The sequence below is a fragment of the Schistocerca americana genome, chromosome 1 (genome assembly GCF_021461395.2).
Source record: "Schistocerca americana isolate TAMUIC-IGC-003095 chromosome 1, iqSchAmer2.1, whole genome shotgun sequence".
Taxonomy (NCBI): domain Eukaryota; kingdom Metazoa; phylum Arthropoda; class Insecta; order Orthoptera; family Acrididae; genus Schistocerca; species Schistocerca americana.
The window spans coordinates 1,187,929,469-1,188,001,557 of NC_060119.1; positions in this window are offsets into that span (position 1 = coordinate 1,187,929,469).

Here is a 72,089-nt window from a genome sequence, read left to right on the forward strand (position 1 = left end):
AAATTAATTCTTTTCATTTTACCAGCACATTTAAGACAGACTTATTTTTGCTAAAACAATATTTGAATCTTAGCGGTCAAAACTTGTCAACAAGTTCAAAACGACAATTTTGTATAGCTTGAAATTTTGTGAAACTTCGAGGTGACAACATTTAATATAGAGCAAGAGTAACAACAAAAACAGACACGTAAAACAACGCAAAATTCCTCCTTGTAGTACCAATCAGAACCTCCGCCTTAACACACACACACACACACACACACACACACACACACACACACACACTGGCTACAAGTTGTGCCATACAATCAACACCCCAGAAATATGCTAGCTGCCGTAAAATGCTGTGTACACAGCGGAAATACCAGAGTCTTTTTCGTTCTTTTCTTTTGTTCTAAGCCAATACAAGACCAAGGAAACACAACGAGTCGGGAACCAAGTCCCAGACCACGGTAGCAGCTCAAGATCAAAACTATGATAGATTCCGAACGTGTGGACAGAGGGTTACTTAAACACAACTCATAACTCTCAAATCCAATAAAACGTCACAAAACATCACTGGCCATAATCTAGTTCCAAGGCAATTTTCTTTTCTAGTACAGTTGACACAGGTGCAAGTTTAAGTTTTGAGAAGCGTATATGTCTTCAACAAAATAGAAAGTACCCTTTGCAGTCAGTGCGTTGTTGAGTGAATAGCATCTCTCCTAAAACGTGTTCCATCCTCGAAATTCATTAGCTATCAAACAGATGCACCAAGGTTCCATTGAAAACAGTTTGGTCTGGTACAGTGGGAGTCAATCTTTTCATGCATGGCACCCACTTTTACATCTCAGTTATTAGTAAAATTTTCTAACCGCTTGCAGGTTCCACTGTAACGGTGACTTATAAAAATAGGGAAGTAAGTTTACCACACAAAATACATAAAGGAGGGCAGTAGCTGTAGCAGGACAAAGCATATCACAATAATTACTTAGCAAATCTTTGTGTCGAAGTTCGGTACTTTTGGTAGAATAAATGGTTATAAAGCAACTTATTGTAGTTAACTCTATCTTTTTATTTATACTTTGCGCCCATAGAAGCATTACGTCTGCAGAAATTACATTTAGGTAATTAAATTATTAATTATTCAGGATGGTGCTACAAATCTAAAAACTGCATATCTGGCTCAATGTTCGTAAGGACCGAAAGGAAGAGCTTCTCTTTCAGAAATATGCAAGCGGTGTCCTTCTCTGGCCATAACACGATTACCAACACTGAAGCCTGATTCCGCAAGATATGAGATAGGGAAAGGTATCAAAAAACTGAATGTCATTTTTCACATATTTGGATATAAGACAGGCATCTGTTTTTGCTATAGGTTTTCATATCCACCTCTGTCGAATTATGTTTAATTTCTTCATCATATGTAATTTATAAGTGCATCTTGGAAAGTTGTATCAGCCTATTCAGTATTTGCCATTCACACGCTTCCAATTTCAAAATACCTTCAAATTGTTTTGTCATGTGCATTTTAAGTTCTTTGAGGTATCTACTAAATCTGCCAATCTCCTCTTTAGTTCCATCACATTATATAATAGGTAATACAAGAAAGTAATAAAATTCTCTATTCAATAGATTATAACGAAATAGTTCAATTTTGTGAACAAATAATAATACAGTACTGTGGCAAACTATGAGAATTTTACTAGGTCCTTGAAGGTGTAAATTCACATTATTAAATCTCTTGAAAATATCTGTGAAATAAAATGCATCGTTCCTCACTGTTTATTGCTGCTGACACAGACTGGTCTCTTTATTGCTTTCGAAAACATTGTATAACGCTGTCATACAAGGCTACAAATCGAGACATAGATGTACCTTTTGACAACCACAGAACTCCTGTCTGCAAAAGTAACATAATAAAATCTTTATTACTGACCTAGAAGAGCTGTAGAAGTATTGTACCACTTTTCGAATTGGTTTTGATCTTTTTCACTGCTCGGGTTATTGTAGTTGTGATGAAGAGATACTTGTACTGAGATTTTTACCTACTAGATATCGGCAGTGCTGCACACAATGAATGCATAAAACGCTTAACACTTATTCCTTCAAATGAGGAATAAATCCATGATAGCGACCTACCATTGACGGTGCTCTTTCAGTAGGACACAGAACAGAAATATTCAAGGGGATATTATTTTATATAAAGCATGATTTGACAATATTAAATATAGTACTGTTGATGCTCCATTAGTAGCTATTACAATAACGCTGTTCAAAGATATATTTTTTTTTGTAAAGTATGATTACACTGTATTAAATATAGATAATATATAAATATAGATAATCCTTGATGTATCTGTAATGCGATCCTTGTAAACCATATTTCTTCTCGTAACGTACTATTGTTACCAAAATAACGTACATATGCCATTTCCAATATTATAAACAATGATAGAGACGTCCATTCCCATGGAGTTTTTTCAATATTAACTGCGATTTCTTCAGTTCGTCACTCCAATGCGCTGTCGCTTAGGGACAACGTTTATAGAATTTAACGTATATGGAGATATACTGCTGCTGCGATAATTTTTTTTAGAGGGGGTGCTATTACAATCTACGTAACGGACAAGAAAAATTTTCTTGACATTTTCAAAGAAGGTATGTGCGAATAAATCTGAACATTTAATTAGCCTGATAAGCCACGTTTCTGAAATGTGGAGCAGTAATAACATGCAAAAGAACAGAAAGAAAAATTGAAAGTTGACTGTACGAAGACGAGTTTGATTTCATGAAGGAAAAACGAACTGAAGCAGTAATTCTGACACTGCTTTTCGTATTGAAAATCTGAAGTAAAATCAAGATACCGCCCTAGTAGAGAAAACAGTCTAAATATGAATGTGGATCAAGGTGTGAACAGTTTATAGGAGATGAAGACCAAAATCCAGAAATAGATGAGTAACTTGCAATATCTACGAAACCAAAGTGAAAATAATAAAAATGAAGTAAAAGAAAGACAAGTTCGGTTTAAGAGTACATTAAGGAAGGGTTGCATACTCTCACCATTGTTTAAATTATATATCGACGAAGTAATGACGAATGTGTAAAAAAAATTAGGAATAGTAGAAAAAGTGCAAGTTGGAGGGACTGCAGTGGAATGCAGGGATAAATAAAGATGGAATTGGTGATGAATTGTCTATAGCAGTGTAACTACTTGCTTCACCTCAAAAGTGTAAGCGACTCTGTAGGTAGAATTAAAACAGTTCTCCTACTTACAAAGTTACACAGGATGATAGAAGCAAGGTCCAAATCAGGAAAATATTGTCACAGGCGAAGAAAGGTTTCAGTAGAACAGCTCTCCTGGTACCAGATATTGACTTGAAATTTAGGAATCATTTCTTGAAAGTGTGTGTCTGTGTTAGATGATGATGAGTTTGGCTTTAAGACAGGTACAGACACCAGAGAGGCAATTCTGGTGTTGTGGTTGATAACGGAAGCAAGGATTTGTCGACCTGGAAAAAACATTCAACAGTGTCAGATGGTGAAAGATGTTGGGAATTCGTAGAAAAATAGGGGTAAGCTATAGAGAAAGACGGGAAATATACAATATGTACAAGAGCCAAGAGGGAACAGGAAGTAGATCAAGGATGCAGTGTTCTGATGAAAGAAAGTGTATGACAGGATCGCAGTCTTTTGCGTCTATTGTTCAATCTATACATCGAAGAACTAATTAGCCGGCCGCGGTGGCCGTGCGGTTCTAGGTGCTTCAGTCCGGAACCGCGAGACTGCTACGGTCGCAGGTTCGAATCCTGCCTCGGGCATGGATGTGTGTGATGTCCTTAGGTTAGTTAGGTTTAAGTAGTTCTAAGTTCTAGGGGACTGATGACCTCAGAAGTTAAGTCCCATAGTGCTCAGAGCCATTTGAACCATTTTTTTTGAAGAAGTAATTGCGCAAATAAGAGAAAGTTTTAAGAGTGGGTTTAAAAAACCAGATGAATAGGTATCAGTGGTAAGATTCACTGATGACATTGCTACCCTCAGTGCAGTGGAGAAGAATTACAGGATCTATAGAAAGACGAAAGTAATGAGAAGTTGGTGAGAGGAGACCGTCAGAATTAGGGATCATGAAGTAGACGAAGTTAAGGTACTACCTAGGCATCAAAATAACCTATGACGGACGAAGCAAGTGGGACATAAAAAGCAGACTAACATTGAAAAGAAGGGCATTTGTGGCAAAGTCAAGTCTACTAGCATCAAACAAGCCTTAATATGAGGAAGGACTGTCTCAAAGTGTACGTTTGGTGCTCAGCATTGTATGTTTGTGGAACATGGATTGTGGGAAAACCGGAACAGAAGAGGATCTAAGCATTTGAGTTGTGGTGCTATGAAAAATGTTGAAAATCAGGTCGACGGGTAAGGTAAGGAATAAGGAGGTTCTTCTCAGAACACACGAAGAAAGGATCGTGTGGAAAACACTGACAAGAAGAAGAGTTAGGACGATAGGACATGTGTTAAACATCAGGGGGTAACTTCCATGGTAGAGGGTAGAAACTGTAGAGGTAAGCAATAATTGAGGATGTAGGTTTCAGCTGCTACTCTGAAATGGAAAGTTGGTAAGGGGAGAGATTTAATAAAATTAAAAGAAATAAAAAAGCGTCTAGAGAGCAGCTCTGCACAGAAGTGAAGCATGGGCAGATGAAGCTACAGCCTAGTGTGATCTCGCCTCCAGTGACATACGTTTTGCAGCGCTTAGCGATGTGTACCGTGCTACACCATGTAGCTATAAAATTAGTGGCAGTTACCATCTTCACGTCAGCTTCAGTGTCTTTAATGTTATTTAGCTTTAATATTAACTTCTGGATGAAGTATTTTATGTGAGGAGAGTGTTATTGCTCTTAAATTTGTTCGAATATGTGAAGACACACATACGCGATGTTGCAACCAGTTGGCTGTTTCATTTCTATCGTCTACATTTTTGAGCAGATTTCGGTGTTTAAGTCTCTTTTCTGCTGTGACATAAACATTCTATATTCTAAGAATCTTAACACAATTACTATCAAGCTATATCATTCACAATGTATCAACTTGTTATTTCCTTGATACATTTACAGAAACTAAAGGGTCTTATGACAAGACAGGGAACCTCACACGACAGAAGCTTAAGCGTCTTAAGACAGAGAACTCCACACGAGCTCGTATTTCAGCCACATACACTCATGCTCATAAATTAAGGATAATGTTGATACATGATGAAACAACGCTCTCGTGGGAAGTTTGCGGGTTTAAATCACCTCGGGGTATGATCATGCGGCGCATTTGACCTGCGGTCGTCGCACGGTGGCACTAGCAGCAGTCCACATACGCACAAGTGTGTTGGTGCATGTCAGAGATCAGTGCAGCGAGTAAGTGTGCAGACGTTTTCAGACGTGCTAATAGTGACTGTATGTTGAAAATGACTGAAAGAAGACATATCGATGACGTTATGAGGGGTAGAATACTAGGGCGGCTGGAGGCTCGTCAAACACACCAGGTCGTAGCAAGTGCCCTCCATGTGCCACAAAGTGTGATCTCAAGATTATTGCAACGATTCCAGCTGACAGAAGACGTATCCAGGCGCTACAGTACTGTACGCCCACAGTGTACAACACCACAAGAAGACCGATATCTCACCATCAGTACCCGCAGTACCGAGTACTGCCGGTAGCCTTGCTCGGGACCTAACTGCAGTCACTGGAACAGTTGTCTCCAGACACACAGTCTACAGACGACTGAACAGACATGATTTATTCGCCCGGAGACCTGCAAGGTGCATTCCACTGACCCCTGGTCACAGGAGAGCCCGTAAAGCCTTGTGTCTAGAACACGGTACATGGTCTTTGGAATAATGGTCCCAGGTTTTGTTCACGGACGAGTCCAGGTATAATCTGAACAGCGATTCTCGCCGGGTTTTCATCCGGCGTGAACCGGGAATCAGATACCAACTCCTTAATGTCCTTGAAAGGTCGTGGTATGATGGTGTGGGGTGGGATTATGATTGGTGCACTGGTGCACGTACACCCCTGCATGTCTTCGCCAGAGGAACTGTAACAGGTCAGGTGTATCGGGACGTCATTTAGCACCAGCGTGTTCGCTTTTTTAGGGCTGCGGTGGGTCCCACCTTCCTCCTGATGGATGATAACGCACGGCCCCACCGAGATGCCATCGTGGAGGAGTACTTTGAAACAGAAGATATCAGGCGAATGGAGTGGCCTGACTGTTCTCCAGCCCTAAACCCCATCGAGCACGTCTGGGATGCTCTTGGTCGACGTATCGCTACACGTCTTCAAACCCCTACGACACTTCATGAGCTGCGACAGGCACTGGTGTAAGAATGGGAGCCCGTACCCCAGCAGCTGCTCGACCACCTGATGCAGAGTATGCCAACCCGTTGTGCGGCCTGTGTACGAGTGCATGCTGATCATATCCCATACTGATGTCTGGGTACATGCGCAGGAAACAGTGGCGTTTTTATAGCACATGTGTTTCGGGATGGTTTTCTCAACTTATCACCAATACTGTGGACTTACAAATCTATGTGGTGTGTGTTCCCTATGTATCCATGCTAATAGTGCCAGTTTTGTGTAGTGTCACCTTGTGTGGCACCACATTCTGCAGTTATCCTTAATTTACGAGCATAAGTGTATTTCACTTGGATACTGGAAATCCTTACACATACATTCACAGATATTTTGACATAACCTACGAATTACAACTTCTTATGTAACTTCAGAACCCGACGCACCACGAACTCTCTTGTTCGAAGTCATGAATGGAAATACGTCGCTTCATGTTACATGCATCAGCGATCTAGACATAGAGTTGCAGTATGCGTTTTGAGGATCAGCAGAATGTTTCCTAGGCCGAGAATCAAGGGTGGATAGTGGGTCGCGACTGGATAGCACCGTCGGTAAGGACATTTCTCACAGAAGTAAGGTTCTCGGTTCGATTTTTGCTGGTGGTGCAGTTATCGACAACGAAATACTACCTGAAAAAAGATCTAAATTAGGATGTCAGATCTTCACACGACTACAAATCAGTGCAAAGATTGTAAGCTTGCTTTAATGGTTCAATACTGTAAAATTGTTCACTCCAAATTTTGCAAAAACTTAGTATCCTATAGCTATAATATGAATGAATCCCACCTGGAATCATACAAATATCTGGCTTTAACAATTTGTGGTGGTGTGAAATACAGCGATCACATTGGGTCAGTCATAACAAAAACTTCGGATCACTGGGGAGGACTACTGGCAAAATGCATTCATTCTATAAAGGAGACTGTTTACAAAAGGCTCGTTCGACACATCCCAGAATTACCTGGTGATTCAAAAAGAAAAAAAAAACTGATTCCTGTTGTTTATTAACGACAAACTACAAAAGACAGGAATATATTGCGCATGTCACTGGATAGAGGAAGGTTCAAAGTTTTGACCCAGCTGCGCTGTAGCAACGTGGCGACTACACCACATGAGAAAAATTTTGTGGGTTGGAATCTGCGCGAAGTCAGTCCATTGTTCAAGTGCAACGCATACTCCGCTGTGGATACGCCATGAACCCGCCTCTGCACGAGCATGTTTATGACTGGCATACGAATTCTTGGAAGTTGGTTGCATGTACCCTAGGGAGGAGCACTGGCTGGCCTCGCAAGTCTGCTGAAAATTTCCAGCATATCCGAGATGCATTCACACGGAGCCCTCGGAAATCCGCAAGATGGGCAGGCCAGCAACTTCAAATTCCTCAAACAACGGTGTGGCATGATCTGAAACGACTCCGGAATATGAAGTCTTGCAGGTTGCTGATACTGCAGCAACTTCGCCGCGGTGACCATAACGGAAGGTACGAATTTTGCATTTCAGTTCCTCAGGATGTGGTAGACAATTTTTCCGAATTATTCATCTTTACGGGCGAATCGACTTTTCATATGTCGTGTGAGGTAAACTGGCATAAAGTAAGAATTTGGGGATCGCAATATTCTGGTCTTGAGAATAATATAGCAAGTCCCTGAATCACCAGTTGTGCACTCACAAATCCTAACAAGGGAACCCCCCCATCGCACCCCCCTCAGATTTAGTTATAAGTTGGCACAGTGGATAGGCCTTGAAAAACTGAACACAGATCAATTGAGAAAACAGGAAGAAGTTGTGTGGAACTGTGAAAAAATAAGCAAAATATACAAACTGAGTAGTTCAAGGGAAGATAAGCAACAATAAGGACGGTAGGAACGCAGGAGCGCCGTGGTCTCGTGGTAACGTGAGCAGCTGCGGAACGAAAGGTCCTGGGATCAAACATTCCATCGAGTGTAAACTTTAATTTTTTATTTTCAGTTTATGTGACAAACTCTTATGTTTTCATCACTTTTTTTGGAGTGATTATCACATCCACAAGAAAACCTAAATCGGGCAAGGTAGAAGAATCTTTTTACCCATTCGCCAAGTGTACAAGTTAGGTGGGTCGACAACATATTCCTGTCATGTGTCGCACATGCCGTCACCAGTGTCGTATAGAATATATCAGATGTGTTTTCCTGTGGAGGAATCGGTTGACCTATGACATTACGATCAAATGTTTTCTGTTCCCATTGGAGAGGCACGTCCTTTCGTCTACTAATCGCACCGTTTTGCAGTGCGGTCGCAAAACACAGACACTAGACTTATTACAGTGAACAGAGATGTCAATGAACGAACGGACAGATAATAACTCTGCAAAAATAAAGAAAGTAAAATTTTCGGTCGAGGGAAGACTTGAACCAAGGGTCTCTCGTTCAGCAGCTGCTCACGCTACCACGGGACCACAGCGCTTCTGAGCACACTTCGTCCATGATGTTGCTTATGTGGCCCATGGACTACTCAGTTTGTATATTATGTTTATTTTTTCACAGTTCCACACAACTTCTTCCTGTTTTCTCGATTGATCTGTGTTCAGTTTATCAAGGCCTATCCACTGTGCCAACTTATAACTAAATCTGAGGGGGGTGCGATGGGGATGTTCCCTTGTTAGAACCAGCAACACTGTTAACCAGTCCCTTGCTGAATTATCAACACACGTACAAGCACTAACACAGTGATATAACCTCTGAGATTTTATACATATAGTATGACCAACAGACAAAATTGTGCAGTTAAATGGATCGCTAGTATTTACTTAACTTGAAGAACTGGTGTCTATACAATTACAATTTTACAGCATAAGAATACAATTACAAAGATAAAGAAAACGTCATTACAGTAAAAGACATAATAATATAACATTTGTAGTATTACAGGCTTTACGAAAGAATAGAAATAAGCTTATACTTGAGTAGTACAGGAATTATGACGTAAGTAAATAAATGAAAAATGAGAATATCCTTAGGATCATTAACTTGACACATGAGCATTAAAAGAAAACATAACAGAATAAATAATGTCTGAACATCGTTCCAAAGTAAAGAATATGCTACAAAAACAGATTAGATTTGAGGATAACAGTATTCCTCATCATTATGAAGGTAGCTTAGTATTAGAAGGAAAAAAAATTCTACCAAATTTATCATGTCAGGTAAACACACAGAGACAGGAAGAACACAGACACACAAAGGTACACATAAACACATAACAGAATAACACAAGAGGAAAGGACAGGGTCTGTTTTCAGTGTAACATTTGGTATTGCAGTACTTGTGGTGAGCGTTGTATACCTCTTTTTCATTTTTCTCCTTTCAATAATATTCTTCATGCTGATCTCTCTATAACTTTCAGCCAAAACTACTTCATTTAATTCTTGGAGATCTGCCTTAGTTCAACACTTGTTCGTGAAACGAAAGACCTATCTATCTATATTTATACTTTCATATATATCTTACTTCATCATTTGTTTCCAAGAAAATCCTACTTAAAACTATTATCACAATACCCTACTTATCTGTTCATTTCGTTTTTCACAATAGCTGTTCCTCATTGAACATTACTCTTTGGCCAAAACTTCCACTTATTGCTTCTCAATGCATTTCTTCCCAACTCATCACAACTCATTTTCTCATATAGTATACCCACTCTTAAACTAACTTAATTCTAATGAGCTCAGATGCATAAATTAGTGAATAAGGCACTGCAGCAGCGCAAAAACAATTAACACAACAACAACAAAAATGCAAATTGGCAAAACAAGCAGCAGCATATCTAAATTAGCAAAAAAGTGCAACATTACAACTAATATAAAGCAATATGCAGTAAACAAGAAAAAATAAATCACTGGTAAAATTGATTTAGCACAGTAATACAACTTAAAATTCAGTAGGACAATGCAGCAGCAAATGCAATAACTTATACGTAAACATGACAAAGCACAAGCAGAAAAAATATTACGATAAAGACAGCAGTGCAGATAAGGGAAAGGTTTATTCACATCTTAATGTCTATGTCACAGCTTAACACTAGAGTGGTGCACTACAACAACTTATTCTACCAAAAATTACCAAGTACTTGAAAAGAAAATTATGTATACAATTCCTGTTATTAGTCCCTTCTCCTTCTTATTGTTCTTTCCTTTCCAAGTGCTCTTTTTTAAGAATGTGGATCATGAAATTATTATGTAATGGATCTGTTGACAGAAAATGTTTACATTAGCACATGTATTGAATTTTATTTTATAAAACAAATACTGCAGGGCAGCAAGAAACTAGATATCAAATAAAATAAGCAAAGATGTACAAAGCAAAGCATAAAAACATAATTCACCAGCCATATGTGATTTCATAAGTCAGTAAAAATTCTCTCAACTCTCATAGAAAGACACTTGTCATAATCAGGTGTGTAGATGTAAAAACATTTCTCATCACATCATAAGTATTTCAGTACGTAGCACAAAGTACAAGCTCTAAAGGGCAATCATATGTTTCCAAGTAATAGTTTTTCGGATTTATGGTGCATTCTGCAGAGAAATATCAATAGCGAGGTCAACGGTCACTCATTTCTACAGCTATGAGAGCACTTGTGGGAATCCGGCGTGCTTGACAGCAACTTAAGCGACACCATTTGAAGTTGGAAGGCAACACAAAAATGGGTTTTTCCACGTGGCTAGTGCGCAGCTGAGTGCAGCAGAGCATTACATCAAGGCCACCTGCACTCTTTACCGCAATATTGATGACAACACTTTCCACTACACTGACAGTTGGATACAAATAATAAATTTCGCAGGTTGAAAAATTACAGGAGAAGTGTGTAGAAACAAAATCTCATAGATAACAGTGTCCAAAAATTTCTGTCAACATTGTGCTATTCACATTCCCGTATATACTCACTTTTCATAATGATCATAACCATATCTCGACGTCATAATACACATCATCGTCGTAAAAATATCGTCATAACACATCCATCAAATCTGAAAATTGTTGTAGCTTCCTCCAATAGTCTCAAAACTTTAAGAAAAGTGCTCTCTGCTCGTTTCAATAGTGTCATCTACCTCAAACGTGCTTCAAAAATCATGCTCCCATACAAAATACATCTCTCGAAGCTGTCCAGTATCGTAATGGTTTCGAAAACATATGAACAGTTCATAAAGTACAGACAGAGCACAATTTCGTAAGTGCAAAGTAATTGAACTGTGTAATTATGTAAATATGTGTCAACGACATTGCAAAATGTTTATTTCTCTCAAATTACCAGATAGCTGTGTAATTCTGTGTTAGAGGAATATGGTACCGATGTAGAAAACTGTATAAGTAAATACCATATTAACTAGGGCTCCTTGCACTTGCTATTCGTATGGTACACAAAGTAGGCGCACCCCCATGAGGGATAATGTAGTTATACCTCAGATGTAACATATTAAAACTGCGGAATGAGATGTATCGCCGAAAACATTCTCTGTATCACTGTAATTCAGAAACATTTCCAGAAATGTTCAAAGTACAAAAATTAATCACTCAAATGCATGTCCTGTAGGGCTAAACTATACTTCTTGCTGTAAGAAAATTTATGTCATTGCTTAGCGGTAAAAATGTGTCAAGTGTCGTAGTTATCGTCGTCCATAAGCAAAGTTATCCAAAAATCAATGTATTTACCTTGTCATATACAAAAGCAAAGAGCTATGCATTTAAATATCGTAGTTATTATGGTCACTGCCGTGACATAGAAAGTGCTATACTGTAACGTATTGTTGTGTTACAATAATAACTGTCTCATTGTAGCATTGCCACAAAAGTCATTACGAAAGCGTCTTTTACTTTTCAGAAGAACGTAGAAAAACTGTGCAGACATAAAACAAATTCAGCATAAGAGCAATAATGATAATTGTGTCACTCGTTAGTAGCGTCGCAGTATAATCTTGCAGCTGTCAAACAAACCAAACACTGTGTCCTCTGTCACCTCTCAGAAAATACTATAAAGAAAAAGTGTTTCCATTCAAGTATACTAAAATGTTGCAGTAACACCTCATTAGCAGTATATATTCCAAGAATGTGAGCATTATAGTCGTGAGGTAATCGTGCAACTAACAAGCAAAAATGTACACACAATGAGACTGTGTCGTCTGTTCCCTATAAAAGTGAACTCGTAAAATCATTGTCTTAATATGTTCCATAGGATCTTGATTAGATAATTCACTTGAAAACATCCCTGCATGCGAAATGTGACAAAGCGTAATGGTAACTTGAAGTGAAAAATTTAATGGCAAAGACTATGTCAGAAAGCAATCTATTTCGCAATAAACCGTTTTATACGAGAAATGTGGGGTAATCCTTTACTTTCCTTAGTATGCAGAGTTTCAACTTCAACGCAGTTATCTTGCGCTATACATCGGATCCTGTGAGGTCCATTTTAAGTCAGATAGAATTTGTGACTCAAATGTTTCTTCTTATGTGACAATCAATGGACTTTAATGAGAACTTTCTGACCAATATGTAGTTTGAAACTTCCCGGCAAATTAAAACTGTGTGCCGGAACGAGACTCGAACTCGGGACCTTGCCTTTCGCGGGCAAGTGCTCTACCAACTGAGCTACCCAAGCACGACTCACGCCCCGGTCTCACAGCTTTACTTCTGCCAGTACCTCGTCTCCTACCTTCCAAACTTTACAGAAGCTCTCCTGCGAACCGGGTTTCTGTGCGGCGACATCTATTTACGAAATTTCAATCACCAGCTTTCTCTTCCGAATGCGTAAATATTTTGTTGACACCCACCTACGTAGGGAGAAATGATCATCATAATAAAGTAAGAGAAATCAGAGCTCGTACGGAAAGATTTAGGTGTTCCTTTTTCCCACGCGCCATTCGAGAATGGAATGGTGGAGAAGTAGTATGAAAACGGTTCGATGAACCTTCTGCTAGGCACTTAAGTGTAAATTGTAGAGTAACCATGTAGATGTAGATGTAGAATGAGTCACGATCGCAAAATATCATTTATTTAAAATGGCCGGTTTCGGCACAAACACTAGGCCATTTTCAGTTTGTCAAAAGTCATGGTGGGGACCGATGGCCTTTGTAGTCTGGTCCCTTTAACTCCCACAAACCAGCCAAAAGTCATGGTGAAACCTTCATCTGGTATTTATTTTGGACAATTCGCTACTAGTTTTAGTCAGTGACCATTACCAAGCTTCGCCTAAAACGAACAAATCAAACTACTGGAGATCACTCAGTTTGCAGTAAATATGATGTTGAATAGTATTTCACTTACCAGCATAAACGGCAGGGCAGTTATACCATAACTTGAACAAAAGTAATTTACTATTTTAAGCCCAGCATTATAACAAAAAATTTCTCACAATAATAACTGTATACGACAACTTTCGTCAAGAAGCAAATCCACACCCACAGCTAGTAACACACTAATGGATGTAACTACGCTAAACAGTCAAGGATAGAGTCAAAGACAATGTGATGTCAGAGATAAACTATAATACATGCTAGTTCGAAGTGAATACTGTACATTAGTGAGCTAGAACGTGAAATTCTATATATAGAAAACGTAATACATCAAGAAATTACCTTTGTGATCCAAATACATCGTAACTGCCAACATTTATCATCTTGCCAAAACGCAGCTTTTCAGCACATAACCAGCGCCAACAAATGATGCAATTAGTCTGAAAATTACCTATTTTATGTGCCGAAACCGGTCATTTTAAATAAATGATATTTTTCAGTCGCAACTGTTTCTTCATAAGTAACCATCACAAGTAAGATCGCTGACAGTCCAAACCGTGTTGATTAAAATCGTATCCACCCTTGGCACGGATAAGGGCGGTGACGCGTCGTGGCATGGAAACAATGAGGTCTTGGCAGTTCCTGGTGGGAGTTGATACCACATCTGCATACACAAGACACCTAAATCCCGTAAATTCCGGGCTGGGGGTCGATGAGCTCTGACGCCAGGTTCAGTCACATCGCGGGTGTGTTCGATCGGGTTCAGATTGGCGAGCTGGGGGCCAGAACATCCATTGAAACTCACCACTGTGTTCCTCGAACCACTCCATCACGCTACTGGCCTCGTGACATAGCTCATCATCTTGCTGAAAAACGCAACTACCATCGGGAAACGTGATGGTCATGAAGGGGCGTGAGTGGTCTGCAACCAGTGTACGAGAATCCTTGGCTGTCATGGAGACATGCACGAGCTCCACTGGTTTCTTGGATGCCCACTCAATATTCCTCAGAGCATAAGGGAGCCGCTGCCAGCTTGTCTCCGTCCCGTAGTACACGTGTCAAGGAGCTGTTCCCCTGGAGGTCGATGGATCCGCTCCCTCCCAATGGCATGATGATCACTGCACCAACGTCCAGTCGCGATGGCCACGTGCCCATTTCCGTCGTAGTTACCGATGCCGTGGTGTCAACGTTGGCACATTCATGGCTCGTCGGCTGTGGAGGCCTATCGTCAGTATGTTGTGTGCACTGTGTGTTCAGAGATTTAATGTTAGTCCCGCCACCGTTGCTCGCCTGTCCTATTTTACCAGTATGCCCAGTCTACGACCTCCGACATGCGTAATTAGGGGTGACTGTCCAACGCCACGACATCTGGACGTCGTGTCAAGAAGGTTTAGCTACATGTTAAAGACACTCAACCCATCACTCCATGATCACAAGACGATCTGCCCTCGGTGAGTCTCAGATCGCCCGCCTTCGCCATTCTGCACACGGACAGCACACTCATTGATCACATTGAGCCTACATGCACAAAGCCTGTGTATCACCACCATTCATTCCTCCCCGCCTGGACGGGTTTACATCGATAGTAGGTCGGTGGTGATAATGTTCTCACTGATCAGTGTAGGTAGTCATTCTTCCTGTACTTCACAAGCTAATGTAACGGGAAAAAGCAGTAGTATGTGATACAATGAGAAGTACCTTCTACTACTGTGCTTTGCAGAGCATGGTTTTAGATGTAGATGCAGAAGCAATATAGATGAGGAGGGAAGGCAAGACGAGGCTAAATAGACGTTTACCACCCAACAAGAGGTCGTGAGGACTATCTTATTTGGGTCTCTACCCTTATTCTGCAAGTTACGTTGAACGGAAGTGAAAAGCTGGTGTGTTTAATTCAACAGCATGAGCAGAAGCCATTTCTGTGTGTCATCGGTAATAAAGACCATTACAACAAAAGCGAAATAGCAAATAATAAATCTGTGTACTCATTACACACATGAGAGGCATGCTCATTATGTCTCATTGTGGTGTTTACGTACTAAAAACAAGGTTGCAAAGATTCTTCTAATATTCGATGACTTCTCGTAAGATGTAATTGATTTTCTCCAAGTCCAGAACAAATGGGTGATTTCACTTGTTCAACCTCAAACAAATTCGAAACTACTGATCCTCAAAAAGAATTTCTCTTCGAAGAAATTTTAAGATTCATATCTCCTTCCCTCTCCTCATTAATGTTATCGCCCATTATGACAACTATCTTTTTTTCCTATTGTTGTCTGCCTCAGCAGAGAGAACCAGAATTTCCGATTTCCTTTTAGCAATCGACACCACGCTCTAATGCATCGCCATGAGTATTGTTTGTACGGCGATTTGGATCCAGAAGTGAATTCACTATTTACTGTGACAGTCCTGGCGCCGCTTTGTTGTTAATAACCACTATCGGCTTCTCTTGGGATGAACAGAGTTCAATATGGATCCAAATCTCCATATAAATAATACTCATGGCGATGCATTGTAGCATGTTCCATCTTCTTGCCACAGAGTCAGTAGCCAGCACTGCACTTTGCAACAGTTATTTAACTTCCTGTGCACCATCTGAAGATGAACCTATTTATGTAATAAATAACCACTTCAGTGGTTCAAGGTGTGGGTTCCTGTAGTCATGTCCTAGTTCATGAACCACGGGCAACGTATGAGTGGCCAAGTAAGTGGTCCCGACAGTCGGGATACCAGTTACTTTGGAATAAGGCTGGGTATCTCGGACATATTCTGAGTCGTGGTCACCTTTGTGCTCATACGGCAAAGACTACCAAATCCACCGGTTAGTCCCTCAACCGTTAGGGGTAAAACTCAATGGGACTCGGGGCAAGTAAGGCTAGCAACCTGCTTCCCTAGTACTTTAAATATGATGCTAGCTGTTGTGTCTAGGCAAGACAGCCTAGACACAATGAGAGGAAGCCGAAAGGCACGTGCTTAAACTCACGCAGGCTGGCGTAAGGTCTGAAACAGGATACGTAATGAAGGCTATAAAGAAAAGTACGTAGCTTCTGGAATACTTAACTTTAATCCATAATTGGTGAACACTGGTCTTGTTGATACAGTATTATCATCTCAATATAACTTGGTGATGGCGCCTTGCTAGGTCGTAGCAATTGACTTAGCTGAAGGCTATGCTAACTATCGTGTCGGCAAATGAGAGCGTATTTGTCAGTGATCCCCTTCTGGCAAAGTCGGCTGTACAACTGGGGCGAGTGCCAGTATGTCTCTCTAGACCTGCCGTGTGGTGGCGCTCGGTCTGCGATCACTGACAGTGGCGACACGCGGGTCCGACGTATACTAATGGACAGCGGCCGATTTAAAGGCTACCACCTGGCAAGTGTGGTGTCTGGCTGTGACACCACACTGGCAACAATCAGAGCAAAATGCCTCGAACTTTTGGAGGTGACGGAGTCCCACCTCTAACTGACAAACCAGGGACTCCTAAGATACGACCTGGCAAACAAATGGTAATGAGATGGGGAGCTATTAATATCAATGGGGGCTACTCTGGGAAGAAGGTAGAGCTGGCAGAGGCTGCAAGTAAGATGGGGCTGGACGTTTTAGCTGCTGGTGACATTCGGGTAAGGGGTGAGAAAGAAGAGGAAGTGGGAGATTACAAGGTCTACCTGTCAGGAGTCAAAGCAGGAAAGCATAATTGGGTGTAGGGCTTTACATCAGGAAAGAAATGGAACCCAGCGTAGTTGCAATAAGGTATGTAAACGAACGCCTGATGTGGATAGATTTGACAGTGTCTAGCAAGAGAATTAGGATTGTGTCAGTATATTCGCATTGTGAAGGGGCAGATCAAGATAAGATAGATAGTTTTTATGAGGCACTTAGTGATGTAGTTGTTAGAGTAAAGGTCAAGGACAGTGTTCTGCTCATGGGTGATTTTAATGCCAGGATTGGAAATCGAACAGGAGGATATGAAAAGGTTACGGGTAAATTTGTAGAGGATATGGACGCCAACAGGAACGGGAAACAACTCTTGGATTTCTGTGCCAGTATGGGCTTAGTAATCACAAACTCCTTTTTTAAACATAAGAACATTCACCGGTATACTTGGGAAGTCAGGGGTGGTGGTGGTTAGTGTTTAACGTCCCGTCGACAACGAGGTCATTAGAGACGGAGCGCAAGCTCGGGTTAGGGAAGGATTGGGAAGGAAATCGGCCGTGCCCTTTCAAAGGAACCATCCCGGCATTTGCCTGAAACGATTTTAGGGAAATCACGGAAAACCTAAATCAGGATGGCTGGAGACGGGATTGAACCGTCGTCCTCCCGAATGCGAGTCCAGGAAGGCAGGGGAACCAGGTCTGTCATTGACTATATAATAATAGATCAGGAATTCAGGAAGGCTGTGAGGGACACACGTGTATTCAGGGGATTCTTTGATGACACTGATCATTATGTAATCTGCAGTGAAATTGGGATTGTGAGGCCGAAAGTGCAGGAGGTCAGGTCCATATGTAGGAGGATAAGAGTGGAGAAACTTCAGGATAAGGAAATCAGGCACAGGAAAGGTACCAGTTAGTTGAATGTAGTCAATTACAGTCATTGGAAAAGGAATGGACAAGGTACAGGGACACAGTACTAGTAGTGGCTAAAGAATGCCTTGGAACAGTAGTGTGTAAAGGTAGGATGAAGCAAACAGCTTGGTGGAATGACACAGTCAAGGCAGCCTGTAAAAGGAAAAAGAATGCGTATCAAAAATGGCTACATACTAGAACTCAGGTAGACAGAGAAAGTTATGTTGAAGAAAGAAACAAAGCCAAATAGATAATTGCAGCATCCAAGAAGAAATCTTGGGAAGACTTTGGAAACAGGTTGGAGACTTTGGGTCAAGCTGCTGGAAAACCATTCTGGAGTGTAATTAGTAGTCTTCGAAAGGGAGGTAAGAAGGAAATGACAAGTATTTTGGACAGGTCAGGAAAACTGCTGGTGAATCCTGTTAGAGGGAATATTTTGAAGAGTTTCTCAATGTAGGTGAAAATACGATCAGTAATGTTTCAGATTTCGAGGTACAATGAGATAGGAATGATGATGGAAATAGGATCACATTTGAGGAAGTGGAGAAAATGGTCAATAGATTGCAGTGCAATAAAGCAGCTTGGGTGAATGAAATTAAGTCGGAACTCATCAAATACAGTGGAATGTCAGGTCTTAAATGGCTACACAGGATAATTGAATTGGCCTGGGAGTCGGGACAGGTTCCATCAGGCTGGACAAAAGCAGTAATCACACCAATCTTTAAACATGGAAACAGAAAAGATTGTAACAACTACATAGGTATCTCTTTAATCAGCGTTGTGGGTAAAATCTTCTCAGGTATTGTTGAAAGGAAAGTGGGAGTATTAGTTGAGAACCAATTGGATGAAAATCAGTGTGGGTTTAGGCCTCTTAGAGGTTGTCAGGACCAGATCTTTAGTTTACAGCAAATAATGGAGAAGTGTTTTGAGTGGAACAGGGAATTGTATCTATGCTTTATAGATCTAGAAAAGGCATATAACCGGGTTCCTAGGAGGAAGTTACTGTCTGTTCTACGGTATTATGGAATAGGAGGCAAACTTTTGCAAGCAATTAAAGGTCTTTACATGGATAGTCAGGCAGTAGTTAGAGTTGACGGTAAATTGAGTTCATGGTTGAGAGTAGTTTCAGGGGTAAGACAAGGCTGCAACCTGTCTCCACTGTTGTTCATATTATTTATGGATCATATGTTGAAAACAACAGACATGTGAACACAAAATAAGCAGTCTTGCATATGCGGATGACTTAGTTGTGATGGCAGATTCGATTGAAAGTCTGCAAAGTAATATTTCAGAGCTAGATCAGAAATGTAAGGATCATGGTGTTAAGATTAGCATCTGCAAAACGAAAGTAATGTCAGTGGGAAAGAGATATAAACGGATTGAGTGCCAAATAGGAGGAACAAAGTTAGAACAGGTGGACGGTTTCAAGTACTTAGGATGCATATTCTCACAGGATGGCATTATAGTGAAAGAACTGGAAGCGAGGTGTAGCAAAGCTAATGCAGTGAGCGCTCAGCTACGATCTACTCTCTTCTGCAAGAAGGAAGTCAGTACCAAGACTAAGTTATCTGTGCACCGTTCAATCTTTCGACCAACTTTGTTGTATGGGAGCGAAAGCTGGGTGGATTCAGGTTACCTTATCAAAAAGATTGAGGTTACGGATATGAAAGTAGCTAGTAGATGGGAACAATGGCAGGAGGTTATCCACAATGAGGAAATCAAAGAAAAACTGGGAATGAACTCTATAGATGTAGTAGTCAGGGCGAACAGGCTTAGATGGTGGGGTCATGTTACACGCATGGGAGAAACAAGGTTACCCAAGAGACTCAGGGGTTCAGCAGTAGAGGGTAGGAGGAGTCGGGGCAGACCAAGGAGAAGGTACCTGGATTCGGTTAAGAATGATTTTGAAGTAATGGACTTAACATCAGAAGAGGCACCAATGTTAGCACTGAATAGGGGATCATGGAGGAATTTTATAAGGGGGACTATGCTCCAGACTGAACGCTGAAAGGCATAACCAGTCTTAAATGATGATGATGATGATGATAATGATAACCACTTCAAAAAAAGTATATCGTTGTAGTTTCCCGTATTTGTATTGAATAAACAGTCACGCGTTCTTGAACAGCCGTAATGGATAAGTGTAGTTCATTCATTACTCAGTAAAAGAATGGGAATGAAATTAATTACTTGTTTATGCTATTGATCCACACACATTAGTCTTGCTAATACGTTTGTAATTCGGACACTTTATAGTTACTACAGAAGGAAGCTTCACACACATTACCCTGTTTGAATGAACACTTAGTGTGGGACAGGAGATCTTGAAATACAAAAGAGTCGATGGATGATTCAAACGTTTGACGAATTTGTGGAGAAATGAGAGGTCTAAGCATGCTGAGTGTCTTAGGGTAACGTGCGGGGTGAACGATTAGGTACTTCAGGCGAACCGATCGACTGACATCAGACGTACTTCCCAACGTGATTGGGTGCACGACAAGAACACCACGAGAAAAGCATCAGGCTCCATCGCAATCGGCCAGTGACTAGCCGGCAGTGCAATAGTAACAAAACTAATAACTGGAAGTGAACACAATAAAGCACTATCCATCTGCCACTCAACATGCTGCAGACTGTTCTGCTCCACTTATCTAATGAAGGAAACTCGTCAGATATTTTGAAATAATCCACGACAAAGAACGAAAAGCAATTTAGATACTGTTTGATTCAGTTTAATTAATCAGAGAACAACGTACTGAACCCATTCAGCATCATGAATTGTCTAAAGCCACGTGCAAGCAGTCACAAAGAGGAAACAGTTAATTATGAAAATTAATTCTGCAGCTGATTGAAAAAGTTAAAGAATATCCCTGGAACGATTAATATGAAAGAGGAAACACAGGGAGTGGACTTAAAGCAATGAAATGTATCAAACGCAGATTAGCACCATGTGGAAGTAATCAGGAAAGAAATATCTGTTAAAAAATGCAAAAACCAAGCTCGCAAGGCAACTGAATTTTCCATGGACATTATTTAAACGAATGTATTATAAGAAAAACATCGAATGAGCCTGAACGACACTAGAAGGCGTCACAAAAGCCCAACTCACTATACATAGTAGCAATGACTAACACCCATCTTACAATAATTAAATTAAAATTCGCAAGACGAAAAAGTAACGTAATTACACTGTTTGAACAACCTACACAGGAAAGGGCAAGGAAATCATTAAGTGCGGCTATTAAGTCTCCTGACTCTCGTGTCGTAGTGCTGCTAATGTCCGCCCGACTTGGAATGACCTTGAGGGAGAGAGGCGTATTTGTTCACAACCGCCGGCGGCCACACTTTCGCAGAGCGCCAAAACTTTCAACAATAACTCTGTGCCACGTGACATCTAACAACCTAGGTTATTTAACACTGCTATTAAACGTACAATTAAAAAGGAGATTGTGTTAAATTGGGCCAGAGTGCTGATTAATTTATCCTACAAACATAAGGAGTTGTTGAGCAGAGACGCTTATGATATGCATTTGGAGCTTAGCAACGAACTATTCCCCACACAATTTCATTTCGTTTGGCACGAGGTCTTCGATAGAGTGATAGAGAATGTACGGAAAGGAGAAACACGCGTAATAAGACACTTAATAAACTTGTTTCGACCTAGAGGAAAAGGTAGAAGGTTATAGGAAAAGCCAGCTACCATTCTTTCTATGACAGGATGGTCAGTTTGAAAAGGGCCAGGAAGAGATCATACTGCAATATCACATAACCTCAAATTTTAGAGAGAAAAGATAGATTCTAAGATCGCTTGAGAAGTAGCCAAGAGCAGATTAAATTTGTAGGGCACCTGCTGGGCAACACTTGGCAAGTTAAATAGATTCAAAGGTACAGGTTTGACTACGTTTTTTTTTTTTTTTTTTAAATGGACTTGTAGTCCGGGGTGATACGTTACAATACAGCATCACCGGTCTATTGCGGTCTAACTGTGTTGGTGAGGCAGTAAATTTCCACAGGGCAGTGACTCCGTCACTGCAATTCACTTTGGAGGTGTGGCGGTGGGACTTGTAGTCCCGTACCACCCTCTGACGGTGATAGTACTACATGAGTCAGGCAGAAGAATTTTGCCCAACATGGGCAGGTGAGGGTGTGGCGGTGGGACTTGTAGTCCCAAGGGCAGTGACTCCGTCACTGCAATTCGCTTTCGAGGTGTGGCGGTGGGACTTGTGGTCCCGTACCACCCTCTGACGGTGATAGTACTACATGAGTCAGGCAGAAAAATTTTGCCTAACATGGGCAGGTGAAGGTGTGGCGGTGGGACTTGTAGTCCCGTACGCCAGACTACTTGCGTAAGGAAATAAATATTTCGCAGTTTATTTTTAACAGCTGTGAGAAAAAGCAGCAAAAATGATGAACTGTAAACTCACTCAATTACGTAAGTTGAGGTCCATAAGGCTAATAAAGTCCTTAAGACTAATAATCCGATACGAACAATCGTGAACAACAAGCAGCCAACTGAAAGCAGCTCATACTTTCAGAGAATACTATGGGGCAAAAATAGAGTAGAACTAGGGAATTGCATTAAGAATGTGCGATTTACAGATGGGGGAACTTCAGTTATCATCCTTATGTGGTACCGATAGCAACGATGCCACGGAAAATGTTTCTCAAGTTGGCACTACGAGATACACAGACGACTGCGCCCTCTAGCCGGTGCTGTCGAGGTCTACGAGCTCCGCCCCTGCTTCAGCATCGCAACTACTTACGAATTTAAGTAATCGTTTATCACCTTGTTTTTGCACCAGTAAACCACGTTCTTGCAGTACCGACTTGTATTACCTTTTTCCCGTTCCTGTCCACGCGCCGCCTCCCAGGTGGGATACAAAATTTTGGCGACGAGGATGGGATATTTCATCTCCTATCTTTTCCTTTTTTTTGCTCGGTACTGCTTTAGCGTTTGTTTGTGACCGTGTGGGTGTATGACTGTTTCCCCCAGTTGCTATAAGACTTTCATGTGTGTAAACCATGGCTTCGCCACTGGAACAGGCTTCGCTGTTCGATCTTGTACGTTTTCAGGCTCAGCAAATGACGCAGCTGCTTGCTGCCATAAACGGACTGGCCACACTACAAACTGCAGCTACTTCGGCGCCTCCGACGCCACCGCCTGTACCGACGCCGTCGCCGACGGCGCCGCCATTTCGTGCCTTCAATCCTGACGTTGAACGCTGGCCAGAATACATCGCCCAGCTCGAGGCAGCTTACAACGTACCAGGTACAGAGCGGCTTGCCATTTTCATTGCCAACCCGGGTGTTGTGATATACCGTGTGCTCGTGAAATTGTTTCCCACCACCCGCCTAGAAACTAAAACGTACGACGAAGTGATTGATGCTTTGAACACCCACTTCCGTGACAGAGTAAATGTGGTAGCTGCACGTTACAAATTCTTTCGTCTCCGGTGTGGCCCTACTCACAAGGGGAGGCCGCCAATTGTGAAATTCAGATTCGATTCATACTGCGCATAATAAAAGCTCATGGTCAGAGGTGTAATGTGGCAAAGCACCAAGATGCACTTCTCAGCCGTTGTCGAGAAAATCGACAGTTAAAAGAAACCGTTGCGGTGAAATACTCTCGACGATCAGTAATTTTCTACAGCGTCGTGGCGCAGCGGTAAGTGCTGCGTTCGTATTCCGAAGGTCGCCGAATCGAATTTCGCGCCATGCAATTTTTTTTATTGTTAGTTTTTTGTAATTCAAATATATAAAGTATTAATGAATTTCTTATGCATATTGGTGAAGGCGGATCGCTCTCCAATTGTACCGCCTCCATTTTTCCGTTTTTTTTAACAGGGTGTACCAAAGCTCTCCCGTCCGCAATGATTTTCGACAATGTTATAAGTTGCGCTAGGGACCGCACCTACCTTCTTTCGAAGTTAGCAGGCAACTACGCTGTTATGCGGCGGCTCGTTTCAGCCCATTCAACATCTGTCCTTCAAGTGTAACGAGCGAGTAACGGAGTTTATATTTCATACCTGCCACAGCAAATTTGTGTTCGTGGGGTCTCTATTCTAATTCGAACGTTTGACTTACGCTATACGTACTCGTTTCGGAATATCGTTTCTACGTCTTCCGTTAACTATGCGTAGTTAACATTATGAAGGCAATTAATAACATTTGTGAAATACAACTTTGTTTGCGGAAAACATAATGATGTTCGAAGTCGCCAGTTTTTCCACGACAAACGACTTTCAACAACTTATTATATGCATAATTGTTGCAACTGATTGCCGGGATATATATATATATATATATATATATATATATATATATATATATATATATATTTCAATTATAAAAAGCAAATACTAAAAAAAAAGTTGCATAGCGCGAGATTCGATCCGGCGACCTTCGGATTACGAACCAGACCGTTTACCGCTGCGCCACGACGCTGTAGAAAATTATTAATCGTAGAGAGTATTTCACCGCAACGGTTTCTTTTAACTGTCGATTTTCTCGACAACGGCTGAGAAGTGCATCTTGGTGCTTTGCCACGTTACACCTCTGGCCATGAGGTTTTATTATGAGCAGTATGAATCGAATCTGAATCTCGCAATTGGCGGCCTCCCCTTGTCAGTCTAATAAATCTTGGTTAGCGGACCTTCAGGGACTAACTTCTGATTGTGATTTTAATTGCTCATGTGGACGCTCATATGCGGATATAATGATTAGAGACGCTGTTGCGCAGAATGTGGCGGATCACCGCATCCGCGAGCAAATCCTCCGGTTTAACAACCCGTCTTTGCAGGAAGTAGTGGACTTGCTAGACAGACAAGACACATTGGACATGGCTACTTCCCCGTTCGACGTGACCCCGGGTGTGTGTACTGTTAGCGCGGCACGCGTGCCCTCTCAGCCAGCCACGCCGCGCCGCTCGCGCGCACGTAAACATGGTTCAAACCGGGCACCCTCTAAGAAACTGAAATCCTGTCCGAACTGCTTTCGTGCCCACCCACGGCACAGTTGCCCATCCCGTCAAGCACAGTGTTACATTTGTAATAAGAAAGGACATGTGCAAGCTGTGTGCAGTAAGAGAAACTCTTATTCCTTACTTGTCTCCCTATCGCGTGACTCGCGTGGGCGCCACCACCACGGAAATCACCATAATCATGATTTACATCATCCTATTGACGTTAATCGGGCCACGGCCTTACCGCAGTGCATACACTGATTCCCGTGTGATCACCGAAGTTAAGCGCTGTTGGGCGTGGCCGGCACTTGGATGGGTGACCATCCAGCTGCCATGCGCTGTTGCCATTTTTCGGGTGCACTTAGACTCGTGATGCCAATTGAGGAGCTGCTCGACCGAAATGTAGCGGCTTCGGTCAAGAATACCATCATAACGACCAGGAGAGCCCCTCCTATCCGCATCCTCCTCGGAGGATGACGCGGCGGTCGGATGATCCCGGTAGGCCACTCATGGCCGGAAGACGGAGTGCTATTTTTGTATGGACGTTAATGCCATTTTTTTCAAAGCATTCTGCATCACGTGCTACGACATCTCGTCGTGTGAATCGAGTTTTGACAGACACTTCCTCTCGCATCCAGCGCGATGCGAGGAAACTTCTTGTTACTTGGCATATTTGTGGACGTTCTGTTCGCATGCAGCTGGACACTGGTGCGTCAGTTTCTTTACTGAACAAATCTACGTATGACTTGCTTGGTTCGCCCTCGCTTCGTCGTTTGCATTCCACGGTGACTGCATTTACTAGACAGGAGATATCAGTGCTCGGCGTGTGTAGTTTGCAAGACACGTACGGTGCATCGACGCGTTCAGTGTCTTTCCATGTGCTACGCTCTAGTGATGCTACGAACATTTTTGGCATGGACGCATTTGAACTCTTTGGCCTCGCAATTCAGGACAATGTACTTTGCATCAACGCTAGTGACCATACAGACAGTGTTGCCTCACTATGGGAGGATTTTGCTGAACTCTTTTCTGATGGCCGTGGTTGTGCCACAGACTTTGCAGCGCATGTTGTAGTTAAAGACAATTCCATGCCTATTTTCCGGCGCGCACGCCCGGTACCGCACGCACTGCGCGACGTCGTAGCCGGTGGACTTACGCATTTGCAAGACAGTGGTGTCATTGAACCCGTTTCTGCTTCGCAATGGGCTTCGCCTATCATGTGTGTGAAAAAACCAAACGGTCGTCTCCGTATTTGTGCTGACTTTAAGTCAACAGTAAATCGCCAGACAGTGGTAGCTACGTTTCCCTGAAGACATTTTCGATAAGCTTGGTGCGGGAAAATTCGTTTCCACGATTGACTTGCGGAACGCCTACTTTCAGATTCCGCTCGATGAACAGTCGGAGCGCTATTTTGTGATCAACACCCACCTTGGCTTGTTCAAGTTTCGCCGCCTTCAGTTCGGTTGCGCTTCGGCTCCTGCTATTTTTCAGTCTTATTTGCAGCAGTTGTGTGACACTGTCCCTGGTTGCGCCAATTATCTGGACGACATAGTTGTATCAGGTCGCACACCTGACGAATATTTGCCGAATTCGCTTGCCTTGTTTACTGTGCTTTTGCAGGCAGGACTAAAGTGTAACAGAGACAAGTGTAAGTTTTTTTCAAACTGAGATTCAGTATTTAGGACATATGATTAATAGACAGGGTATCCACCCCTCGCCGTCACATCTCAGTGAGATTGGAGACTTGCCAGCACCCAGGAACTTGAAAGAACTTCAGTCTGTATTGGGCAACATTTCATATTACATTCGGTTTATACCAAATGGCGTTTGGTCTTCGGAATGTGACGCTGCTTTCCACAAGCTCAAATCTGCTTTTTTGAGTGATCTCTGTTTGATTCCTTTCGATCCCTCCAGACTAGTTGTGTTGGCTGCCGATGCATCTGCTCACGGCATCGGCGCGGTTGTCTCACACCGCGTTAATGCTGTCGATGCCCAGCAAAACTATTCTCAAATCGAGAAAGAAGTTTTAGCTATTGTACATGGCGTAACTAAGTTTCATGATTTTTTTTGTACGGTCGCAAGTTCTATTTGGTAACCGACCGTAAGACTTTGACGTCGTTGTTCCACCCGTCAAAGCCAGTTCCGGCCCGTACTGCACAAAAGTTGCAACGTTGGTCTTTGTTTTTGTCCAACTACAATTACGAGATTTTGTTTCGGCCTACGGCCCAGCATGGCAATGCTGATGCTTTGTCACGTCTGCCTGTCGGTCCTGACGCAGTGTTTGATTCTTCCGAACTGTCTTGTATGTTTATTGATTCGCAAGATAAGGACTTATCTGATGGTTTTCCGGTGGATTTTCGTCGCATTGCTGCCGCGACAGCCGCCGATGCTTCTTTGCAGATTGTTTTTCAGTATATTCGTACTCAATGGCCTCCATCTGCTACGCAAATCAGTGATCCACGTGTTCGACGTTACTTGGCGCAACGTCACAACTTGTCTGTACACCACGGTGTTATCTTGTTACGAACTGACAATGATCAGTCTCATGTGGTTCTACCTCGTTTGTTGTAGTCAGAAATCCTCCGATTAGTGCACGCTGGCCATTGGGATATAGTGCGGACAAAGCAATTAGGGCGTCGTCACTGCACTTGGGTCGGTATTGACAGACAAATTGAAAATTTGCTTGCTAACTGTCGCTCTTGTGCGGAGCATCAATCTGCTCTCCGCCTGCGCGTCTTGGCACCGCGTTCATATTGATTTTGCGGGTCCTTTCTGGCACACCCGCTGGTTGATAGTTATTGATGCATACAGCAGCTTTCCTTCTGTTGTACCTACAGTGTGTTTAAAAAATGACCGGTATATTTGAAACGGCAATAAAATCTAAACGAGCAGCGATAGAAATACACCGTTTGTTGTAATATGATTGGGACAACAGTACATTTTCAGGCGGACAAACTTTCGAAATTACAGTAGTTACAATTTTCAACAACAGATGGCGCTGCAAGTGATGTGAAAGATATAGAAGACAACGCAGTCTGTGAGTGCGCCATTCTGTACGTCGTCTTTCTGCTGTAAGCGTGTGCTGTTCACAACGTGCAAGTGTGCTGTAGACAACATGGTTTATTCCTTAGAACAGAGGATTTTTCTGGTGTTGGAAGTCCACCGCCTAGAACACAGTGTTGTCGCAACAAGACGAAGTTTTCAACGGAGGTTTAATGTAACCAAAGGACCAAAAAGCGATACAATAAAGGATCTGTTTGAAAAATTTCAACGGACTGGGAACGTGACGGATGAACGTGCTGGAAAGGTAGGGCGACCGCGTACGGCAACCACAGAGGGCAACGCGCAGCTAGTGCAGCAGGTGATCCAACAACGGCCTCGGGTTTCCGTTCGCCGTGTTGCAGCTGCGGTCCAAATGACGCCAACGTCCACGTATCGTCTCATGCGCCAGAGTTTACACATCTATCCATACAAAATTCAGACGCGGCAACCCTTCAGCACCGCTACCATTGCTGCACGAGAGACATTCGCTAACGATATAGTGCACAGGATTGATGACAGCGATATGCATGTGGGCAGCATTTGGTTTACTGACGAAGCTTATTTTTACCTGGACGGCTTCGTCAATAAACAGAACTGGCGCATATGGGGAACCGAAAAGCCCCATGTTGCAGTCCCATCGTCCCTGCATCCTCAAAAAGTACTGGTCTGGGCCGCCATTTCTTCCAAAGGAATCATTGGCCCATTTTTCAGATCCGAAACGATTACTGCATCACGCTATCTGGACATTCTTCGTGAATTTGTGGCGGTACAAACTGCCTTAGACGACACTGCGAACACCTCGTGGTTTATGCAAGATGGTGCCCGGCCACATCGCACGGCCGACGTCTTTAATTTCCTGAATGAATATTTCGATGATCGTGTGATTGCTTTCGGCTACCCGAAACATACAGGAGGCGACGTGGATTGGCCTCCCTATTCGCCAGACATGAACCCCTGTGACTTCTTTCTGTGGGGACACTTGAAAGACCAGGTGTACCGCCAGAATCCAGAATCAATTGAACAGCTGAAGCAGTACATCTCATCTGCATGTGAAGCCATTCCGCCAGACACGTTGTCAAAGCTTTCGGGTAATTTCATTCAGAGACTACGCCATATTATTGCTACGCATGGTGGATATGTGGAAAATATCGTACTATAGAGTTTCCCAGACCGCAGCGCCATCTGTTGTTGAAAATTGTAACTACTGTAATTACGAAAGTTTGTCTGCCTGAAAATGTACTGTTGTCCCAAGCATATTGCAACAAACGGTGTATTTCTATCGCTGCTCGTTTAGTTTCTATTGCCGTTTCAAATATACCGGTCATTTTTGAAACACCCTGTATGTCCTCTACTACATCTGCCAGCACTATTCGGGCTCTGACGTCTATTTTTGGCATTGAGGGCCTTCCTGAAGTTACTGTCTCCGACAACGGCCCCCAATTCGTGTCCTCAGAGTTTGCAGCGTTCTGTGCTACCAATGGCATTCGCCATCTGACCTCAGCCCCGTTCCATCCCCAGTCGAACGGCGAGGCTGAACGCTTTGTGCGTACGTTTAAGTGTCGCAGATGAGCCAGTTGCGCGCCACGCACTCTCGCGAGATCGCGCTCTGGACTTTCCTTGCTTCCTGTTGCTCTCAGCCGCGCAGCACCCATTCCCCAGCGGGATTGCTACTTGTCCGTGCCCATCGGTCGCTCCTGCAGCTATTGCACCCGCCGCTGCAAGCTCCTGCTGCTTCGCCTCGTTCTGGCTTGGCGCCGCACGATTTGTTGTTCTATCGCGGTTTTCTCTGGCAGGCAGCGCTGGGAGCAGGGGCGCTTTCTTCGCCAGCTTGGCCGCGCCTTATTTCTTATTTCTGGTTCCTCTGACACTGTCAAGCGACACCGGAACCAGATTCGTTTGTGCCGTCCTCGGTTTTCTGCCCCTGGGTCCCTCCACTCGCCGCTGGAAACCATACTCGTTTCAGGGGGGGAGGGATGTGGTGTCGATAGCAACGACGCCACGGAGTAGTTTCTCAAGTTGACACTACGAGAGACACCGACGACAGCGCCCTCTAGCCGGTGCTGTCGAGGTCTACGAGCCCATTTGATCAGGTGTCCGCCCCCGGTAGCTGAGTGGTCAGCGCGACGGACTGTCAATCCTAAGGGCCCGGGTTCGATTCCCGGCTGGGTCGGAGATTTTCTCCGCTCAGGGACTGGGTGTTGTGTTGTCCTAATCATCATCATTTCATCCCCATCGACGCGCAAGTCGCCGAAGTGGCGTCAAATCGAAAGACTTGCACCAGGCGAACGGTCTACCCGACGGGAGGCCCTAGCCACACGACATTTCATTTCATCAGGTGCAGCCAGCCAGGACACTTCGCTTCAGCATCGCAGCTACGTACAAAGTTATGTAATCATTTATCACCTTGTTTTTGCATCAGTAAACCACGTTCTTGCAGTACCGACTTGTATTACCTTTTTCATGTTCCTACCGACGCGCCGCCTCCCAGGCGGGATACAAAACCTTAGATATATATTTAAAAAAAAAAAATACAACAATGTTCCAACTAAAGAAACTGTTGACGTTATTAGACCTAATTTACTGAAGAATGGTAAGATCACCAATGCAGAAGCAATTTGGATACAGTTTTTTACGGCGTTAATAATGAAGTCTACTAGTAAAGAGGTGACCTAGGTATGGGGAACAGCGCGACTGCAGGGACTTCCGCTGGCACGCCTCCCGCGAGACCCACGTTGACAACTTATTTCCCGCACTATATTCATAGTGCCCCTGCTCATTGCACTCATTATTCGCTACTCTACTGCCGATTCCTGTAAGAGTTCGGGCACTGTTTGTGCATCTGAACAGAAGAAGATGGTCAACTGGCCGGTGAGCCTTAACGTGATTGAATCTCACCTCCAACTGCCCAAAGCTACGCGCTGTTCACATCCAACTACCCAACACTGCAATAACAAATGTTCCAACAATGTCAACCAGCCGCAGACTGCACACAGCACAGTGAGAGATTTTCATACAGAACGCTACGTGGCGTTACCAACATAAAAACTTAAACAGCCTACCTACGATATATATATATATATATATATATATATATATATATATATATATATATATACTTTAACCTGCCTCTAGATGACTGGGTGTTTGGGTTGTCCGCATCATTCCATCATCATTCATGAAAGTGGCGAGATTGGACTGAGCAAAGGTTGGGACTTTGTACGGGCTCTGATACCAGCGCAGCTGGGTGTCCCACAAACCACAGATCATCAATTACCTGATCAATAAAATTTTTATGATACAGGACTGGGTTTGTAACAAATCAGCTAAAAACTAACAGTCGTACTGCATGAAGGCTGGAACGGTGGTTAATCAAAAAGCCATGCTTCAAACACAGAATGTCTTTATTGATCGTGTAAAGACTTCTGCACCACTTGTTACGGCTTCTGCAGTACTTGTTAGCAGCATACACAGTGGCTGCGCCAAAGACTGAGATGGCGTGGAGTTTTACGATTATTTATTGAACTTTCATTACAATTTCTCCCTCGTCGTCGCTGCCCAGTCCTGCGGATCCCTCCGCCTGGCTGCTGCTGTGTAGATTCTCCGACAATGCGTAACGCTGATCGCACTCGGGAGCCTCAGGCCACCAGTGCTCCGCTGAAAGCCAGGATACCCTGTGGTTGAGATGAACTCGTCGCCGTGAGGTCAGCTGCCGACGCCTGCTGCACTGGCGGCTGGGAAGCCGTTAGTCGCGATGTCCGCGAGGTCCCGTCATGGACGGACCACGGGCCTTGGGGCCAGCTTGTCGTGAAGTCCGGGCGTCAGTCCCCGGCGGCGCCTGATACCAAGACCGCGCTGCTGCCGGTCCTGCTGCAAGTTCTCGCTGTAGTTAGTCAGCCATGGTGCCGACCGAACTCGGGTCGACCTCCAGAGCTGAAGTCGACCTCTGGCGGCGAACGGATGACTCCTGCGTGCTGGAATAGACTTCCGGAATCGTCACTTACGAAGAGTGAACATTCGGACACGGACCACGTCCGTCCTCAGATCCGAACTGTTTCCTAATGGCTTCTGTCTGTTGCCATACATACTTGAGTGCATTTGATAAGACTCAGCCGCCGTTTTCTTCATATAGAAATAAAACAGTAACACCTCCAGCACATGACGAGAATTAGGCTCGTAAACTGACATTTTCAATCAAGAACAACTTTGTGATGCAGACACAAATCGACTAATGTTTGAATGAGGTTATGTTGACCGAGGTCCAAGCTAGCTGCTTGATGTCTGCGATCTGTTTCTTTCGACTACTACTTACCGCTGTCACCACCTATCGGCAAACTGCGGAAGCAAAGTTGTACATCTTTTAATAAACAGTTTACTTCCTTTTTTCCCATGTATCTAGTTTTCATATGACTGCTGTTTATATGCATATCAAAATAAGTTTTGCATCACCTTGGTTCCGAGAGTTCCGGAACCTGTACAGAAAATTTGAACAGAGATCAACATAAACACCATTTCCGCCCCTGTATTGCTATGAAAACCACACATTGCATTTTGTACCACCATACACCAAGATCTCAGAGGTGGTTGTCCAGACTGCTGTACACACTGGTACCTCTAATGCCTAGTAGCACTTCCTCTTGCATTGCTGCACGCCTGTACTCATTGTGGCATACAGTCCACAAGTTCATCAGGTCACTGTTGGTCCAGATTGTCCCACTCCTCAACGACGATTCGGCGTGGATCCCTCAGAGTGGTTGGTGGGTCATGTCGTCCGTAAACAGCCTTTTGCAGCCTATCCCAGGCATGGTCGATAGGGTTCATGTCTGGAGAACATGCTGACCACTCTAGTCGAGCAATGTAGTTTTCATGAAGGAAGTCATTCACAAGCTGTGCACGATGGGGGCCCGAATTGTCGTCCATGAAGACGAATGCCTCGCCAATATGCTGCCGATATGGCTGCACTATCGGTCGGAGGATGGCATTCACGTATCGTATAGCCGTTCCGGTGCCTTCCATGACCACCAGCGGCGTACGTCGGCCCCACGTAATGCCACCCCAAAACAGCAGAGAACTTACGCCTTGCGGTACTCACTGGACAGTGTGTCTAAGGCGTTCAGCCTGACCGGGTAGCCTCCAAACACGTCTCGGACAATTGTGTGCTTGAAGATATATGCGACACTCATCGGTGAAGAGAAGGTGATGTCAATCCTGAGCTGTCCATTCGGCAAGTTGTTGGGCCCATCTGTACCGCGCTGCATGGTGTTTGGCTGGAAAGATGGACCTCGCCATGGACGTCGGGAGTGAAGTTGTGCATCATGCAGCCTACTGCGCACAGTTTGAGTCGTAACACGACGTCCTGTGGCTGCACGTAAAGCATTATTCAACATGGTTCCGTTGCTGTCAGGGTTCGTCCGAGCCATAATATGTAGGTAGCGGTCATCCAATGCAGTAGTAGCCCTTGGGCGGCCTGAGCGAGGCTTGTCATTGACAGTTCCTATCTCTCTGTATCTCCTCCATGTCCAAACGACATGGCTTTGCTTCACTCCGAGACGCCTAGACACTTCCCTTGCACAGAGTAACAATGTGGACACGATCGAGCCGCAGTATTGGCCGTCTAGGCATGGTTGAACTACAGACAAGACGTGTACCTCCTTCCTGGTGGAATGACTGGAACTAATCAGCTGTCGGATCCTCTCCGTCTAATAGGAGCTGCTCATGCATGGTTGTTTACATCTTTGGGCGGGTTTAGTGACATCTCTCAACAGTCAAAGGAACTGTGTCAGTGATAGTACCCACACTCACCGTCTATCTTCAGGAGTTCTGAGAACCAGGGTGATGCAAAACTTTTTTCGACGTGTGCAGCTCTGAGACAGCAAATCCCTCCTCGTCACCTACCTTTTTATTGGGTTGAGAATGTTTGTGTCACTCAGTTGTCCACAGAACTATGCTGCTGGAAGCTATGCTCCTGGTGGCAAAATCCATGCCAGATAGGGCAATAGGAGAGAGACCGAAGAGTAATCCCGCTACGCATCTACCTCCTAGGGAATATGGTGGCGGTAACCACATGCGCCCTTAGCTAAATCTGATATTGATTCGACTTCTGTGTGACTTCTTCTGTTCTCTTTCCTATTGGCCTCTCTTGGTCAACTTTTTTTAAATTTCGATCTCGACGGTATTTGCTTGTGAGGCTCCAGGATGGCTTTCATTTTCATACCCTACTCTTATCTGATACGTGGCTGTCGCTAAAAGCCTGATAGAACACATTCGTGAACCGTGGTGGAGGTAAATGGTCAAGGAGAAGAAGCTCCGAAATCAAACCCACTGCTTCCAGTAGGGGGTTGTTCGGAGTGCTGGTGCCGCTCCAGTGTGAAAGGACACTCACTCAGTCGCTTCACAGCATACAGCCGAACAGATGTAACGGAAATCGATATGGATGTTTTCGAAAGAGAAGATCCGGATATAGAATAAAAGATATTTTAAAACTTGGTACATGGAATGTGAAGGGTATAAACACTAAGGACCAAGAGCGAGCTAAAATAAATACAGCTGCTGTAACTGAAATAAAATTTAAACTGAAAGGAACAAGATGTTTGAACCAACACACAGTGATGAAAGGGAAGTCGAGCAGGAGGAAAGACCTCTGTGTGGAGTAGCCATATTAATAGATCAGAAGTGAAAGAAGAAATTAGGCAGTCATTCTTATATGTAAGTGAAAGAATGGTCACAGCACGATTTGAAGTAAGAAGAGGACATAAGACTGATAGCGGTGTACGTTTCTGAAGAAGGGAATAGAGACGAAAAAAACAATTTTGTGAAATATTACATTCTGTAGTAGATATATGTATCAAGAGCGGCTAATCGATTATAAATGGCTATTTAAACTCTCGGGTAGTCAAAATACATATTCCAAATGTTGTGAAGACTTTCATAGAAGTAACAAAAATTAACAAACACCTACTTTAGCAAGAAAAGTTCACATGGAGCACTCTGGTTTACAGATCATTAATCGATTTTACGATAGTCGATAATAAGATCTAGAGCACAGGATGTTACAGTACACAGGGGTAGTGAGACATATTCAGGCCACAATCTCGTAACTTTGAAAACACGAATAATCGTAAAATGGAGGAAAAATACTAAAGAATGGCAAAACATCATTCAGCCGATCTACAAATACGAAAATGAAGTTTTGGGAAAAAAGAGAAAGATACGAAATAAAACAAGCAATGTAAGCAAAACGGAAGGTAGACCGAGGTATATTTACAAAATGAATCGAATATATCGTATGAAGTATAAAAATAGAACAATTGCAGAGAGAGTAACCAGTTTCACGAGAAACCATGGAACAAACTAGTATGTGAGGTGCACCACGATGTACATTGGAGGCAGCTAACTGGATACAAACTAATTCAGCACGTAAATAAATCAGAAAAAGATACTGCAAGACCGACAGTGTGTAAAACATTATAAATAGTTATGGTATAATAAGGAAATGAATAAACAGAAATAGACAGCTCCTATGGAATAAAGTTCTATAAGTAGACCTTACAACGCTGTAAGAACTAAATAAAGTATTCTGATCTGTAAGAAACGGCATGGACCTAGAACAAATGGAGTGAATAAGGAACTTATTAAATACAGCGGTATGATATGCAATTTAATAATTTTACGGCTACTCAATGAAAGTTGGTAAAAATGCTAAATATTTCTGTTTGCTTCTCTTAGTCAACAATTCCTAGGAGATAGAAAAAATTGTGGAAGTTATAGAAGAATTAATCTCATGAATACCTTGTGCTAAAATAATAAATAAAAGGTTTCTTGGGAGGAATACTCAAAGTAAACCGTTTCACTTTGGGCGACGTGGGTAAAGACTACTGTTGTTTTGTCTTCCTGCGTAAAACAGTCAGTTTGTTAGGCAAAGAGCAAAGTGAATTTAGGAAATGGAGCTCGTGCGTGGATAATATCCAAACAAAAAAGAAATAGGAACGTAAAACACATCTCGCTTTTATAGATTCTCGAAAGGTATTTCACAGGGTAAATCGAATAAAATTATGGCAAATACCAGAAAGTGAAGATCATTCACAAAACCTAATTTTAACAATAATGAGTCTGTATAGATATGTTAATTTCATTAGAGACATGGCTATTTAAAGAAGTGAACAGGTTTAGGAATGGTGTAGCTTGTACACTCTCTTTTTGATATATGATTGATGCCGTTTTAAAGAAATGGGAACTTCTTGTAAACTGGAGATGTTAGGGGAGAAAGGAAAGTAAAGGGAAAGAACCCATTATTGCAGCTGCATCAGGACCGTATGCAGAGTGATGAGTGAAAATGTGTGCCGGATCGGGACTACCACTTACTAGGCAGGTGTATTAACCACTGCACCACCCGGACAAAGAGTTCATCGCAATTACGTGGACTGCCTCGTTACACCCCTCGGCCGACCCACATTTCTAGCTAGCGTCATCTATCTGCAGTTAAATGGAAGTTGCTAGAAGGTGCATTTTATCAAACAGTCTATTCAAATATTCTTTTATTAGCAGACGATCAAACAACGATTCAAGTGGATAGGTTACAGTCTCAGATGTCCATGTATCTGCATTTAAATCAATATAAGTCTTATAATTTTAAAATCTCAGCTACTAAAACAAAGGTAAAGGCTTTTGGAGGAAAGAATTAAGTCAAATCAGAAACTGTGCTTGGAAACAACATTTTAGAAAACGTATCGGTTTTTTAGTATCTTGGTTGTGACCTAAGTTTTTATAATGTCAAAAACGTTCAGCAAAAAGTTTGCAAATTTTAAGCTTTATATGGAAGAATTCAAAGAAAAGCCTAGATGCAACTGAATAAGATGCAATTGGTGGAAATGAAATTGTTAATTAGTGTTAATGGGTGTACGAGGTTGGATAGGATACGGAATGAAAATATTAAGAAGAAATTAATTAGAGAATCAGTGCGTAGTCCCCTGCAAAGAATCGAAATATCAGACTTCCCAAGACAGCAATGCGTTACAAGCCGAAGGGAAGAAGGGATCTAGGACGACGCAGGATACGCTGGCGACAGCTGTAAAACCGGAACGGGCAACAATGCCTAATCCACGAAGTGGAGCAGAAGAAGAAGACTGTAGCATAATCAAGGTAATTTAATCGTCACCTGAAGCTTAAGTATGTTTCCCATGCATGCGCACCATTCGTCCTTCCTTCACAGAAGCTTCAAGGAATCAAGAATCGGGTAATAACCACTGGGAAGGAGTATCAATGTAGTGAGCATTCAAATGCCCAGTAGAGGATTTCTGCTGTCGACATGCAGTGCCTCTCAAGTCGCATGTCTTTGTCGCACTTGTCTATGGTTCAAATGGCTATGAGCACTATGGGACTTAACATCTGAGGTCATCAGTCCCCTAGAACTTAGAACTACTTAAATCTAACTAACCTAAGGACATCACACACATCCATGCCCGAGGCATGATTCGAACCTGCGACCTCGGCGATTGCGCGGTTCCAGACTGAAGCGCCTAGAACCGCTCTCTCACAACAGCCGGCGCACTTGTTTATGAACAGTAACTTTTTCTCCTTTCACATTTTCTGTTTCCATCCGTGGCAACATTATTCACGATTGACGTTAATAATAAATCATGAGTAAAAACTGAACATCTACGTGTAATGTTTAATTTTCAGCCTTAGCGTACGTGTTATTGTTGATCAAAATTTAGAGCGATAAATCAGGAATGTAAGTCGATTTCGACGAAGGCAGAACTGCGCAGATGTTTTAAAAACTCTCTGTACTTGTTGGCATCTTCCGCTTGTTTTATAATCACGCTTACTTCCAGAAAAGTTAAAGGGGTGGTTAAAATTATTAATCCAATTCTCTAGTGTGAGAAAGCTTTCGTTAACGTAAGTCCTAACTTCAAGCCACTAAATTACAAGCGCCAATACTACACTTGTTGAGGAAGATGTATGACTTGACGGATTCACCACACAGGCTGTCTGCCAGGAAGTATCAAAGTATCGTATAGTCTACTGCAGAATGTAATATTGATTCTAAGTTTTATCTTTATTACTTAGTGCGAATGATTTCTATAGTAGCGAGAAGGTCTTGACTCACCCCAAACAGAAGTAGATTAACTTAGAAGAGAAGTTAGTCAAACGCTTCGAAGTTATAGTAACATTCAATAAACTGGTTATTAAGGATGCTGGAATGAAATTTTCTAGTTTAACAAGTGCAAATTGTATTTGATTTACAACAGATACAAAAGGGTTCTGTAAAGAATGAGAATACTGCGTCAGTTTTTCCATTTCATTTCACTGTAGTTTTCGAAGAACGATTCCTAAGATTTAATAGTCGCGCTAAGCGAAATAAAAGCGAAGAAACGGTGTAGGTATTAACTCGTCTTCTTCATTTAAATCGTGAATCGAATGGAATTGTAAGTTGTGACGCAAATGTAAAAGCTCTGTGCTCTTATTTGCAAGAAGGAGAGTACGTGAAAGTGTTTCTCATCAAACAGTTTTGTGTCCAATATCTTTCTCAACTTCACTGAGACAAATGAATTTCTAACATATTGTTGAGTTATTAGCATATCACTGTTGAGGAGCTATGATTTCCCATTTAAAAATAAATATCTGTTGAATTTCTATATATATAACCTAGTTTGTTTTGTTTATTGACCAGCATCTTGAAAAAACTCAATTTTTGTGCTGTGGTGATGGAGGTTTTGAGAGAACAAATAAACTAAAAAGAATCTACCTATTTCGTTACGTAAGATTTATGAAGCTTCTTTGATGTCAGACAGTAACGTAGCCCCTTCATGCAGAACAGTTGTTTACGATATCGCTTCGGCTATAAAGTCATCACCGTTCGTTATTTGAAACTGATGTACAGTGTGTTTGAAAGTGCGTTAATGGAGTTCCAATTGTGTTATAGGTTACCAAATGTAAGATTGTTTGAAAACAGTATTTAAAAAACGATTTAGTGTTGTAATCAGGTATGAAGCAATTACTAATGAATTACAGAAACTGCTGTTTATCGCCACTGCTATTACGCATATCACCAACAAAACCCACCATAAACTTAACACTTTGTCTCGTTTACTTCCCGCAATTTTGATAACTGTACAGACGCACAGGATGTAATATTCAGTGCAGATTACAGAGTCGCCAGGTTACAGTTCTGTATGTAATAAATACTTCCAAGTTTTAAAGTGAATAAATTTTTTTGTCTGCCATTATAAGGCGCACATGCTACCCTGTCATAATATGTGATTTTCGCTTATTAGCTCTCTCAGGCGTTATATTCAATTCTGACCATTGGTGGACAAGTGTTTTGTTCTTTTAGTACATTTTTGTACGACTTCTTTACGTTCACGTACTGTTTTCTCGTAAGCTAATGCACCCGTGGGTTCACGAAATCATATTATCGATGCGTATGTGTCCTGTATGTCTGGGGGAAAATAAATTTAAAGCCCCTAAATAATAATTTCATAACTGTTTGGTTCTTTCTTTTCATGCCTGATGAGTTGTTTTTGTTGTTTAAGTAAGAATGAACGACCAGTAATAGGAGTCAGACAATCAACTAAATTTATGAAATTTTCTGGCAAATTAAAACTGTGTGCCGGACCGAGACTCGAACTCGGGACCTTTGCCTTTCGCGGGAAACTGCTGTACCAACTTTTTTCTGAATTTTTTTTTTTGCTACCCCTACATCCCTTTTTTATTTTGTTTTCCTAACAAAAGAAAGAAAACAAAATCATAGCCATCCCTACGAGGCACCGCCACTTATGTCTCTGCCAAACAAAAATGAACTCTTACCTCTTCAGGCGTTGCCTTCCTAACTATACGTAACCACCCCCATCGAAAATGTGTAGAAACTACACTATACGGGACTAACGTGTGTGCATCAACTCACAAAAACACGATGAAAGGAATGGGGGAAGGTGTTTCTAGTAGGGTGCGGAAGGTATTTTTTAAATTATTTTTTATGGTTTTTTAATTTTTTTGTTTTTTCATTTTTTTATTTATATAGATATCAATGTGCGAACAGTCAAAGTTAATCAAGCCTGGAAAACTAAAACAGAATGAAGACACTATCGAAGATAGTAAATATAAATAACGTGAAAATAAAGCCACCACTTCGTAGTTAGGCTTCCCAGCGACTGCGCCCACTGATAAAGATTGTTCAATATATGAACGTTAGCAGTTCGTTCTGACCTGATCTACCACTGCCTGGAACATTCGAGCTACACGGCGGGCTGTGAAAGGCACTCCAGAGGTAGTTTGCGAAGCATTGTCGATATCTGATATGCCCGGAAATAGCATGATGGTTCAAATGGTTCTGAGCACTATGGGACTCAACTGCTGAGGTCATTAGTTCCCTAGAACTTAGAACTAATTAAACCTAACTAACCTAAGGATATCACAAACATCCATGCCCGAGGCAGGATTCGAACCTGCGACCGTAGCGGTCTTGCGGTTCCAGACTGCAGCGCCTTTAACCGCACGGCCACTTCGGCCGGCTAATAGCATGATGACTTTCTTGCAAATAGTCAGAATTCAAGTAAATTCTTGTGTCCGTCACGACAGAGGTAATGGACCGCATGTCCACGTATCCAGGTCACAGAATTGGTTCGAGTCGTGGGGTAAAATGTCTCATCCGGAAACAATAACGTGCGTGCAGATATATGCTCCGGCCTAACTCGCAAGAGATAAGCCAGCATCTGCCGCACAAGGTGCCAAACCGGTTCCGCCTCTCCACAGTTGAGGCGGTGCTCGCCAGAATCTACTGTATTACAACCCACACAATTGGGAGAGTCTGCCATGTGGATATTGTAGAGACGTTCTTGCGTCACCAGCTTCCCATTAACGACTACGTACCATTGGGAAACAACATCAGAATCAAGCATGGCATCGTGTACAGTCTTCCACACCACGCGCCACCGTACGTCAGGATATTTCAGTTCGACCACATTTAGGGGGTGGCGTTGCAGCATGTCGTGATATAGGCGTCGAGTTGTGGCCATTCCCGGTGTCGTGAGCGCTACACTGCAATAACTTTGTTCTAAATAGAAACATCCTATATAAAAGAGGGGCGGTGGGATGTCCTGTAATGGCACGGGCGTTCTTAGTGAAGCAGGTCGCAGCGCCGTCAGAAGCAGACTCGTGAGGCTCGTAGGACAACGGCGCAGCAGACAAAAATGTGAGCTAACATAGAGGGCAATGGCCCTATCATGGACGTTAACTAGGCCGAGACCACCTTTTTCCTTGGGGAGGGTAAGAGATACGTATCTGATCTTCAGTAACATACCAGCGATGACGAAGTATCCCAGCGCCGCCATAATGCTACGAGCCAAGGGTTTCGGAATGGGTAGCGTTTGGGCGACATGCGATATGCGAGACGCAAGGTATACATTGGCATAATACGCCCGCTGAACGATGTTGAGGGATCGCAAGCGCTGATTTGCAATTCCGGCCCTAATTTGGTGTAGAGGGCGTCGATAATTGAGCGTCCTCGCGCGTCGCATGTCGTTCATGAAATCTAAGCCCAAGCAGCGTACAGTATCACTGAAGCGTAAGGGGGCAATGTGTTCCTGCGGTAGCCCAATCCCGATGCTCAAGGCGACGGACTTGTCAACGTTGATTAGGCTACCAGAAGCTGTACCGTAGGTTGCAATCCAGTCCAAAGCCGCAGCCATGTCGTCAGCTCCACGTATGACGATCATCAAATCATCCGCATAGGCGGTGCAGCGATACATGGAGCCGCCGAACTATATCCCAGTGAGCCTGTCTCGGAGACCACACAACAAAGGTTCTAAGGCCAATGCAAATAACAATGTTGATAATGGACATCCCTGTCGTACTGATCGGAGGATCGGCATGGGTATCGTCTTCCATTAACAAGAACTCGAGAAGTAGCACCATGCAGAAGGCGTGTCAACACTGTGATAAAGGGGTCGGGGTATTCCATGCGCCATAGAACGGCCGTGAGGAAAGTGTGGCTCACACGGTCAAAATCCTGGCTAAAGTCGATAGACGCCAGGGCTGCCGGAAAACGTCTCACCCGTGCAAGGGAGATGAGATCTCTGTAACGACATAACGCAGTTCTGATGTTGTTGGGTCCCCCCAAGGACGTCTGATCGCTGGACAGGACGTCCAATAGTGTGCCGCGAGTACGTTCTGATAGCAGCCTCGAAAAGATCTTGAAGTCGCTGTTCAATAACGTTAAGGGGCGATAATCGCGGACATAATTCCGGCTTATGGATGGGAACAATCAGACCTTCCAAGAACGGTGCAGGCAATGTTATACCCGGGGACATCAATTCCTGACAAATTTCAATCAAACACGGTACCAACAATTGTTTAAAGGCTCGATAGAACTCTAATGTAATCCGTCGATTCCTGGTGATTTATGGGGAGCGCCTTTACCAATGGCGTTGAGCACTCCCTCTTCTGTCACGTCTCCCAGTAAAGTCGGTACCATGTCTGGTGGAACTGTACCGTGGACATGTGCTGAAACGGTGTCTACCGTCGCCATATCAGGGAGCAATGCTGAATAAAGTTGAGCGTGATGCCCATAGAAGGCTTCTGCTTTATCTGCTTGTTCTGCCACGTGTCGACCGTCGTCCGTTATCATGTCGGTTACCAGTGCCCTACGGCGCCTCCTGCGTTCTAGGAGCACGTGGTGCATTGATGGTCTTTCTGATTGTATCGTGTCTGGAGCACGCTACCGTATAACAGCGCCCTGTAAATGACGGCGTGCTAAGGAGACGAGCTGCGCTTTCGCGCGATTGACTACGGTCTGCCTGTCAGGTGAGGACTCCATAGCAAGACATTCCCGTAGGACGGTGTAATAAAAGTTTTCCGTGCTCCTCCTCCATGCCGCCGCTTCCCGGCCGTAAGCCGTGAAGGTGCGCCTAAAAGCAGGCTTCGCACATTCAATCCACAAACTGAGGGTCGATCGGTAATGATCACGACGCTGTAAGGACGCGTTCCACGACTCTTCGATAGCACCTTTACATGCCGGCTCGTCCAGGTGGGCGACGTTCAGTTTCCAGGGGGGCCTACTGCGCCACACGCGTGCAGGTTTGAGGGCAATGGTGCAACAATAGGCTGTGTGGTCGGTGAATGCAGTGGGCCAGACCTCTGCTCCTCTCGTCGCCGTAGAAAGGGTGCTTGTGACATAAATCCTGTCCAAACGACTTGATGAATGACTAGTATAATGGGCGTAACCAGGAGCTGGGCCATGGATGTGGCTCCACGTGTCGATCAGGTGGAGATCACGCACTATCATTTCCAATTCCGCACACGGAACGTGATGCAGCTGCTGGTCAGGCGCAGATAAAGTACAGTTAAAATCTCCTCCGATCACCATATCGTCTATGCGGCCCATAAATAGAGGCGTAATATCTTCCGAAAAAAAGCGGGCCGGATCTCTCCGTCTCCCTGATCCTGAAGGGGCATATACATTGATGAGTCGTACACTGTTGACAGTTACTGCCATGGCTCTTGCACTCGGTAAGTACAGTACGTCCGTAGCCGCCAAGCTGTCCCGTAGCAGGACAGCCACACCACAACCGGTAGAAGAGGCGTGGGAGATGTGGGCGGTATATCCGTAGAAGTCAGGGAAACTAGCGACACATAGTTCTTGCAAGAGGGCCACGTCGATGTCCGCCGCATCGAGAATGCGTTGTAGCATTGTCAGCTTGTGTGATGCCCTTATCGCGTTGATATTGTGGCAAGTCGAAAGGTGTGCTGCCTAGCCTCCTCACCTAGGGTAGACGCCATGACAATCGAGGATAACCGCAAGAGGTGCCAGACCCACCGAACCCGTGACAAATTATGAGTCTTTCACGCTAGGAGTGTCATCCCATATGCCACCCCCTCCCCTGTCACCCGCGCCCTCTCCAGGAAGTTCCTCAACATCGTCCGACCACAGTGGGCGCAACACGATGCTGTGTAGCTGGTCGGCACCTAAATTTCTCTCACGCACGTCGTCGTTGGTAGAGGTAGACGGAGCGCCATCCATCGACGCGAACTGCCGCATCTGTGGTGCAAGAAGTAACTGGGCACTCGTAGTGTGGGCAAGTGAACCGTCTACACCACTTTGATCCTCAACAGGCGCAGAATCCATGCCGTCTGACGAGATGTCACCTTTTTGACCTGCCGTGTGTAGGAGGCAATCGTCAGAAGGGGTCCGCCGACGTCGCTTGCGACGTCGAGGAGAACGTTGCTTTCGAACGTGGACATCCGTATCCGAATGCGGGAGACAATCCAGCGTCGTATCACCTTCCGCTAGGAAAGCCGCGGTCGGGACAAAGTTCGCGTCCACTTCCATCTCGTTCTGATTGTTATGTTGCGTCTGGATTCTGTGGGACTGTTCATGCTGTTGTTGCTGCGGAGGAGGCGACATATGGGTTGGCATCTGGGGTCCTTCCTCTTCCTCCCTTGGTCCTTCTGACGTCGATGGATGTGCCCGATCGTCCGTGTCGTCCTCATCCATGGTGCTCACGTGAGGGGCAGGATTGTCGTCCCCGTAGGGGAAACGGAGTCTCCCACTGGTGTCTGCGTAATTCTACGTTGTAAGCAGCTCGATCGAACATGGCCTTCCTGCCCACATCCGGAACAGGTATGCGGTTGACCGTCGTTGACGTGACGGACGGATTGTGATAGCACGACAGCCACCGATGTTCAAATAGGACAGCACATGTTTCTTGAGCTCAAGTTTAATTTGGCGCACACCATTGTAGACCTTATACGTCGAGAAAGTTTGCCACTTTTCTGCAAGGTGACTGATGACATTGCCATACGGTCGGAAGGCGTCCTTGACAACTTCCTCTGGGACCTCGAAGGGGAGCTCAAAACCTGTACAGTCCTTAGGTTCAAATGGCTCTGAACACTATGGGACTCAACTTCTGAGGTCATTAGTCCCCTAGAACTTAGAACTAGTTAAACCTAACTAACCTAAGGGCATCACACACATCCATGCCCGAGGCAGGATTCGAACCTGCGACCGTAGCGGTCTCGCGGTTCCAGACTGCAGCGCCAGAACCGCACGGCCACTTCGGCCGGCTTACAGTCCTTAGGCCCATGCCTGCATGATCGTCACTGCACCGATATGCCCGTTAGAATGTTTGAATCTGAGTAAGTTCGAGTATTTAGACACCACTGTCGTGCTGACCTCTGCACTGGTCATTTTAACATAAACCACGCTCGCCGTTATAGAAAAATGTATGCCGACGACAGTCGCCGGATCTAAACGTAGATCGTCGCGTATGAACTGTTCTATTTCATAGTCTCGAGGACGCGCGTGATCTGGTTGGAAAGTAATTTTGATCGTATCGTGACGCCATGTGTGTGCCATAGTCGCACTGAACTTGGAACAAATACAACTCGCGCCGCGAGAAGGTAAACACAAGCAAGCGCTCACGTTCGCACACGGCGGGCGCAGCGGACGTCCTCGCCCCACCGCAGCCGAAAGCAGACTGAGAGCTACCCAAGCACGACTCAAGCCCCCCCCCCCTCCTCCCCCCATCCAGGCAGCTTTAATTCCGCCAGTACCTCGTCTCCTACCTTCCAAACTTGACAAAAGCTCTTCTGCGAACCTTGCAGAACTAGCACTTCTGGAAGAAAGGATGTGGGGGAGACATGGTTTAGCCACAGCCTGGAGGATGTTTCCAGAATGAGATTTTTACCCTGCAGCGGAGTGTGCGCTGATTTGAAACTTCCTGGCAGACTAAAACTGTGTGCCAGACCGAGACTCGAACTCGGGACTACAGTATTAATCTGCCAGGAAGTTTCATACCAGCGCACACACCTCTGCAGCGTGAAAGTCTCATTCTAGAACTAAATTCATTTTTTTTTCCAATTTTACATTAGCGATTACATCAGTTTTGACTGACTTGTTGAAGTAACAGTATTTCCAACAAAATGAGCTCAGGGAGCAACATACCGTTTCCTGGACGCACACGTCGAGCTGTGCTCGTCGCTATTTTTTTTTTAATCTATTTACAATATTGCAACTTTACATTATTTGTAGTACTACATGTAAGTATTGTGTGTGTGTGTGTGTGTGTGTGTGTGTGTGTGTGTGTGTGTGTGTGTGTGTATGTGCGTGTGTGTGGTATTTAGGGTCATGATTGTGTTGTATGATGATGAAGATGAAGACGATGATGATGATGATGATGATGAGAGAAGGGAGAGGGTGAAACCTGGTAGCGGCACGTAGCCTACTCGTCGCGAATAGCACCAAATGTTCCAAATGGTTCAAATGGCTCTGAGCACATGGGACTTAACATCTGAGGTCATCAGTCCCCTATAATTAAAACTACTTAAACCTAACTAACCTAAGGACATCACACACTTTCATGTCCGAGGTAGGATTCGAACATGCGACTGTAGCAGCAGCGCGGTTCCGGAGGCTGTTTGATTTAACCTTTACGCCTGTCGACCATCTCTTTGAGTTGTTCTGGGTGTACGTAACGTCTCTTTTGTGTTTTGGTTCGATACGGTCGCGTGGGGGTTGCGGGCCTTGGTTTCTGCCCTTTGCCTTTTGAGGCCCAGGTAGCTCTGTATTTCCTTATTGACTGTCGTTTCACAAAAGAAATCTCCTATTTTGGACTAGACATGTTTCCCCCTCCCGTGTGTATTTATTGAAACTATTTCTGGACAAGTGGTGTGGAACCGACGGTTAACACATGATTTAGTATTTTCTATGGGTTCTAGTTGTGCCAGCGTCATGGCCGCGTCTTGCGGAAGACGACGCTGGTATGATGAGGTAGAAGGACGCCCGGACCTACGACAACTGAGGAATGGAAGTTCTGCAAACGGTTCACCAAATCGAGAGTTACGTAAGGGAATTTATACGCATTTAAAAAGTTGAGTCCAAGGAACATTTTGGGGGGTCTATGAAATGGTTGTTTATGTTTTCTTAAACAATTTATACCTTAAGAATTTTCCTGTTGCTTGTTTAACGGAAAAACTGTAAGATTTACAATATTTTTAAAGCAAATCATACACGTTTGGTGCGGTGGGTTGAAAGCATATTTTAGTGGTATCTCTTAAATGGTTGATTTCGTAAATGATTAATACAATTTAAAAAAAGTCCTATTGCTTGTTTAACTGAGAGAAAAACGTAACCTATTTTAAACTTTGTTCACTCATTGGGAGTCTAATATGCTAAAGGATTTGATACGTATTTGTAAAGTTGAGTTGAAAGCACAGTGTTTCCTAAGTCTTTTTTTCTCTTAAATGTTTAATACTTGTTTTAATAATTGGGTAACTTTAAATCTTCCTCGAGAACTTAAGTAGGCCTGTAGTTTACCCTATTTGTTTTCTTATTTCAGTACTTTAAGTTCTGTTATTATATTTCTTAAAACACCAAGATGTGTGTAAACTAATGTGTGAAAAATGTTTTCTTTGAACCTTGATTAGACGTTCCACGTTGCCTTGGCCTTGTTTCTAAAGCTGTTTTTACGTTTTGATTGGCCAATACCAGCTTCAAAGTTGATCGTTCCAGTATGAGGGAGGACACCAAACAGAATAGCCCTTTCAGAGTCTTACTAGACCGTTCTAACCTCCCCACAAAAATTAAAAAAAATAAATAAATATGAATAATGATTCTAATTTTTGGTGTAACATCAGAACAAAATTGGTTCCCATTTATAACCTCCCTACAGAAATTCATTCACATTTAACCTCCACACTAAATTTGTTTCCCATTTAATGTACCCACAAAATTCTTTTCTCATCTAATGTAAGCTCGAAACAGAAAAATTCCTAAACCTTGTAATAAAAAAATAAATTCAGTAACCTGGTAAATTTTGGACGACAGCAGTGCTGCGTCATGGCCCTGTAAGATCATTCTGAATAAAAAATGAAAAATTCTTACCTCAATAAAATTGTCGAATATATCTGCTGTTACAATAAATTTTTCCGGCACAGCTCTGTGCAATGCTGGCCGATAGATTGGTCATTAATGAAAGGAAGCAACTGATTTTTCTTTTGCAACAATGGGAGTGATCATGGATTGGAAAAATTAGTAAATTCTTTAAATTGAAATGAATGCTAGTTAGAAATTACTTTATATGACAAAGATTATTATTAGGACATTTTTAAAACATTTACATGGGAGTTCAGATAACATTACTAGATATGCGCGAGGCTGCTTTTTACCTTATACAGTAATACTCAGGCTCCGGCATCGCTGCACCGCAACCGACCAGCCAACACGATACACCATACCAGACCAGAGCAGACTCCAGACTAGCCACTAGCAACATCTTACAGCTACAGCTACATAGTTCCTACTCAGTCAACACTGCTCTCTGGTCAGCGATTCTCTTATACCTTGCATATCGCAGGCAGCGCATGAGCAATACATCGAAATTACATCTGCTCGGACCTCTTACATAACCCTCCACCGGGGGCGCAAAAATTTGGCAGCGATGGCGAGTCAATTGGATTTGCAATGAGCAACAAATTTTTCTTAATTAACTAAGTTTACAGTCACAGAGTATATACATTTATATAAGTGCAGAACATGAAATGAAATAGAGTGCACATGCACTGAGTACAGAACATATCAAGCAATGACAAAATGTATACGCAATGAGTACAAAACATATTAACAAATGACATAAAGTGCATACACACTGTAGTACAGAACATATCAAGCAATGACAAAATGTATACGCAATGAGTACAAATCATATTAACAAATGACATAAAGTGCACATGCACTGTATATATTTCTACCATTTTACAAGAACTAGGAAAGGAAAGTGAAGGATTGCATCATGGTTGTCGCGCAGTAGGTTGCACGTAGCTGCACTGAAAGTCCATATCTTTCTACAGAAGCACAACACCAAGTGAGACAATCTGAAGTTCTCTTCCCAGAAGTATTAGTCAGTGTAGCCAAGACACTGAAATGTCGTATTAATATTCAATGTTATCGTTTTGGTAGTACATTAGGTACACCAAACAGTGGGACCAAAATAACATCTCCATTGTTCAAGGTGGTGGACAGCATGATGTGTCAACACCACACTCTTGCAGAATCCATACTCTTTCACCAACGTAGAATTAGTGCAAAATCCAAATATAATGCTCCATGATCATGAGGATGGACAGGACAAACGGATATTGCAGTAATTTCTGGTAATTAGGTCAGAACGTGGACATTAAGTCTTATGCTAGTCATCATTGAGAATTACACTAGTCTATCAACCGATTTGAGTAATTGGTGGCACTCATTGCCTAGTTACTAAACATTTCTGTACTATGTATGAAGAATTACCGAATATTATTCATAAGTCATCTGATTACAGTGAACATTGGCACTCATTGGCCAGTTACAAACCATTTTTATGCATTATTTAAAAGTGATCATTCAAAGCAAGAGTTAATTATTGGCATACCATTTACATAATTCATCTAGTTATATTAATCATTGGCACTCATTGGCCAGTTACTGAAGTCATCATTCAAAACAGGAGCTAATGAGTGTAGCATCAAGCTACTGGTATTCATATATAATAGCATGTAAGTGACCTAAGACAAATTTAAAACATAAGGAACAGTGGCATTCATTGGCCAGTTACTAAACATTTAGCAAGTATTGAATATTACAAAACACTTTTCATAACTCATCTGATAGCGCTAATTATTGGCACTCTTTGGCCAGTTACAAACCATTTCTATGCATTATTCAGAAGTCATCATTCAAAACAGGAGCTAATGAGTGTAGCATCAAGCTACTGGTATTCATATATGATATCATGTAAGTGACATAAGACAAATTTAAAATATAAGAAACAGTGGCATTCATTGGCCACTGACAAAGTATTTGTATAGTTTTATAAAAAATTATTCAGTATTATTCAGAAGTCATCATTCAAAATGAGAGTTAATTATTGGCATAGCATTTATAGAGTATAACAAAAATATTATTTTCAGAAATTATTCGCATAGCATTTATAAATTGTTACAAAACATCATTCAGTATTACTCAGAACTCTCTTAAACTGGTAGCATTATTTGGGACTGGTAAAACATTTTTTTGTGCTAGCAATGCATTGCGATGGGATCGATAATTAATTGCTGGGGCATGAAAATATTTGCTGCAAATAAGGATTACTAACGTCATTCATCATGAGTCAGCTGTAGCAAGGTTATGAAACATGTAGAGTATATGCGATCACATTCATGAATGACACACACAAATGGGTAAAAAAATGCAAGTACTAGAACAGGTTTAATAATTAACTGCTTATAGCACATTAATTTCATGAATAACTTCTCCTGGAAAAAATACAAAATGGATTATTAAGCTGAAAGAAGAAACGCATATTATGCTGAAAAGTAGTGAACTTCGAATTAACAGGTAATGAAACGTGTACTCAATATGTATGTACTCTAGCTGTCCTTTCCAAAACATTCAGTCATTATACCATGCGACATAAGACATACTGTCAAAACAAACTGCAACAAATACTTAAATAACTACATAGCATCTCTTAACTAACTGTAAATATATAAATGTCATCATTATTCTCATCTGCAAAGAAAAACTTAAAAGTGGTGCGTTAAGTGGCTATATAAAATTCATCACTATCATCACCCGCAAAGAAAAACTTCATTATTCATATTAGCATATTCTTCATATAACTATTCATCATTTATTATCATCTGCAAAAAATAGACACTTCATTATTCATATTACCATTTACTTCACACAACTATTCATAGTATAGAGTTTCTTATTTCTAGCATATTTCATCACTAAAACTAAGATGTGTAGTTCTGTCTGACAGCCTGCATCAATCACCTCGTATTCTGAAAGACAAATAATTAGTTAAGACTGCTATCATACGATGTGTATAGTATATTCTTGTTAATGCTTGTTAATTCTGATCCATTTACTCTTCATGACGAGCTATTGCATCTTCTTTCGTTCATTCCGAAGGTGAAATTCCCATTTCATAGTATTCCACTGTGGTTTGTTTAATTTATTTCTTTTACATGTTATTGCTTTCTGAAAATGATGAATAAGGATTAATATCTTGCATTTAAATCATATATCCATTAAATAAAAACTGGTTTCTAGTGATATAATTAAGCATACAGCATAGCATGACAGAAAACGTATTATGTCAAAAACATAGACAGTGTTCAGGTGCAAAAATGTACACAGAGCATCATAATTTAGTAGCAAAAAAAATGTAAAATAGTCACGATGTTGAGATATCATAAGGCAAAATGTCAAAGTCAACTGGTGTTTGTTATATCTTAAACATTTCATAGTGCATACAGACAAAACAGGAAAACAATCATTCATACATACACGAAAAATGGAAAATGTGCACGGTCTGATATATAACGACAAGAAAAGCGACCTACTAACCTTACCTGGCCGGGCACTTGCCAAGAAAAAATATGATAATCATCAGTAAGTAGTCACTTAAATATAATTGCATCATTGGTCATATAAAAATCTGAAAATGGCATTATAGTGTGATAAATCATAAAATATGTTCATTCAATAAAGGGCTTAATATTGGAGACATGGTGGTTGCCTTTAATCTTTCTGGTTCTCAGAGATTCGACGTGTACTACATTGGGGTGAGGAATGCTGCGAATTCGATACGGACCTGCGTATAGAAATTCAAATTTACTGCATCTTTTCTTTCCTCTGTTGGATAAATAGTGTGTACATACTAATATCTTCTGTCCAACGTGAAAGTCACGTTGTGTACAAACCTGTTTTTGCTGTCTTCTCCGGCGCTCTGCGGCACGTTTGATGTTGTTCAGCGCAATTTCAATTATTTCATGGTATCGTAGTCGACGAGATGTAGGAAAGATTACTAATTCTTTAATTTTGTTAGGTGGTTCAACATTTTTTAATATAACAGTCGGATATAGTATAGTAGATTCATTTGGTGTGGAATTAATTATATCCTGGAATGAGAGTATGTGTGTGTCCCAATCAATATGTCTTTTATGGCGTATATTCTACACAGTTTACCAATTTCTTTCATTAAACGTTCACAAGGGTTCGAAGAAGCGTGATACTTAGATATATAGATTGGAGAAATGTTTCTTGTTCGTAACATACGTGTCCATAACGCAGATCGAAACTGTGATCCATTGTCGGAAATTACTTTCAATACATGCCCTACATGGAATACGAAATGTCTTACAAATGCATTCGCAACAAATTTAGCAGTAGCTTTGCGTAACGAAGTGAAGGTAACAAATTTCGAAGTGAGTTCAACAGCGACAAAGATGTAACAAAAACCTCTATTAGATCTGGGAATCGGACCAAAAATGTCTACAGCGGCCGTGTGTCTCAATTTAACAGGTACAGTGGGATGTAATGGAGGAATATGTGAAGTCGTATCTGACGTAGCTTTCTGGCAGATTTTACATGACGCTAAAACTCGTCGAACACGTTTCTCCATATTGGCAAAATAACAGTTCTGTCTCAGTATAAGAAAACATTTTCTGGCTCCATAATGTGCGTAACTTAAATGAGTATACCAAATTAATTTGTTAACAAGCTCGTCAGGAATACATAGTAATCAATTGTTGCTGTGTGGCTGAGAGCGGCGAAACAGAATATTATTGCGTGCAGTGTAATGGTTTCTAATGGTAACATTATTCCTATCTTGCCAAAGGTGTTTAATTTTTTTCCACATGTTGTCTTTGCTTTGCTCTTGTGCTATGTCTCGTAACGATGCCGAAATGAAATTTTCAAATGCAACTTGTTGAATATACATGACACTGAAATTTGCTTTGCAGAAGTTGGTTGCGATGTCTTGCTGAGAGAACGGGATAGCGCGTCTGCTACAATATTTTGTGTACCGGGAATGTGAACAATTGTAAAATCAAATTCATATAGTTAAAGCCTCCATCTGCTTAATCTGTCATGTGGACATTTAGCGGAAAGTAAAAACTGTATAGCTCTATGGTCTGTGTAAACGGTAGTGTGCCTTCCATAAAGAAGATGCCTAAATTTCATAAATGCCCATACAACACATAATGTTTCGAGTTCTGTAACAGAATAATTGCGTTCAGCAGGTGACAGAATGCGACTCGAAAAGGCGATGTTTTTAATTACTGTACAACCATCTTCTTCAATTTCCTGAAAAATGTGTACGCCTAAAGCAGTGTTAGAACTGTCGGTGGCAATGAAAAAATTTCTAGTAAGATGTGGATGTGATAAAAGTGGTGCATTCAACAAAGCTTGTTTCAGATTAGCAAATTCAGATTATTGTTTTTTTCATGTAAAAGTGTGTCTCAGATGTCGTCAAAAGTAAAAACATTTTCGTGAACAAGGTTCTGTGTGTCAAAAGTATTGCTTGCGTTGCTGGACGATGCAACCTGTACTGCGTCTAGTCAAATTCTATCTGATGTGCTATTATTTGCGGGAGGATGCTGTGGCATTTCAACTATTTGTACTGTTCTGTTATTTCGTCCTGACGTATTAAGTTCGGGATGATATCTACTGTCTGGTTCATTCATGATAATTTGTTGTTGCGGATGAGTCTGCTGCTGGTAAGACCGACTGTTATTAAACGTACGCTGAAAATGGTGCTCATTACTTTTACGTCTGTCATAATAATCATTACTATACGGCGCGTTGCGATAGGAATTGAAATGTTGTGTTTTCTGTACGTATTTATTTCCTTGTTGCTGTGCGTTACTATTTGCAGGAGCCGACGCTATACGTGTAGGCAGCGAAACATTAAAGCTTTGTTGACCTCACAGACTACATTGTTGGTTAGGTATGCTGATTCTGCTGCTGGTAAGACCGACTATTATTAAACGTACGCCGAAAATGGTGCTCATTACTTTTACGTCTGTCATAATAATCATTGCTATATGGCGCGTTGCGATAGGAATTGAAATGTTGTGTTTTCTGTACGTAGTTATTTCCTTGTTGCTGTGCGTTACTATTTGCAGGAGCCGACGCTATACGTGTAGGCAGCGAAACATTAAAGCTTTGTTGACCTCACAGACTACATTGTTGGTTAGGTATGCTGATTCTGCTGCTGGTAAGACCGACTATTATTAAACGTACGCCGAAAATGGTGCTCATTACTTTTACGTCTGTCATAATAATCATTGCTATACGGCGCGTTGCGATAGGAATTGAAATGTTGTGTTTTCTGTACGTATTTATTTCCTTGTTGCTGTGCGTTACTATTTGTAGGAGCCGACGCTATACGTGTAGGCAGCGAAACATTAAAGCTTTGTTGACCTCACAGACTACATTGTTGGTTAGGTATGCTGATTCTGCTGCTGGTAAGACCGACTATTATTAAACGTACGCCGAAAATGGTGCTCATTACTTTTACGTCTGTCATAATAATCATTGCTATATGGCGCGTTGCGATAGGAATTGAAATGTTGTGTTTTCTGTACGTAGTTATTTCCTTGTTGCTGTGAGTTACTATTTGGCGGAGCCGACGCTATACGTGTAGGCGGCGAAACATTAAAGCTTTGTTGACCTCACAGACTACATTGTTGGTTAGGTATGCTGATTCTGCTGCTGGTAAGACCGACTGTTATTAAACGTACGCCGAAAATAGTGCTCATTACTTTTACGTCTGTCATAATAATCATTGCTATACGGCGCGTTGCGATAGGAATTGAAATGTTGTGTTTTCTGTACATAGTTATTTCCTTGTTGCTGTGCGTTACTATTTGACGGAGCCGACGCTATACGTGTAGGCGGCGAAACATTAAAGCTTGGTTGACTTGCAGACAACATTGTTGGTTAGGTATGCTATCCGGCTGGTTTTGTTGCTGTTATGGGGAAAAATCTCTATTTTTGCCAAAATGCGGCTGCGATAGCTGAAAATTTTGTACATACCGATGATTACAATTTTGTCTGTTATTAAAATTACGCTGGTAGTTCTTGCCATTTCGAGAGTGGCTAATAAAAACTGTCACTTTCGGTAAAACTTGTCGTATCAGGTTTTCTTTACTCATCCTTAATCCTAGATACATTGATAGTTGAAGAGCTATTTTGATATATATAAAGGATAGTAAAAGAGAAGGCAGCAGCGCAGAAAACTAAAGATGAAATACCACTACTACGGCTCGGGGCCCTGTGCACACTACGGCACATATTCATCGAAGTGTAATGAACCCCCTGAGGTCAATTACGCGCTGCAAATAAATTTTAGTTTCCGCGTTACGGGCAATGCCGATGAACATTCAAAAGCAAGTTGTTGTATCCAATCCAATTCTAGTTTCTGCGTTACAGGCCAAGCTGATGAAAATACAAAAGCAAATTGTCGTATCCAGTCCAAAGGATGTATTTGTGTTCTGTTATTTTTAAATACTTTAAATTTTCTCATGGATAGAAAGTGGTTGTAATCAAAATTTTCGTCTTTGAATGTCTGAACAGGTTCAAGATTGCATGAGACTATTTGTCTGTGTCTGTTCGGATTCTAAGTCGCGTAGTCTCTGTAAATTACCTAAGTTACACTGGCTGTGTGAGTGTGACAAATGTTCGTAATGTGGCGTATGCTGTGTCGTGTTAGAGACTGAAACATTTTTTATTTCTGTCACATGAAAACGCTCGTCCATTTGACTGATCTGTTGTTCAAATTTCTTATCGACTTATACATCCAGAGTGTGTGGAAGTTCTGCTGACATTAATTTAAAATCGTCACGTAACTGTGTTGCATTTTGAGAACATTGTTCAGTGACTGCACTACTTTCATCTCTAAGTAATTTCGTTGTGGCTACACGTGTACTACTTAATTCTTGTGCAACAGATCTAATTTCTTCACTACTGTTCCTAGCACAAACCTTAATTTCCTTACGGAATTGTTCTTTAGTATCATGACGTTGCACGGTAACGGCTGTAATCTGTTCACTAAGTTGTTTGTTCTGTTCGTTAAGGTTGTCGTGTTTTTCATTCGACAGTTTGAAACTTTCATTAAGTTGTTTGCACGATTCAGTAAGTTGTTTGAAATGGTTGTCGAAATTTTCATTAAGTTGTTTGAAATGGTTGTCTAGTTTTTCATTAAGTTGTTGATTGAGATTTTCATTATTTTCATTAATTTGTAGCAATAATGCCATAACTTGATCCCAGCCAATATTACCTACTCTATTCTCTGTGCTATTTGATGACGTATCTGTATTTGTCACGTTTTGTGTAACCATTTGGTCATTCTGTAATTCTTGAAAAGGTTTGCCAATTGAATGTGCACTGTTGGTCACTACACCGGAATCAAATAAATCTGACGTATTTTGAATACATTGTTCATCTTCGTGAGAAAAATTTATCTGTTCACAATTCAAATTTTGCAAACCGGGTGTGTCAAACTGGGCAGCGTTCATTGTGTCGGAACGTGCCGCGTCATCAATTGTTACATTTTCTGTGGACATATTTGAATTTGTTTGTTCATCATTAGGATCAAAATCATTACTAGTGATCGGTAGGCACTGATTATCTGTAATTAGACGATTATCAGTATTACACTGAGCGTCGCAAGTATTATCGGTCAAATTATTCGAGTCGGCTGTTTCACTCATTGCACATCGCGATGTACTGTTAACAGTTGCCTGCATCTCGTGGTCGTGCGGTAGCGTTCTCGCTTCCCACGCCCGGATTCCCGGGTTCGATTCCCGGCGGGGTCAGGGATTTTCTCTGCCTCGTGATGGCTGGGTGTTGTGTGCTGTCCTTAGGTTAGTTAGGTTTAAGTAGTTCTAAGTTCTAGGGGACTGATGACCATAAATGTTAAGTCCCATAGTGCTCAGAGCCATTTGAACCATTTTTTTTATCAGTTTTTCGCGGCATTTTCCACAAATCAAAATTAAGCACAAAATGAAACAGTCAAAGAAAAATGGAACAAATACAATTACAATAAAGAGCAATAAATTGCCGATGATCTGTGAAAGAGTGACAAATTAGTAAATGCGTTGCGCCAGATGCAAACTACATTTAAGTAAATAAGAGCAGATATATGACTACTTCTCAGAGATTCACAAAGAAATACGATCCTGGCCGGTTGTCGCCAAGTGTAACCTCTCCACAAAAATTAAAAAAAAAAAAATTAAATATGGATAATGATTCTAATTTTTGGTGTAACCTCAGAACAAAATTGGTTCCCATTTATAACCTCCCTACAGAAATTCATTCACATTTAACCTCCACACTAAATTTGTTTCCCATTTAACGTACCCACAAAATTCTTTTCTCATCTAATGTAAGCTCGAAACAGAAAAATTCCTAAACCTCGTAATAAAAAAATAAATTCAGTAACCTGGTAAATTTTGGACGACAGCAGTGCTGCGTCATGGCCCTGTAAGATCATTCTGAATAAAAAAGGAAAAATTCTTACCTCAATAAAATTGTCGAATATATCTGCTGTTACAATAAATTTTTCCGGCACAGCTCTGTGCAATGCTGGCCGATAGATTGGTCATTTATGAAAGGAAGCAACTGATTTTTCTTTTGCAACAATGGGAGTGATCATGGATTGGAAAAATTAGTAAATTCTTTAAATTGAAATGAATGCTTGTTAGAAATTACTTTATATGACAAAGATTATTATTAGGACATTTTTAAAACATTTACATGGGAGTTCAGATAGCATTACTAGATATGCGCGAGGCTACTTTTTACCTTATACAATAATACTCAGGCTCCGGCATCGCTGCGCCGCGACCGACCAGCCAACACGATACACCATACCAGACCAGAGCAGACTCCAGACTAGCCACTAGCAACATCTTACAGCTACTCAGTCAACACTGCTCTCTGGTCAGCGATTCTCTTATACCTTGCATATCGCAGGCAGCGCATGAGCAAGACATCGAAATTACATCTGCTCGGACCTCTTACACCGTCACTATGATTTTACCGATTGACAGCGCGGCTTTGAACGTTTTCTTCGGAGGAGAGGTTGTGTCGCGCTACTCTAGTGACTGGATTGCCATTTTGTTTCCTGTTAGAAGAAATGAATTCACGTTTCATCACTGTGACGAGATTTGAGTACCCATCTGCTGTGCTAGTGTATCAGCACTACCAACAGAAATTCAGTTGTGTAGCAACGTGTTTGATTGTGATTCTTCGAAGCACCTGGAATGAGAGTGTTCGCACCTTCCAACATTACAATACCCACAGCTCTTTGAGGCCGGCCGCTACTCGGGAGATGGACGGGTTTGGGCGACTTTGTTACTATGATGACAAACGCCTCACCCAACGACTCACCAAACTTTTGTTTATTGCCAAGTCTCCGTAGATAATCTGCAAGTGCCTAAGAATATCTGCGATGCTCAGGCTTACCGCCAAAAGAAACACAACCGCTGCTCTGTCTGGAACGCATCTCCGTTGAAGACGCCATTTTGAAGGCTACGATTAGCGCCGACACCTATCGGAACTGCATGAAACTATAGGGTAGGGTGCGGTAATATTCCATGATGTTCCACAACAAACATCGGTGTTTTTCAACCGAATCTGACCGAGGAAAAAGAAAAAGTAGCATTACGTATTGAGGCGCTTCGCAGATGTCGTTGGAAGTTTGAAACAATGTTGGCAGAACACAACTTTTCATAACTGCTTTTTCAAATATGTGCGATTGTTTATTAATTCGTCCTACTACTGCGTAACCTCTAACTGTTTGGTTCAGTTGAGCAAAGCTGTTGAATGCGGTGTGTAGCGTTGAGATGTTCGATTTGGTTTTAAATTGTGGTGTTTTCAGTTAAGCAACGTATTTTTCTTTTTGAACGTGTCTTTCGACAATGCGATAAATACATTTAGTACATGACGTTGTTGCTGAAAAATTCCCGGAAACATATGTACCTCATTGTAATGTGGTTCATCGACTTGATGAGAAATTTCTGGAGACTAGTCCAGTGTTAGATGCCGAACCAACTGGAAGATCATTTAGACTTAGCGAACAGGAGTTGTTGGATATTTCTGCCTCTATGTAATAGTGGTCTGAAAATACTCTGCACAAAACGGCACAAGAAAAAGATGTCGGACTTGCAACCGCGCATAAAGCGTTTAGGCAATATTGAAACTGTTCCTGTAAAAAGTTATAGCAGTGGAATAATATAGTAACATCACCTGATGGTTCTAGAACTAAAAGAAGAAGAAAGGCTGTAATAGCAACCGATCATACAAATAACAGTGTTTTATTCCTGTTTCAATAGAATTTACTGCTCCTAGAATGGATGAATTTAAATGTCAATAAGTCATTTCTGAAAGTATTTGTATGGAGTGTAGCCATGTATGGAAGTGAAACATGGACGATAAATAGTTTGAACAAGAAGAGAATAGAAGCTTTCGAAATGTGGTGCTACAGAAGAATGCTGAAGATTAGATGGGTAGATCACATAACTAATGAAGAAGTATTGAATAGGATTGGGGAGAAGAGAAGTTTGTGGCACAACTTGACCAGAAGAAGGGATCGGTTGGTAGGACATGTTCTGAGGCATCAAGGGATCACCAATTTAGTATTGGAGGGCAGCGTGGAGGGTAAAAATCGTAGAGGGAGACCAAGAGATGTAGGTTGCAGTAGGAACTGGGAGATGAAAAAGCTTGCACAGGGTAGAGTAGCATGGAGAGCTGCATCAAACCAGTCTCAGGACTGAAGACCACAACAACAACAGAATGGATGAAACGTGTGTTCAGTGAAATGAAGAAATTGCTAGATCAGCTGAGGCTCCACCGTGAGCAATAGCTCTTCCTACTGAAAAGCAAATCCGTTATTGCAAAAGGCTTACGTCTTTTATTGAGAGGAATTCCGCTGATATTCTTGATATCACCTTCTGTACAGACGAGGCCTGGTTGCACCTCTCTGGTCACATCAGCACACAAAACACTCCCTTATGGTCAACTTGGATTCCTCGTTCTGTACTCGAAACGCTGTTGGCATGAACAGGAAACTGGAGTGTGAGTAGGAATATGAAGTCGCATTGTTGGATATTCATTTTTTTAAGAAACCGTGAACGGTGATCGTTATTGTTTAACGATACACGATTTCAGTACCCAGATAAAGGAAGATGAAATCAGCTACTCACCGTTTCAACAACGTGGCGCAACTGCTCACACACATAACACTATGCGTCTTCTGGAAGAGTTTTTCATGGAATGTGTTACCTCAAAAAAGCCATTGCCGACTTTCTAGCCGCTGCTTACTCCGCTATACACTTATCTTTGAAGAGCAGCAAAATCATTAGGGTATCGCAATCGTCCAAGCGCTATTTGTGGCTTAAAAACTGAAATAACTGCGTGCGTGAGAAGCGTATGAAAGTCAGATCTGCAGAAAGTATTTTGCAATAAAATTAGGGAGGTTCAAACTTTTGAGTAGTCGCCCGTGGATGTCTTTTTCAAAATATGTTGTAACTACTCAGCAACTTCCGATCGCCCTGTACTGGACTTCGGCCGTTAAACAGCGCTTCCGAATGGCTGATGCTGTGCTTAGATGCGCGACCTGTTCCAGATGAGCACATTACTTTGTTTCCGTGATTGGCAACCCTAAATGGGCGACTGCAAGCGGTCTCGAATGTTACACAAAAGCCACGAAATTCTAAATTTTGCTACACAAGCAGAAAAAAATGACTAAAGTAATCTACATCTACATTTATACTCCGCAAGCCACCCAACGGTGTGTGGCGGAGGGCACTTTACGTGCCACTGTCATTACCTCCCTTTCCTGTTCCAGTCGCGTATGGTTCGCGGGAAGAACGACTGTCTGAAAGCCTCCGTGCGCGCTCTAATCTCTCTAATTTTACATTCGTGATCTCCTCGGGAGGTATAAGCAGGGGGAAGCAATATATTCGATACCTCATCCAGAAACGCACCCTCTCGAAACCTGGCGAGCAATCTACACCGCGATGCAGAGCGCCTCTCTTGCAGAGTCTGCCACTTGAGTTTATTAAACATCTCCGTAACGCTATCACAGTTACCAAATAACCCTGTGACGAAACGCGCCGCTCTTCTTTGGATCTTCTCTATCTCCTCCGTCAAACCGATCTGGTTCGGATCCCACACTGATGAGCAATACTCAAGTATAGGTCGAACGAGTGTTTGTAAGCCACCTCCTTTGTTGATGGACCACATTTTCCAAGCACTCTCCCAATGAAGCTCAACCTGGTACCCGCCTTACCAACAATTAATTTTATATGATCATTCCACTTCAAATCGCTCCGCACGCATACTCCCAGATATTTTACAGAAGTAACTGCTACCAGTGTTTGTTCCGCTATCATATAATCATACAATAAAGGATCCTTCTTTCTATGTATTCGCAATACATTACATTTGTCTATGTTAAGGGACAGTTGCCACTACCTGCACCAAGTGCCTATCCGCTGCAGATCTTCCTGCATTTCGCTACAATTTTCTAATGCTGCAACTTCTCTGTATACTACAGCATCATCCGCGAAAAGCCGCATGGAACTTCCGACACTATCTACTAGGTCATTTATATATATTGTGAAAAGCAATGGTCCCATAACACTCCCCTGTGGCACGCCAGAGGTTACTTTAACGTCTGTAGACGTCTCTCCATTGAGAACAACATGCGGTGTTCTGTTTGCTAAAAACTCTTCAATCCAGCCACACGGCTGGTCTGATATTCCGTAGGCTCTTACTTTGTTTATCAGGCGACAGTGCGGAACTGTATCGAACGCCTTCCGGAAGTCAAGAAAAATAGCATCTACGTGGGAGCCTGTATCTAATATTTTCTGGGTCTCATGAACAAATAAAGCGAGTTGGGTCTCACACGATCGCTGTTTCCGGAATCCATGTTGATTCCTACATAGTAGATTCTGGGTTTCCAAAAACGACATGATACTCGAGCAAAAAACATGTTCTAAAATTCTACAACAGATCGACGTCAGAGATATAGGTCTATAGTTTTGCGCATCTGCTCGACGACCCTTCTTGAAGACTGGGACTACCTGTGCTCTTCTCCAATCATTTGGAACCCTCCGTTCCTCTAGAGACTTGCGGTACACGGCTGTTAGAAGGGGGGCAAGTTCTTTCGCGTACTCTGTGTAGAATCGAATTGGTATCCCGTCAGGTACAGTGGACTTTCCTCTACTGAGTGATTCCAGTTGCTTTTCTATTTCTTGGACACTTATTTCGATGTCAGCCATTTTTACGTTTGTGCGAGGATTTAGATAAGGAACTGCAGTGCGGTCTTCCCCTGTGAAACAGCTTTGGAAAAAGGTGTTTAGTATTTCAGCTTTACGCGTGTCATCCTCTGTTTCAATGCCATCATCATCCCGGAGTGTCTGGATATGCTGTTTCGAGCCACTTACTGATTTAACGTAAGACCAGAACTTCCTAGGATTTTCTGTCAAGTCGGTACATAGAATTTTACTTTCGAATTCACTGAACGCTTCACGCATAGCCCTCCTTACGCTAACTTTGACATCGTTTAGCTTCTGTTTGTCTGAGAGGTTTTGGCTGCGTTTAAACTTGGAGTGAAGCTCTCTTTGCTTTCGCAGTAGTTTCCTAACTTTGTTGTTGTACCACGGTGGGTTTTTCCCGTCCCTCACAGTTTTACTCGGCACGTACCTGCCTAAAACGCATTTTACGATTACCTTGAACTTTTTCCATAAACACTCAACATTGTCAGTGTCGGAACAGAAATTTTCGTTCTGATCTGTTAGGTAGTCTGAAATCTGCCTTCTATTACTCTTGCTAAACAGATAAACCTTCCTCCTTTTTTTTATATTCCTATTAACTTCCATATTCAGGGATGCTGCAACGGCCTTATGATCACTGATTCCCTGTTCTGCACTTAAAGAGTCGAAAAGTTGGGGTCTGTTTGTTATCAGTAGGTCCAAGATGTTATCTCCACGAGTCGGTTCTCTGTTTAATTGCTCGAGGTAATTTTCGGATAGTGCACTCAGTATAATGTCACTCGATGCTCTGTCCCTACCACCCGTCCTAAACATCTGAGTGTCCCAGTCTATATCTGGTAAATTGAAATCTCCACCTACGACTATAACATGCTGAGAAAATTTATGTGAAATGTATTCCAAATTTTCTCTCAGTTGTTCTGCCACTAATGTTGCTGAGTCGGGAGGTCGGTAAAAGGAGCCAATTATTAACCTAGCTCGGTTGTTGAGTGTAACCTCCACCCATAATAATTCACAGGAACTATCCACTTCTACTTCACTACAGGATAAACTACTACTAACAGCGACGAACACTCCACCACCGGTTGCATGCAATCTATCCTTTCTAAACACCGTCTGTACCTTTGTAAAAATTTCGGCAGAATTTATCTCTGGCTTAAGCCAGCTTTCTGTACCTATAACGATTTCAGCTTCGGTGCTTTCTATCAGCGCTTGAAGTTCTGGTACTTTACCAACGCAGCTTCGACAGTTGACAATTACAATACCGATTGCTGCTTGGTCCTCGCATGTCCTGACTTTGCCGTGCACCCATTGAGGCTGTTGCCCTTTCTGTACTTGCCCAAGGCCATCTAACCTAAAAAACCGCCCAGCCCACGCCACACAACCCCTGCTACCCGTGTAGCCGCTTGTTGCGTGTAGTGGACTCCTGACCTATCCAGCGGAACCCGAAACCCCACCACCCTATGGCGCAAGTCGAGGAATCTGCAGCCCACACGGTCGCAGAACCGTCTCAGCCTCTGATTCAGACCCTCCACTCGGCTCTGTACCAAAGGTCCGCAGTCAGTCCTGTCGACGATGCTGCAGATGGTGAGCTCTGCTTTCATCCCGCTAGCGAGACTGGCAGTCTTCACCAAATCAGATAGCCGCCGGAAGCCAGAGAGGATTTCCTCCGATCCATAGCGACACACATCATTGGTGCCGACATGAGTGACCACCTGCAGATGGGTGCACCCTGTACCCTTCATGGCATCCGGAAGGACCCTTTCCACATCTGGAATGACTCCCCCCGCCCGGGTTCCCGGGTTCGATTCCCGGCGGGGTCCGGGATTTTCTCTGCCTCGTGATGGCTGGGTGTTGTGTGATGTCCTTAGGTTAGTTAGGTTTAAGTAGTTCTAAGTTCTAGGGGACTGATGACCTAAGAAGTTAAGTCCCATAGTGCTCAGAGCCATTTTTTTGACTCCTCCCGGTATGCACACGGAGTGCACATTGGTTTTCTTCCCCTCTCTTGCTGCCATTTTCCTAAGGGGCCCCATTACACGCTTCGAATTGAAAGAGAGAGAGAGAGAGAGAGAGAGAGAGAGAGAGAGAGTGATGGGGGGGGGGGGGGGGGGGGAGAAGTTTCCACGGGAGTTCACAAAAGTGAGATGCAGAACTGGATACTGTTACCCAAATCAGTCCAAGTTTTTGCACCTAATACAAAGGAGTACTGTGTCTCATTAAAATTTAAACAAACACGCGACATAAGAATTGACTCTGCATGAGCCTGACTCGAAAAACAACGGCGTGGGACAGATTTAGTGGCCAGTGAGGGTAAAGCGGCCACTTCGTTTAATTCTGCTGAATACCACTGCAGCCTAGTGGCGAACATTTAAAACTATGTAAAGAGATTTCTCCCGATTTTCCAGCGTGTTTCGTGGCAAAACTAGGGCATGTTGCTCTGCATTCAAATGGTTTGTGTTTTCTACACGTCTGATGTAAAGAAAGTGACAAATTTATTTGCGTGTATTAAAATATATAGACACATCAAAAAAGGTTTTGCATGCCCCCAGTTCCCAGAACTCCTGAAGATAGACGTTGACTGTGGATATTGTGTCACAGACACAGTCCTTTCACTGTTCAGAGATTTCACTAAACCAGCCCAAAGATGTAAAGAACCATGCATGAGCAGCTCACACAGATATATAAACAAACGCGCTTCGACATCTGCAAAAAGCGTTTGGACCGCTATGGTAACGAAGGGGACAACTTCTTATACAGGATCATTACTGGTGACGAAACATGGATCCAATATTACGAGCCGGAGAGCAAATGGCAGAGTATAGAATTGAAACGTCCAAATCCTCTGTGCAATAAAAAGTTCAAGACCCAACCGTCCGCAGGAAAACTGATGCTTACCGTGTGTTTGACGCACACGGTCCAGTACTTGAACATTATGGGGAAAGGGGCACAACAATAAACAGTGTACGTCACAGTGAGTTGCTTACTGCCAGGCTAAAGCCTGCAATTGGAAGCAAACGCCGAGCATAAAGTGTGTTGTGTTGTTGCACTACAATGCCCGTCTGCATACTGCTGCCTACACTGCTGATATGCTCCAGAAACTTAAATTTAAAGTACTGGATCATCCGCCATATAGTCCCGATCTTGCCTCTTCTGACTATCACTTGTTTGCTCCACTCGGGCATTAACGGGCCGTCGATGTGCCTCGGACGAAGCAGTGAAAGAAGCGGTGCATTCCTGGCTCTCAGCTCAACCGAGAACCTTCTTGTATGAGGGCATCAGGAAGCTTGTACAACTATGGACGAAGTGCGCTGAAACGCGAGGAGACTATGTCGAAAAATGATGTTCTTGGAAGTTTCCTATTTGATTACAATAAAATTTTATAACTACTTTGCGGATGATAATTGACTTTGAAACGCCCGCTAAACCTTCAGGGCAGAACAGGTGATTAGGATTGTAGAATGGGCCAAATAAGGTGGCGGTCAGTTTCACTTCAGAATTGTAATTTATTGTAATTTAATAACACATTTAAAACCAAACGCCACATAGCTGACACTTTACAACAACAAGTTTCAAAACCCGATTCTTTCAGAGGTGAAGGCCTCCAAACAAGAAATCTTAAGAAATCAGCAAGATAAATTTCCAGAGACTGAAGACACGCAGTTAAAATTGCAGTATAAAATAATTTATATTCAAAGCCTCATGGCAAAAGTGGATAGAACAAACATAAACAAAGTACAATACAAACGGCTAAAGGCCACAATTAAATTTCAAAATTTTAAAAATATTACCATAATTTTTTAAGGCAGAAGACCGCAATGTTTTCGCTTAAGGGGAAATTTTAAGACTAAGGCTAAAGGCTGAAGGCCCACAGCTGATTTTCCAAAATTTCAAAAATACCTTACACCTTTAAGTTTTAAGTGCCGAAAGCACACTAAATGATAAAAACAATGCAATGACAATAACTAAATTTAAGAATAAGGTTTTAAGTGGCTGAAGGCCCCAGATTGAATTTCCAAATTCAAAATACCTTAAGCTTTTAAGTTTTAAGTGGCTGACAGCGCACTAAATGAAAAGATAGCACAGCAACAGTAACTTTCAGCAACATATCCACTTGCCAGAATTCCAACTTACCTATACAGGCTGAAGGCCCTTGATTTACATAAAACACAATAAACCAATTTTTTTAAAGCATTGGGTATAATAGATTACCAACAGACCATTAAACACCCATGAAAAGGACAGTATAGGCAATGGGACTCAGTCGCCTCCAGGGGTGGGGGGACTGCCCTCAAAACATTAACAAGACAGGTGATGGGCCCAACTACATTTGACCCATCGGTAACCCAACGAAGAGACAGTCACGGACCGACCAAACAAATGACTTGCTAACCACCAATCGGTATTTGAAAACTCAAAGACCAAACTGTTAAAGACGTGATTATCCACAATGAAATATGTATTAAGCTGTCAAAACTACACACCGTGTTGGACAGGGACAACAGGTGAGGAAAGGGCACTGCCTGATATTACGTTAGTGTCCAGGGCAGGTAACCGGATCACTAACAGACACAAGGCAGAATATTCCACTGGTACACTTGAATTTGAAATAAGGTAATATAGTTAACTCCACCAAAAAAGAACACTGCCTGAATTTACGTCAGTGGCCAGGGCAGGTAACCAGAACACTTACGGCCACAAGGCAGAAAATTCCGCTGGTGCATTTGAATTGTAGTGAACCAATATAGTTAATTCCACCGCACGGCGGTTCGATTTCACCACTACAAACACTCGGTGTTGCTTATAGGAAAAGCTCCCCAACAGCAAACCACCGAAACGAACGACACAACATGAACGGACGTGGCTTGGCTACTTAAGACACCACTCAACTTTGACGTCTTGCGTTGGTGAGCCACGAAGTTCGTAGTGTTCGGACAGCTTCACACACGCTCCAACACTGCGGAGGGACCGCCAGCGGACGCAACCGACTGCGCCGCACGGAGGTATCCTTTCTGGTCCGCACCAACCGGCCGACTACCCTCAGAGTGCCGACAACATCTAAAATAGTCGTCATTGGAGATAACGTAAACTACACACACAACCTGACAAACACTTGCACGAAGACCTGAACGATACCCAACAGTAACTAAGGTCGCACGAAGACAAATTGGGAGTCGATGCACACACACATCCGATTCATGAACGATCGGCGAGCCAAAACGAGTCATCCGGTAGGACGACCGACCGATGATCCACCAACCCGTGGCCCAGCCCAAGTCATGCGTGGCGGCAATGGTTGGGCGAGCCATGTCGACGCAGACCTCACAGCTCCAACCCGACTGCACTAGTGCCGCATTGCAACTCCCCGACTGGCAGGTCCGGACTGCGCTCCAGACACGTTCCAACTGACTGGCAGCCCGAACTCGCGATCCGAATTGGCTTACGACAGACAACGACCGGGAAGTAATAGCAGTCGAGCTACGAGAGAGGATATATTGATAAGCGCTGCTAGCGCCGCACACTGTTAGGCAAAGCAGCAACTCAGTGACACCAGAAATTTAAATTAACGTAGTGAGGTGGAAGTACGTTAAAAACAGGGTGTAAAATACATGATGGCGAGAACACGAGACACACACGGCTCAGACTTACCCACGTAATTTGCTTTCCTCAGGAAATTAAACCAACGACTTCACCGTGTTTGCCGCCAGAAAATTGCAAACGATCTTCTCCTGTTCCGGTACAGCGCAAAGCCTCACACATGGCCGGCCGAGGTGGCCGAGTGGTTCTAGGCGCTGCAGTTTGGAACCGCGCGACCGCTACGGTCGCAGGTTCGAATCCTGCCTCGGGCATGGATGTGTGTGATGTCCTTAGATTAGTTAGGTTTAAGTAGTTGTAAATTCTAGGGGACTGATGACCTCAGATGTTAAGTCCCATAGTGCTCAGAGCCAGAGTCTGTGCACCAGAGAGGAAAACTTTATTGGACTACTGTTCCTCATCCACGTTACAGCCAGGAGTCGCACATTCCGACTTCCGTCATTTTGGCCCAATGAGATGCACTCTGCGGGAAGAAGTACGTGATGAAGAGGAAGTCACCGATACAGCAATACAGGGCTATTACAAATGATTAAAGCGATTTCATAAATTCACTGTAGCTCCATTCATTGACATATGGTCGCGACACACTACAGATACGTAGAAAAACTCATAAAGTTTTGTTCGGCTGAAGCCGCACTTCAGGTTCTGCCCCCAGAGCGCTCGAGAGCGCAGTGAGACAAAATGGCGACAGGAGCCGAGAAAGCGTGTGTCGTGCTTGAAATGCACTCACATCAGTCAGTCATAACAGTGCAACGACACTTCAGGACGAAGTTCAACAAAGATCCACCAACTGCTAACTCCATTCGGCGATGGTATGCGCAGTTTAAAGCTTCTGGATGCCTCTGTAAGGGGAAATCAACTGGTCGGCCTGCAGTGAGCGAAGAAACGGTTGAACGCGTGCGGGCAAGTTTCACGCGTAGCCCGTGGAAGTCGACGAATAAAGCAAGCAGGGAGCTAAACGTACCACAGCCGACGGTTTGGAAAATCTTACGGAAAAGGCTAAAGCAGAAGCCTTACCGTTTACAATTGCTACAAGCCCTGACACCCGATGACAAAGTCAAACGCTTTGAATTTTCGGCGCGGTTGCAACAGCTCATGGAAGAGGATGCGTTCAGTGCGGAACTTGTTTTCAGTGATGAAGCAACATTTTTTTCTTAATGGTGAAGTGAACAGACACAATGCGCGAATCTGGGCGGTAGAGAATCCTCACGTATTCGTGCAGCAAATACGCAATTCACCAAAAGTTAACGTGTTTTGTGCAATCTCACGGTTTAAAGTTTACGGCCCCTTTTTCTTCTGCGAAAAAAACGTTACAGGACACTTGTATCTGGACATGCTGGAAAATTGGCTCATGCCACAACTGGAGACCGACAGCGCCGATTTCATCTTTCAACAGGATGGTGCTCCACCGCACTTCCATCATGATGTTCGGCATTTCTTAAACAGGAGATTGGAAAACCGATGGATCGGTCGTGGTGGAGATCATGATCAGCAATTCATGTCATGGCCTCCACGCTCTCCCGACTTAACCCCGTGCGATTTCTTTCTGTGGGGTTATGTGAAAGATTCAGTGTTTAAACCTCCTCTACCAAGAAACGTGCCAGAACTGCGAGCTCGCATCAACGATGCTTTCGAACTCATTGATGCGGACATGCTGCGCCGAGTGTGGGAGGAACTTGATTATCGGTTTGATGTCTGCCGAATCACTAAAGGGGCACATATCGAACATTTGTGAATGTCTAAAAAAACTTTGAGTTTTTGTATGTGTGTGCAAAGCATTGTGAAAATATCTCAAATAATAAAGTTATTGTAGAGCTGTGAAATCTCTTCAATCATTTGTAATAACCCTGTATTTTGGCTCCGATGTGGACCAGTAGAGTGGTACCTTGCAAGTACACAGGCTCTTCCAATAAGGTGGTGTAGGGCCCCCGCACTGAACTGAGGTTATGTTGGAAAATAGGGTTTTGTAGCCAAAAAAGGAGGAATAAAATGGTGTACTGAAATCCAGAATAAACCCAACCTGCATTCAGAAAAAAATTGTTGCATTACTTATTGAATGCCCCTCGTACACACGCAGTCCGCAGTCCAGTGCACGGCGACCTCCCTAGCGCACTGTTTTAGATAATAAATTCGCTTTTTTCAGCGGAAACTTAGTAAGCGCCCGTGCGGTTAAAAACACCGGTCTCACACATTTACACACTGCTGATGTTCGTATCATAGGCACGTGGATCGCAATATTTAATGACTGTGTGCCTAGATCGCAGATACCTGTTACCCCCCCGGCGTTTATCTTGTCTCTGCTGCCTCCAGCAACTGCAGTCGAGTCCTATAATTACGTATAATTAATTAGTTGCGGGTTGGGGGAGCATGGACGTAATGAGCACCACTATAACTGGTAAACACTCACGTATTTTCTACCAGAAAAACACGTTAACGTGGGCTGCACTGCTTTTGCCACACAACAGACGTAAGTGATAGTTAATACTTCAGCCGCAGTAGTCTATTTGTGGTACATCGCAACCTTTTGTCGTACAGTTCGATTACACTGACCGTCTACCAACACCTCACTTTCCTAAAAATCATCTTTTAGATAATTAGTTCTGCTATTGATGGCACAGCTTCTTGTAGTTCACGGCAGATTCATCCTAACGACGCTACCAATCAATTTCATGACTGTACGCGTAATCGTGTGGCGATGCGGCTGGTTGTTGATCTCGCGACACGATACACGAACGAAAGTTATCTCCACTCGTGGGTTGTAGCCACACACAGCTCACGTCTCTGTCAGTTAGAACGTTCACCGAATTATGACTAAGTCCACAGCTGTTGATCCCGTAACTGTCATGGCACGGTTAATTACTACCACGACGAAACGGCACACGAATTCGGAAAGAACACTTTGCAACATCACTGAAGCTCGGTAAGAAATTGAAGATGAGAAATTAACCGCCGTCAGATTTAATTCATTGCTACCTGACCACCAGAGGATGGTTACACGACCTTAAAACTGAATGTGGCTCAACTGTACAATAGGGGTTCGGTTGTGTACGCATGCTTTAAGCCCTTTTAAGCAGGAATATATCATGAGATACCTTAGTTTAGAGTAGACACGTTACTCAGATAACATCCAAATTAATGAACAACTGGGAACAAGAAAAGACAAAATATTGATGTGATATTGTAGAGTAGTAATGTGTCCCACAATCGAAGTATTAGTATTAATCATACGTGTACTCGAGTCACATAAGGATCTACATCGAGTGGTGGTTCAATGAAGGTAGTTACTGGAAACAATAGAAGCATAAAAGGTAAAAGTTTGGCTTTACAGTGCAGGCAGAGTATTTGTAAGCAATGACCATCACAAACTAAGGTATGGACCCAAGCATCAGATCACTTAAGTAACAACAAATTTTGAAGTTTGACCAGCGCGCACAAGTCTCTACACATTAACAAACTCACTGAATGGAGCTCAACGAAATAATTTTAACTCCCTAGTAACACTTAAGCCCACGCTGCTCTCTGGCCGCACAATCTTACCAAAAATCGTCCTCACCAATAAACAATGAAGACGAAAGCTTACGAACTTCACTCTTACGAACTTCACTCTGCCCGCCTATTTAAAAACTTAGCCACGTGATCCACTGTGTAATTCAATGCAGTAACCTTCAACTTGACTACAAAAAGATATGGCATACACCTATGATTACTTTGCGTTCTTTTCTTACACTTTCAATTTCATACACAGGAAAATTACTGATTTTAATAAATATATGATATCACATGCTACAAGACGAAACTGCATTAACGTAGTCAAATTTACAACATTATTCACTATGGCCGTGCAGCACATCGTTACTCAGATGACCGTCCTACAAACATATATTATCACAACTCTTATTTTTTTTTGGTAATGGAATAATAGAATAAATTATTAATGCTGGTAATATCTTTAGTGTACGTGTCGAGAAACCTTTGCTTTGCTCCTTCTGTATCAAATATTCGATAAATTATTTGTAGCAATCTGTGTATTTGTTCAGCGTCGTTTATAGGTGGCTTCTAGACTTGTCCAGCTGTGTGTTATACGGATATTTCACTTGTCTGCATAGTTTCTTATTAATTTTGTAAACGATTTTACGTATAGATATTAGTTCATTTGTTATTGTTGACTTCGTAATAATATTTTTTGTGAG